Here is a 72,089-nt window from a genome sequence, read left to right as displayed (position 1 = left end):
GTATATTTTTTGGATATGATATGGGGAGGGTGATCCGAATGAAGTAGTGCGCGTTGATGACAATACTGAAGATGATAGTGATGCTACTGGACCTGTCGAATATAGTGGTATAGGAGAATTGTTAGATGATTTACATCAAGATGCTTATTCAAATGTACGCATGAGTACTACTGCATCTGAAAGTAATTCTGATCATGAACATAATATCTGGCTTTAGGTAGAAAAGACTTCTGAACAGTTTGCAAAGCTTGTAAGGGATGCACAAAAGTCACTCTATCTAAATTATACAAAGTTTTTCAAGTTAGAATTTTTGATAAAATTGCTTCATATTAAAATCGTGAACCGATGGAGTCAGAAGTCATTTGACCAAAATTTAACATTGATTAAAGCAGCTCTTCTCGATAGATAGAGACTTCCAAAATCATATTCTGAAACAAAAATATACATGCAGAAAATGGAACTTGGCTATACTCCTATACATGCCTGTAAAAATGACTGTATATTATTTTATAAGGATAACGAACAAGCAACTAAATATCTGAAATACGGCGAGCCTAGATACAAAACTGATAATATAAAAGCAAAAATGATACCTCAAAATATTTTGAGATATTTTTCATTGATTTCAAGACTTCAAAGGTTGTATATGTCCATAAAGACAGCTAAAGAAATAAGATGGCATTATGAGCAGCGGGTTTCAAAGGAGAACATACTTAGCCACCCGGCTGATTCTTTAGTGTGGAAAGACTTTGATGCAAAGCATCTACACTTTGCGAGTGACCCACATAATATCCGGCTTGGTCTAGCGATAAATGGATTTAATCTCTTTGGCAATCTAAGTACCTCTTACAGCATGTGGCCTGTGATGCTAGTTATATATAATGTGTCACCTTGGAAGTGTATGAAAGAATCATTTATTTTTATGTCACTGTTGATTCCGAATCCAAAAGCACCAGATAATGAAATTGATATATATCTACGACCTTTTTATCGATGATCCAAAGGAGCTATGAGAAAATGGGGTACAGACATACGATTCTATGAGTCAAAGTAATTTTAAGTTGCATGTATTGATTCTATGGACCATAAATGATTTTTTGGTATATGGAAACTTATCTGGATGGAGCACCAAAGAATATCTTGCATGTCCAATATGCAATAGGGATGCATCCTCCTTACATTTAATGCACGGACAAAAAATATGTTTCATGGGTCATCGACGATTTCTTCCTGCTAATCATTCTTGGAGGACCTGTTATAACCAATATTTTGTTGGTAAGTTCGACCGGCATCCGCCACCTAAGAGGTTAAGTGGAGCAGAAATTTTAGAACAACTTGAAGTCATTGAAAATATCCAATTTGAAAAAACATCGAGTACTCGCAAGCGGAAGCGTATTGAAGCTGAGCTGAATTGGATGAAGTGAAGTATCTTTTTCGAACTACCATATTGGAAGCAGCTACTACTTCATCATAATCTGGATGTAATAACATTGAGAAGAATATTTGTGATAATATCATTGATACTATATTGAATATTTCAGAAAAAATAAAAGATGGTACAAAAGCTCATCTTGATTTGCAAGAAATGGAAATTCGATCGGAGTTGCATTTAGTTCATCGAGGTGAGAGATTTTTTATGCCACATGTATGTTATTCGTTGTTTAGTGAGGAAAAGAAGAATTTCTGTGGATGGTTCAAAATCGTAAAGTTTCCTGATGCATACGCTTCAAACATATCGCGGTGTGTTGGGAATAATGACAGCAATATCTCTGGCATGAAAAGTCATGACTCTCATATGATGATGCAACGTTTACTTTCTGTGGTCATACGTGGCTATTTGGGTGGTGATGTTCAAACTGCATTGATGGAGCTGAGAGTGTTCTTTCGAGAACTGTGTTGTCAAAAATTGAAAATTAACTTACTTAAGATATCAGAGAAGGATATCGTACTCATTCTTTGTCAGTTAGAAAAAAAATTTTCACCATCATTTTTTAATGTTATGGTGCATTTGGCTGTTCATCTTTCAAAAGAAGCTCTTTTGGTCAATCCGGTATATTATCGATGGATGTATCTTATTGAAAGGTAAAGAAATTATACTATTTTATCATATCAATTATAAGATGTAAATATATTTCTAAAATTTAAATTTATTTTTATTTATAAATTTTTGTGCACCTTAAAAAAGTATGTGTGCAATAAAGCAAGGTCTAAAGGATCTACAGCGGAAGCATATATAGCTACCGAGTGTGTCATATTCTACTCGATGTATTTTGACGATATCGAAATAAGATTCAATCATGCAAATTGTAACACAGACCGTGAATGGGGTGATAATGAACTGACATTGTCTATATTTAAACAAATGATTCGACCTATTGGTGTAAGGAGATATGAATTTATGAACGTGAACGAGCTATCCAAGGTATATTTTTATGTTCTAAATAATTATGAAGAAATTGAAGATTTTATTGAGTAAGTACCATCTTATCATACTGTTTAATATTTAAAAAAAAAATTTATGTCAATGTAAAATTAAAAATTGTAACTTCTTACAATGAGCACAAGAGTATACTATGTAGAGAGAATAATATGGATATCGATGATCGACATAGGAGGGAATTTACAAAATAGTTTGGTAATCTTGTAAGTTGCATTAGTGATACGTTATTTATTTACTTATAAATAATATTATTTGAATCAACATAATTTTTTATTTTATGATGTAGATGAAACATAAGTATTTCAATAAAGAAGTGGGTACGACAGATGAGTTGCACGATTTAGTATATGGTCCCGATCGAAAGGTTAATCACTAAATATTCTGTATCATTGGAGGAATGAGATTTCACATAAGAAAATTTGAGATGCAATGACAGATTCAGAATAGTGAAATTGCTACAACAGGATATAAAGGAGAAGAAGAGATTGATTATTATGGTGTACTGGTAGATATCATAGAACTAAAGTATGGGTCCAGTAATTCTGTATTTTTATTTTAGTGTGAATGGTGGGATATTAGTAATAAAAAAATCAGTATTCATATTGATTCACAATTTATCAGTATAAATTTTACACGAACATGATACCAAAATGAGTCGTATATATTGGCAACTCAAGCAAAATAAGTAATATATTTAAAGGATCTAAAGTATCGAGATAATTGGCATGTTATACAAAAAATAACATCTAGAGGCGTATATGATATACCAACTCAATTAGAGATGGATGAAACTTCGAATTTACATGAAAAGGAAGCTTTTCAACAAGAAGAACAAACATTAACAGAGTTTTTAGTTGATGAAAAATTTGTAACAGCACCTTTGAATAGGACTGATCTCCCATCCAACAAAATTGAAGCTGATTTTGTATTTAATCTTGATGAGTCAGAGGACGACGATCAGTTCATAAATGATGATGAGATAGAAGATGACATATATATCGTTACTGTGATTCGAATGAAGATCTATACATCGAAGAAGATACAAATATTGATGAGTAAATCTATATCCTTCATTCAATTTTATCTTGCAATAATGGTATATGATATAATTGTATTCATTAGAATGTTATTTGATTTCTATTATTATTATTTAACATTATATTTATTTATATCTCAATTACTGCAGATATGGCATCAGGAGACAGACAACGATGTTCGCATTCATAGTCTACCTTGGAGGTTGAGGCGCCTTCATCGATCTCCGTTGCCGCATCAGCTCCACTGTCAGAGGGTCCTGCACTGGCAGGTCCCAGTGAGGCGAGTCCCAATGAGGCAGGCAGTGAGGTGGGTCTCAGTGATATTATTACACTTTATATATAATAAAATTTGATTCTTTTATTTGGATCATACTAATGATTTATTTATTATTGTTTCAGATCAGTCTTCATCGGTGGTGAGGTGAGGGCGAGGTCCATCGAAAAATCTCGCTCTAGAGCATTGGAGATGCGAGCACCCGAGACAGCACCTTCGGATCGAGATACCAGCCGGCTACACCAGACCTATTAGGGGATGGTGTGAGTCATGGCAGACTGAACTGGGCATCATATACCACAGTTATGCCCTCGTGACGCTCTTCGATTGGTGTCATATTCTACCGACTCAGAGAGAGATTTTATACGCCCACTTACAGGTAAATAAATTATATTGTGAATATTTAATTTGCATAGTATTCTTCTAATATTTATTATTGGCAGAGTGTATTTGACATCGTTGATTTTGAGAAGGATCGTGTGAGGCGAGCCATCGACACTCATCTATCCTTGTGTTTCAAAGATTATCGCCATCACATGCATCAGCATTGGTACCAGATGGTGCAAGATCATGGGGAGGAGACAGTGCGACAGCAGCCCTATGACAGCATCACCATTGACGATTGGACTGTCATATGCCGGCATTACGAGGATCCGATATATTAAGTTACACATCTAAATTTTTTTTTTTAGAGTTTAATGGCTTAACCATTTATTCCTAAATTAAATTTATTATCTACTAATTTGACTGGTAATTTTACAGAGATGATGTGCCCAGAATGCGGCGAACCGGACGAGACAGACCGTATCGCATTGTGAGGGTTCGAGATTGTTTGCTCATCACATGGAGCACATGGTAGGTAATTTTTAATTTCTAATTAGCATATAATTCTCTAGTTATTTAAATTTTTTTAATTGATTCTCAAATTATAGAGAAATGCTGAGAGTGGTGAGCTTCCTGGTAGGATCGATATCTACCAACGAACCCACTAGGGACAGTCGGGAGAGTGGACGATGGGGAGTCAAGAGATCTTTGTAAGTTTTTTCAATTATTTTTTTATTCACAATCTGATTTTTATTAAAAAATTAAAATAAATTTAATTTTAATTTTTAGGATCGTATGACAGACATGAGATCCCAGCCTACCCCTGAGGGCTCGACTGCACCCATAGATGATAAGATCTATGATCGGATGCTCGGTACAAGATCATGTTATGTTAGGAGTCTTGGGTATGGAATCACTGCTCCTTCATTCTCATCATCATCTAGGACTGACATCCATTCTACGTGCGACACTCGTCTGACGGAGGTGTAGAGGCAGACTGTCGAGGATCGACAGCAGGCTAAGCAGCGAGCTCAACAGTTGGCTGCACATGTCGACGAGTATCAGCAGCTCCAGATCCAGATGATGGAGTGGATGGCACAAATGGAGCAGACGATACAGCTGATGAGGTAGCAGTAGGCCGGTCCGAACTTCATTACCAGTTCAAGCTCTATTGAGCGCTCTCCATCCCCAGCTTATTCTTCAAATATCGATATTTGACAGCTTATTTATGTATTTTTTTATTTCAAATATCTTATAATTTTAATTTAATATAATAAAATAATAAAATTTATCTATCAGTTTATTATGTAAATTTTTTATTTTAATCTTTTAAATTTATAACAAATATTATATATAAATTAAAAATATATATTCATAATTTTTTTAAAAAAAATATGATTAAATTATTAACGATGGAATTACTCGTGATGAAAAATTCATCACCAAAAATATTTTACTAACATAATTTAATTTTTCAATAAATATATAATTAATAGTGACAAAAAATTATTCATCATAAATAATTATTAGCAACATAAATTTTCATCAAAAATTATCTTATTTACGATGTAAAATTTTGGTCCCTAATATTATTCAATTTTATTTTTTAAATTTTTTTTATTAAATTAATAGCGATAAAATATTTTTATTGTAAAAAATATTTTTGGTGATGTAAAATTTTCATCGCTAAAACTTTTGCAATTAATAGCGATGAAAAAATTTTCATCGCTATTAACTTTTAATTTATTAGCGACCGTATAATTCATCGTAAATATTTTTTTTTATAATTAAATTTTTTTGTCTCTCAATTTTAACAACAAAAACTATTCATCATAAATATCTTTTATTAGTGATGAATTTTTTTTTCATCATAAAATATTATCAACGATATGATTATTGACGATGAATAATTAACGACGAATATTTCGTCGCTAATAAATTAACGATAAAAATCAGTTATTAGCGATGAAAACTTTTCGTCACTAATAACCACTTTTATTGTAGTGTTGAATCTAGTCTTCCATGATCTGACTTAGTGAAGTCAGTGGGAGGATTATGATTAGCTGATCAAGTTCAATTTCTTCTCTTCAATATCTCAATTAAAATTTCTAAATTATTAAGTTCATAAAATGAGCTAGTTATGGGGATGACCAGATCATAGCCTTCCATTAAGTTGGGTGATAATGGATCCATTAGTTGGATGATCATTGGATGGCCCAAAGGCTTAATGCTCATCTATTATTGAAATTATCATTCATAATATGATGTCTCAGTCGAGTCTTTCTTATGGGTGGTCAGGATGATCGATCAAAGTCGGGTCTGATCATTTGTTAGTTAGATTCTTAAGTATGATCATGTTAATGGTTGGACCTAATCCGACCTTTCAGTGGAGGCCAAAACCTACCGTTAGGAATCTGGACAAAATTAATTGCTAGAAATTATTTGATGAAATAATTGGTTAAGAACCTACCCATAGATGCACATAGGTGAGCCGGTCAAAGTTGAGCTCATATGTAGTTTGTGTGGATTCTAGTACCCACTAAGAAATTAGGATAATTTCTCGAATTGAAGGTAGAGGCTCCTAATTCATACAAAATAATGAGAGAACCTTTAGACTAAAGTCCATATCTTTAGGCTTCATTAATTCATATACTAATTAGGTTTATGATTTTCTTTTTGTGGAGTTATGGCCATCAACTTTTCACTTCGATCACTGTTGGACGGTGATAAACTGATGGGACTGAATTTTGATAGCTGATATCGAAAATTGAAGATAGTTTTGGAGCACGAGCGGATCTTGTACATGCTGATAGATCCAGCACCTAAGGAGCCTGCTCAGAACACTCACGGTGCGGTTCAAGACACTTATCTGAAGTGGCTCAATGACTGCATCACTATGCGTTGTATCATGTGGACGGCCATGAATGACGAGTTCAGCCGCAATTTTGAGGAAGCTCAATTAAAAGACATGCTCAAAGTGTTGAACGAGTCTTTTGGCACTCCCAACGATATTGAGTGGCACAAAACTAGTTGTGTTGTTTTCAATGTTCGAATGAGGGATAGGGCATCATGTATTACACATGATTGAATGGATCGAGCATCTGAGCAAACTTGATTTTTTCTTGCATGAGCAGCTTGGAAATGATGCGATCTTGAATTCTCTATCAAAGTCCTATCTACCTTTTCTCAGTCATTATCGAATGACGAAGTCTATAATAAACTACCACAGTTTGTTGGGGTTACTGTAGACTTTTGAGAAAGATCACCAGTTCTACAAGGAGACGGTGAATATACTGAGAGGATCTTCTTCGGACGGGCATCGCCCCTTTAAGAAAGGGAAGCAGAAAAAAAATAAAAAGGTGTCAAGTGATAGGGATCAGACCAAGAATTTTAAGTTCGACTAGAGTCAGATAGAGTACTTCTACTGTAAGAAGCAGGATCATTGAAAAAGGAACTGTCCTCAATACATAGCTTTTCTTAATTTGAACAGGCCAAAGAAGAAGAAGCAATCGGTTACTAGGCAAGATAATTATATAATAACACCTAGCAACTTCTCTATTTGAGATACAAGGACCTGGGTATTAGATACTGATAGTCCTATTAGCATTAGTAATTCGTTGCAGGAACTTCAGGTCAGTAGAAGATTTGAAGATGTTGAGAGATTCCTGAATATTGAAGATGGAAGATCAGTTTCAATTTTAGTTTTAGGAGTTATCGAACTTGCATTCAATTCTCCTACCATTGTTCTCAGTGATTGTCATTTCTGTCCTAAGTTCTTATCGAATGTAATTTCTGTAGGCTTTCTGACCAAAGAAAATTATGAGATTTCAATAAAAAAAAAAAATTATGATATCATTTTGAATGGTGTTACTATAATGCACGGACAATTGAATAATAAAATTTATATTGTATCACGGTCTAGTATAATGTACATATCAAAAAAATATCTTAGGATAAATAATATCTCTGATGTCTACCTTTGGCGTTATAGGCTAGGTCATATTAACAAGAATAGAATGAACAGATTATCAAAAGAGGAGATCCTCAAAGATAATGATTATGAATTATTGCCAACCTGTGAGTCTTATCTACTTGGAAAGATGATCAAGTCACCTTTTACTGAAAAATGTGAACAAGCCAATAAAGTTCTAGATCTTGTACATACTGAGGTATGTGGACCTATGAGTATAAGTGCTAGAGGCGGATATCACTGCTTCATTATATTCACAGACGATCTATCTAGGTATAGGTATGTCTACTTGATGAAATATAAGTCTGAATCATTTGAAATGTTCAAACGATTTCATAGTAAGGTAGAGAAACAAACTAAGAAGAGCATTAAAGCTTTTCGATCTGATCAAGGGGATAAATACCTTTTCAGTAAATTTCTAACACATCTAAAGAGAATAGGATTCTCTCGCAATGGATCCCTCTTGGAACGTCATAGCACAATGGCATCTCAGAAAGGAGGAATCAAATCTTGTTGGACATGGTTCCATCCATAATGAATTTTTTTAGTCTACCAATCTCTTTTTGGAGATATGCATTCGAGTTGGCTTACCATGTACTTAATAGGGTTTCGAATAAGTCTGCGATAAAACATCATATGAGATATGGACTGGGCATAAATCAGTACTCTCGCATTTTAGGATTTGAGGGTGTCTGATTTATGTCAAACATTTGAAAATAGACAAACTCGGATCTAAGTCTGATAAGTATATCTTTATAAGGTACCCAAAAAAAACTAAGGGGTATTACTTTTACCTTGCTGATGAACAGAAAGTGTTCGTTAGTAATAAAGCATATATTTTAGAAAAAAAATTTCTTAATGAAGGAATTAGTACCTCTAAAGTTGATCTTGGTGAAGTTTGATGAGTAGAAGAACCAACACAATCTAGTGAACCCACAGAACAGGATTTGATTGGATCAAATCCAGAGCTTATTGTAGATGCACCATTAAGGAGATCTGATAGAGTATCGCATTAACCAGACAGATACTATAATTTTTTGATCCGAGATGGGGATCCTATTGAACTTGATGAAATATGAGGATCCAATCAGCTATATGGATGCAATGCAGAGATCCGACTCCGATAAATGGCTTAAAGACATAAAATTTGAAATAGAGTCCATGAAAGTCAATGATATATGAACATTAGTTGATCCACCTGAAGGGATAAAATCTATAGGATGTAAGTAGATTTTCAAGAGGAAAAGTAGTGCATACAAAAAGATGGAGACCTATAAAGCCCATCTGGTTGTCAAGAGGTATCGTCAATGTTATGATATTGACTATGACGAGATTTTTTTTCTGTGGTAATGCTCAAGTCCATTCAGATCATGCTTGCAATAGCAGTACATTTCGACTATGAAATCTGACAAATAGATGCGAAAATAGATTTTCTGAATGGTGAGCTAGAAGAAGAGGTATATATAATATAACCTGAAGGTTTCACATCCACAAACGAGTCTAACGTATGCAAACTTCAGAGATCCATTTATCAATTGAAGCAAGAAGCAAGAGTTGGAACATGCATTTTGATAAAGTGATCAGAACATATGGCTTCATTAGAAATGGAGTAGAACTCTGCATCTACAAATGAGTTAACAATTTTGTGATAGTATTTCTTGTTCTGTATATAGATGACATTCTCTTAATCAAAAATGAGATCCTTGCATTGCAGGGAATAAATATTTGACTATCGTCTCAATTTTCTATGAAGGACTTAGGAGAAGCATTCTACATCTTGGAGATGAAGATCTATAGAGATAGATCGAAGAGGATGGTCGGATTATCCCAATCTACGTACATCGACACCGTACTGAAATGGTTCAGCATAAAAAATTTCAAGAAAGACTATCTTCTGATAGGTCATGGAATTACACTCTTAAAGAAAGATTGTTCGATAATTCCTTAAGAGAGAGAACGTATGATTAGGATTCTTTATGCTTTGATAGTAGATTTTATAATGTACACTATGACATATACAAGATCAGATGTGGCATACTCACTAGGGGTAGTGAGCAGATACCAGTCTTATCTAGGGGAGAATCATTGAAAGATTTTCAAACTCATCCTTAAGTATTTGAAAAAAACTAAGGATCAGTGGCTCATTTATAAAAAATATGACTTAAAACTTATGAGATTTACAGACTCCAGCTTTCAGTCAGATCATGACGATAGCAAAAATATGTCGAATTTTGTGTTTACTCTGAATGATAGAATAATCTACTAAAAAAATTTTAAATAGCACACCATGGTTGACTCAATGTGCGAGACGGAATACATCGTAGCATCCGATGCTGTGAAAGAAACTGTATGGCTGCGAAAGTTCATCGACGACGAGCTCGGAGTGGCACCCTCCCTAGATGGTCTAATCCTATTATACTATGACATCACTGGTGCTATTACTCAAACAAAGAAATCGAAGTTCCATCAGTGTACCAAGCACATACTGCACTGCTAGCACTTGATCTGAAAGATCATAGATCGAGGTGACATCGAGCTTTAGAAGATCGATGAAAAGGAGAATCCAACCAACCCATTTACTAAAGCCCCAGTGTCAAGGAGTTTGAAGATCATAAAATAAAGATAGATATACGATACTGTACTCATTGGCTTTAGTTTAAGTGGGAGTTATTGGAAATTATGTCCTAAAGTCAATCGTCAGTCTGATGACGGTTGTACTCATTTATATTTGTATATGAATTATTTGATAATAAAAATTATTTAATATTTTTTTCATCATAAATATTTACATCTTTAATATGAACTCTTGGGTTGTGATGAAGTTCTTAGAACTAATTTAAATAGAGGATTTAGTCCTAAAATTTGATCATGACCAAATGATATGTTTTTATTTGGATGATAATGATATCAAGTGTAGGTCATTATGTGCTATATAGGTTGATTGTCCTCTTAACCAAAGAGTGTAAAGATATTGGTATGGCATGCAGTGGAATGTAGGAGTACGTTCGCATCAAATGTGATCAATTACGGAACACTCTACTATCAAGAGTAGCTCATGAAAGATATGAGTATAAGTGTCCCTCTGATCTGAGATCACCATGGTGACTTGCAAGTAACTTATTGTACTTTGATGTCGGACTATCTAAATTTTTATTTCAATAACGGAAGATATCTGGGTGTAGTTAAATACTTGTCAAGTCGGTGTGTGATTCAAAAGATGGGATTGATCCTATCGAATAAATAAGAGTTAATGCATTAGTATATTTTAATTTAATAAAATTTTGGCCAAGATAATCTATGTGATAGATTTGAAATATTGAAATATAATGTGGTTGACTATTCCAGGATTGACAGTTAAACCCTAAGTCATCTTGAGCATTAAGATCAAAAGGATGAATTATACGGTAACCATACGCCAGTAGGTTCTTAAATATTGCTTTACAATCATTCGATCTATCTGAACATCGGATCTCATTGCTAGATGGTTACATCAATTAGTTCAAGAAGTTATTCTTATGCTATCGACTTAGGTTCGAACCTATGGGGTCACACTCAAAAGAAGTTACTGATTGATCACATGGCTGATCAACAATTAAGAATCATTTTAAGGTTTAATTGTCAATTCGATTAATGATTAGCCTTATGCAATAGTTACAATCTATTATAAGAGGATTAATTAGCAATTAAATTACTGATTAGCTCAATTTAGTTGAGCAAAGTAATTTGATTCAAGTCTAATTGAATTGGATTTAATTAAGATGACCTAATTGTTTAGGATGAATGGTTCCTAATTTGATTAGAACTTAGACTTAATTAAATTTTGATTTGAATAAAATTTAATTATGTTTGAGGCCTAATTGGATTAGGTTCAATTGATCTAATTAGTTTAATCTAATTTAATTAGGTTGGAGACCTATTGGATGAAACTCTAGAGTCCAAATCAACTTGAACTCTTCCTCACCCTAGCCAACCACCCATGAAATGCCGCCCATCTTTCCCAATGCCAATTTCAGATTGGCATGATGAAATCCATGCCTACACCCCCTTGTCACCCACTCTTGATAGGGATCAAGAGTTTGGATCAATTGGTTGATCCAAGCTAATTCAAATCTGATTTGAATTTAAATGTAGATAAGAAATTTGTTCCTATCCAAACACCTCTATGCCTCATCCATATAAACCCTTGATTTTTGTGGGATAATAATTAGATTATTGAGATCATTGAGAGATCATTGAGGCTAGGGTTTTGGGGTGTGAGGTCTTGGGTTGGGTGGCCATCATTGGCTTGTGAGCATAGAGAAGTTTCTTCTCTTCTTGGGTGAGCATCCTAGAAATCTATTCTAGAGTTTTTGGGGTAAGAGAAAATTAAAGAAAAGAGAGTTCTCCTCCCTCTATACCAGCGCCAGATCCTCCACAAATTTCTTCTCCAGATCCAGAAGAGTCCGGGACATTTGAAGATAGAAGATAGATCAGCCATCAAAAGTCATTACGCGAGCTAGCACTTTCGAGATGATAGATCAGCACAGGACTTCGAGTGGATCACCTATAGAGATCGGACATCTTGTGCAGCTGTGAGCAAACTTCAAGTCCATGAATTTCAGATACAGAGTCCTTCTACCCACATAAAGGTATCGAGTTTTGAACTTGATTGATGCATAGATTAGATCTATGATCACATATTTGATATATATTCTGTGTAGATTTTATTTTTTAGATCCTATACATGCATCATAACATATTATAGATCCTAGGATAGGTATTAAGATTAGATCTTAAGCATGTAGCATAGATTATATTGTTTAATCTGATTTCTCACTGCATAAAAAAAAAAAATAAATACATGCTATACGCCTATCAGTTTTCCAATATGTCTCTTATCCTAACATGAGTTGAACAGATACCCTTGGTCACCCATGACAACCCTGAACGATCATGAGTGAAGAATGCCCCACATTCTAAGATGAGTTGAGCAAAATCCCTTATTCACCCATGAAGACCCCGGATGACCATGAGCGAAGAATGCCTCTCATCCTAAGATGAGCTGAGCAGAAACCCTTAATTGTCCAAGGAGCGAAGGGTAACCTCGAAAGAGGACCCCTGAAAGTCTGGTGTATCCACAGGCCTAACTTAACCAAGATGACGCAAAAATATTTGACCATTTGAATGCCCCCTCCATCTAAAGCACAATGCGACCTACATACTTTTGGCATCATGGCAAGACTAGTGTTGGCCATTATGGCACTCCGAGGCACTCGATTATGAAGCAAACTCTCAAGTTCGTATAGTTAGACAAGTAAAAAGCAAAAACCAAATATGTTTTAATAATTCAAGCAAAAGGTCGGCATAACCGACTATGATGCTTGCTTAGTAAATACTGAGCTATTTTATACAAATCAAAATGTATAAACCTAAGCTTCAAGGGCAGCAGCATCTATATTTGTGCATCCTTAGTAACTAGGACACTATTGCTCGACCCGTCCTCACCATCTTGAAAAATATGAGGGTCAGCTTTGGTTGAGGATTAAAGCCGCTCAATAGTGGATATGCATTCATCAAAGCCAAAGTTGTAAGCCCACAATAGGCATCGACGAATTCAATCATGAATTTGTCCTTCTCGATAGCAGCCTTTTCCATGTTCGATACTATTTTCTTCTTCCTGATTCCTTCTGCTGCCAAGTCCATAGACTCAACCGTACTCTCAAGAGAAGCCATCTATTCCATGCAAGCATCAAGCTTATCTCTAAGCCGAACTGACTCTTCGGTCACTTCTTCCTTGATGATTCAAATCTGAATACCAACTGATCGAATCCTACTCTTTAGCAGGGCCTCACTCGGTTGTGACCAAATGTGCATCCACCAAATGAGCAAGAAGTCGGCTGCATTAAATGTGAAGTAAGGGATGAAGCACCAAAAGGAAAGAGAATTTTAAACAAGTAAGATAAGTTTTTTCATTGACAAAAAGTTTTCATTACAATCTTTTTCATCGCAAAAAAAAAGAAGAAAAAATGTACGAAGATCAAGCCCTTCCACAACCACAGTCTTCGACTTAGGTTGATCTCCTGCAGCATTGTTGTCTTCCTCATCTAAAAAAGATAGATCCAATTCATGAAGGCTTTTTCTATAGCAAAACTGACTTTTTCACCAAGGAATTCCTTCCAAGCACGAAAGGTCTCCACCTTATATGAGCTGCCTTAGCAACTTGGCCCTCGTTTTTCTTCTCAACTTTGGTGACTTTCTCCTAAGTCACCCTATGCTTCTTGTTCTCTAAGGCAAGCTTTTCCTTGGCTTTCTCTAATGCCTCCTTTAGATGCCTTGCTTCAGCACCAATTTTCTTTGCCTTGGATTGAGCTTTCTTCATAACTTCCTTTACTTTGAGAGCCCTCTTGTCTATCACCTCAAACCTGAGAAGAGCTTCGGTAGCATCTGATCTCACTGACTTCGCCAAGTTGGTAAAGGTCCCCAGATAATGGCAAAGTTATGGAATGAGAAAGTGACGGTTAGTCCAAGAAAGCGACAAGTCTATATATGAAGGATAAGAGAAGATTGAAACTCCTTCAGATTAGCGAATAACCGCATCTCTCTATTGAGTGGCAAAACCCACTGCCTCCAGCTTCTTAGCATCTTTTGAAAGGTGAATCCCATGACTTAATTCATGGGCAACCCTCCAATTTTTCTAGGGTGGAGTTAGAAGGATAGATCGAAGGAATGACCAACCCCTACTCGATTGAAGTAGGGGTCGGTATCAAGCTAGCAAATTTAGCCTGGGAGGAGGATTGGTGTGGCCCCTCTTTCTCCCAAGGGGCTAAGCGATGAAGATGGGGATGGCAATCCAACCCTCGATGCACGAGCTTGAATAGGAGAGGTGAGAACTACTTCAATCGGAGCTAACGAGCTCCCCCTGGCATGCTGTCCTGATGCTTGATCAGGATCCGACTGCTCTACTCTCGCAAACATCGGCCGTGCATTGCTATTTTTGTTATATATATATATATATTATATAAAATAAAATGATGTACAACAACTGAAAATCGATGCTCAGCTTAGGGGTTAACTTGGCTGAGCCCGGCATTGAAGAGCATCTACTCCAATAGCAACTCCTTCAATGGTGAGACCTTATATCCCCCCAAGGTCTTAAAGTGCTGGAATTCATTGTCTCCCAATGCTGGAGCTCGGAGGACTGATCTTCTTAGCCGGTCCTAAAAAGCAAATCTCCAGTTCTCAACTGAAGGATAAGAGATAGAAAGAAATCTCTCCTTCCAGCCATGGACAGAAGAAGGGATACCTCAGATTAGAAGAGTCACTTCCCTCCGAGAAGAAATGTACCACCAGTCACCCACATAAGGGTGCTTCTTGATGGTGAGAAATCCTCTGAAAAGGATAATTGATGGTTGAACTTTAGCCAGAAAGTAAGTGACCATAAAGCCACAGATGAAGCGCCATGAGTTCGGTAACTACCAAGCTTAAGGACATGTTGAAGAATTTAGAAAGCTGGATAACGAAAGGATAAAGAGGGAGCCTAAGCTCATTTAGAAAAGATTCTTCACAAAGCTTGAGCCGACTTGAGGAAGGATCGCAGATCGACTCCTCACCCCGAGGGCTTCTAGATAGTACTCGGATGAGACCTCGAATTGAGCTTGAATCTGTTAAAGGTCGACCGCATCAAGCACATATCAATCAAAAATAATGAGGCACAAAATTCTCTTCAGCTTTGTGTCTGATGTCGGACTCCTGGGGATTGTACCCTAAGGAAGAAGAACTAAAGGACCAACTTCTTGCTAAGTTCTCTGGTTCATCCATCCTACAAGGTAAAAAGAAAAAAAAAACTAAAAATGGAAGGCAAGGATGCAAGAGTAGACAAGGCAGAAAAGGAAGAAAAGCCAAATAGAAATGGGAGGGTTGAGAACTGGGGAGTACAGTGGAAACTAACCTATGACTACACAAACAAGGAGAATTTTCAAAAAATCACTAAAAATGGACTTCAAACCTCCATTGAAGATCGCCGCAGCAAAGAATACAATAATGATGAAAGATAAAGGTGAAAATGAAAAGAACTGGCCCGCTATTTATAAAATCATCGGATGGCTTGGATCATGCATTGATTTATAAATAGAGGGCCAAAAGATTCTCAAGATATGCAATCACTTCTCTCGTGACAATACGCTTTTTTCTATTTATTCCTAAGTTTTCTAAGTTAAGTATCGGAGTATCCTCATCGGAGCCAGTTTCATTTAGAGATTTGTTTTGCAGGTCGAGCTGCTGCCGTCAAACACTTGCCTGCACATGTCCTCCAGCCAATCTAGTGCCAACCAGAAGACTAGCGGCAATAGTTATTATTTTAATAATTATATAATATTCAAAAGAAAATATCATACAAAAAATTAGATCTTGAAAATTATTAAATAATATATAAAATAAAAGAGCATGCCTGAAAAGGGGCATGTACGAATCCTCCCGTCACGAAATCAGATTAGCCCAAAACTTCCTATCACGGGCATGATTGCATTAAGGCCTGACCTAACGACTCCTTCATTTGCCTACGAAAGAAGAGAAAGTAGTGGGAAAGAAGAGGGGAAAAGAAAAATTTGAGAAAGGAGAAAGCAACTCTTGAAATTCTGTCTTGCCTAATTTGAGGCTCTAGAGCGTCTGTATAATCTCGGTCCAGATAATCCCCATTTTAGACCTCGGTTCAGGTAATCCTCAAGAGGCTTATAATAAACTCAATGTCTCAAAAGATCTTCATGCCCTGCCTATTCGGGCACCTCATAAGAGCCCAAGAACACATGCATGAATGTAGACCCCCTGATGCTTATGTTATAGTGTGTGAGTTAGCTTAAAACTTTTGAAACCTATAATGCTTATGTTGCGTTTTCAAGAAATCAATATATCGTATTGGGAGCGCTGTGACTTGTGAGCAGGCCGGTTTTGGATCGGGCTGGGTTCGAGCCGAACGGGATCCAGTCACATGCACTGCACGCGGCAATCGCGCCCTATTAAGCAAAACCCGGCTTCCCAGTCCAACCGAGTCTCCTGCCATCCACCAGGCCCGAGTCGGCGTTGGCGGCCTTCAGCTCCCTGATGGTGATCCGCTCCGGAGGAGCCCCGCTGCCTCTCGCGTTACGAGCAGCCAAACGTTCGCCTTCTCATCCCCTCTCTCATTTCTTCTTGATTCTGTTCTCTCTTAATTCGTTTCCTCTGCTCAGTTGTTTGTAGGGGCCAATTCCAGAGGATACGTCTGGCTTTCTTCTCGACGGACATCGTTGGTGAGAAGCCCATTCTGGTTAGATCTTCTTCTAAGTTCTTTGTTCAAAGCCATAACTTCCAATTTTTTTCTTCTTCTTTCTTTCTTTCTCCTCCCATACATCATTATTGATTCGATGTTCAGGTCCGCGACTTCATCCGCTCCGCATTATATGATCCGAACCACGGATATTTCTCCAAGCGGTCGGGGCCCGTTGGAGTGCTCGATAGAAGTATTCGTTTCAATCAACTCGAAGGTACATACCTCGAATTATTTTCTTCTTTCTCCCTTCTTTTCCCACGAAAATATTTGAATCTCTATACAGGCAAGAAGGAATACTTCTCCTTAATTATGTTTTAGAATGAGCTTCCTCGAATCTTCGGGCTACAGAAAAATGGTATATTTCTCACAAGTCTATTTCTTGGACGGTTAAGGCAAGTTTTCATAAATTCCATGCGAAAATTCATGATAGTAAGACAGTGTTCATTCAAATTGTCCAAGAATAATCTGTCGAGAACCACATAAAATCCAGGTTCTTGAAGCTATGCGAATTTGATGAAAAATCAAGATCATCCAAGATTAAGCATGGGCATAAACCAGAATAGGGGCACGCTCCACTGTTTGTGGCCCTTCTTAAGGGCGTGTTGAAGGGAAAAAGGTTCCACAGTTGTACCTTTACATCCAACTTGATGTGCAACTAATGCTAAATTGAGGTGTCTTACTTGGTGCTAGAATTCTGGCCAAACATTAGATATGTGCCGGCTTGACTGGTCTCATATTGGTGGTTTATGCCTCATTTTTTAATCCGTTAGGACTTTGTAAAAGATTTAGTGGCTGCTTGCAATTTAATCTATCCAAACCCTAGAATGCCATGCAAGTCTACGTATGAGTATTTAAATACAAGTTTGTAGAATCTTTGCCAAAAGACTCTGCTCTTTGGAAAATTCTGCTCCAACTTCAAGAAACTTTAGTGGTGCAAATATATCAGGGCATTGTTCAAAAGCTCAGTCGATTTCTGCATTTAGCTAAAGTTACATGTTGCCATTGGTTATTTTCTTTATATTGCCTTATCTTTGGTTTACATAACCTGCATTCCTATGCCTCTTATCATTGAGATTTTTTCTATTTTACCTTTTGATTCAATTTCTGCAAACAAAGTCCATTAGTTTTTAAATCAAAACTGCAACTGGTTTGTTGTTGTAATCTTCTATTCTGTCAAATGACACACTGTTTTGGATTTCTCTTATGGGCACACTTTTATCTTCTAGGCAGGGGTGTCTATATGCGGCATTTGAAGAACCTTTACAAGCAGCATGATATTGCTTGGTTTACTCCAGTGGAACTATTTAAGGTAAGGTCTCTTTTGGTATGTATTGGTTTTGCAAATGTGTACATAATAGATTTTGATCATTTCAAATCAATTTATTGTGCACTTTTCATTCCAGTATCAGTTTTACATTTCAATGCTGAAAATGTTTGATAGTTTATCTGATGAGGCTGATTTTATTAGAATAAGAAAAGGAATTCATTAGGATACGAGGGGCAGCTAATGGTAATATGCACTTCATTATTTGATAACATGTCCTGTTCATGAAGATGCCTAGAAGCAGTCAGTGGTAACTGATAGGCATTTCTGGCACCTTCTAGAACTGCTAAAACCATTTTTGGGTTTAGAGTTGATGTCTGAATCAAGGCCTTATGTGCTGCATATAAACATCAAACCTGCCAGCAGTAAGCTTTCTCAAACCCATAAGTAGTTGTTTGTGCATTGTTTGGATTACAGGATGCCAGATATCATATTGTGATTCTTTTCTTTTGTTTTTTTTCATTTTACTTCATCACTCTTTACTTTTCCACTTTTTCTTCCCATTTGTCCCTTTCACTCCAATGTGCTAGGTGATTTGGATCAAAGAACTCTCCACCTTGTCTCCCTCAGATTCTCTAAATGTAAGGGTTAAAGTATTTGCATGTGCTTGTGCATGCCAGACAGTAACCTAATATGCATTCCATGTTGAATGATGTCGACATCTGGCATGCATTTATTCAAAAAGATAAACTGGTTGCCAAAATAATTACAATTGGAATGCTAATATGTGCTACTTTGTTCAATATCTTTATTTATAGTCAATTTAATGTCCCTATACTGGTTAATGATGTAAGCATACATGTTTTGACATGTGTTTTGCATTTTTAACCAATGTATTGCACAATGTAATGCATAGAACTGCATCAAAAACAAAAATTATATGAAATTTCATGACAAAAAGTGTCACATAATTATGTCCTTACACTGGCTTATCGCATAATTCTACAAGTTCTGTCGGTATTGTCAGGATCCTATATGGTAATGATATGGCACAAGGCTTGTTTACTGTGGCTCATATTGATTTTTAACCTTTGGTAATATGTAGAGTCCGAAGCTTGCCTTGGTACCATGTCTTTCCATCTATATATTGGGTACTCAATTTCTACATTGATTACAAAATAGAAATAACTATGTACTAGCCTAAACTAAAACAAGACCATGCAGTTGGTTAAGCACAACTACAAAAAGGAAAAGGCATATAAGTACAATACCATGTTTTGCAAGGTTTCAGACTTTGGTAAAACTGATAAATTTTTAGGATAGAACAAACCAAAACTGCCTCCTAGTTTTACTGGAAACTGACTGAAACTAGTTTTCTTCTAAATTTTGCTTTGTTTGTTATCATATTTATAGTCATTTTTTTTATTTATATAATCATGTAGGCTATATAATTACCAAACTTTAGTAGTTTTTCTTTTCTTTTCTGGAGTTCAAAGAGAGGATGCATAATAAAGTTAATCCTTGATGTAAGCCTCTGAAATGGCTCTTACTATAGCACCCTGAAAGACTATTGTAAACAACTAATATAATACATTTTTCCAAAAAAAAAAAGCATTTCTTATACAAAGTAAATGTAACAGTCTAAAGTCTAAACAGTATGCATTTGACTAAACAACCTCCTAACCTCAAACCTCAAATAGATGAGAAAGAAATGCCTAATTTTGATATTTTGGTGACTGCTATAAAAAATAAAAACTAAAAAGAGAATGTGCTTGGCACCAAAAAAGGTTCATAATTGGGAAATACTACGGATATTTAAATAATTAAAGCTTGAGTAAATAATATATATCTTTATAGTACAAAGTATCGGTACACTTGACAATTTCACTTATATTTAATGTTAAATTCATCTTAAGATTATTGAAATTACACGGATAAAGAAACCATATGGCATAAAAAACTTTCAAATGTCATATAATAACTTTTTTTGGGTTGTTTATTTTTCTTCTGTTTTTTATTTTTAAAATATTCTTTATTTTTTGACTAGTACTTTGAAACTTGGACCAAAACATTTGAAGTCAAAAAAATGCCCAAACTAAAACTTCATAACAGCCAAAATGGGAAGTAATATTTCAAATCTTGACATATGGGGAATACAAAATGGACTTGCACAAATAATATGCGTGTGCATATTTTCTGCATTATGGTTCTTACCTTGTAGTCATCGTCATATTATGTATTATATGATATGTTATGATAAAGTTGTACCTCAATCTTTGCACTCATGTAGACAATGTTCATGGTTGGAGTTGCATTCTATCCATTTGATTAGATATCTCCTAATGTTTCCACCTTCTCACCTCCCCACCTTTTTTTCTTGCTATTCTTTTGACCATTCCACCAATCTTTTTATCACTCTTTGTTTGATTTCTATTCCCTCACGTTTTCTTCACTGTTTGCTATCCTACTATTCTTCCTTTTTAGTCATTTCGTGCATGATCATGTATATCAATGCCCAAAAATAGCACTATCAGCAGGTTTATTTGTTTTTCATATTATTTTTTGCTTGTTGGAATTGGCTGCATATGCACATTATCGTGGAATTCATGTGTTCTATATTGATGGTTTACTCTGATATCTTGCAATTTTGTATGATGTTCATCGATTGCATTGATTTTTTCCAGCTTTTGTTCTTGGTGGTGAATAGGATATGCTTTGCTTGGATTAAAGATGAAATTCTAGCATGCACAAGTTGTTCTTTATACAAATTCGAATCCATAGATAACATTTGATTACTTTACGCTGAATTTGGGTGGTTGCAAGATTCTTGATTTTTGTAGCTTTTATTCATTACTCAAGATCATAAGAGTGGAAATAATGTCAGGCCACATGGAAGTGCAACACATTGTGAACAACTTATGGAAATCAATAGTACATAAGCATCAAACATGCAACCAACCATGCCCTTAAATTTTCTTACTCTAAAAGAGAGAAGTTTCTAATATCTCTATTAGGCTCCACATAAATTGAGATAATTGTCACAATTCGTAAATCTTTTGTTAGATTTTTCAAATACTTATATTTTGCTTTAAAATTATCAATGTAATTCTATATATACTTTCGTAGCTGAGAGGAAACATATTACGACAACCATCTCTTGTTCCAAGGCCTCGTTCTGTTCCTTTTTGTTCCCATCAATGTTCCATCCTATTCTCAATGACAACAAGAATTTATAAGTTATAACCAGTCATTATTACCTTTTCTCCATCTAGTAGTGCCTCTGGCATTTTCGACGGCCCTTTGATGGCTTCTGGAGGCCGTTTCTTCCTCTTCCTTTCCTTCCCTCCGTCTCTCCCCCTTTCTCTCTTTCCTTTTCTCTCTATCTCTATCATGTTGGATCGGGACGACGTCCCCTACCTCAGCAGCGGGGACCTTGGCGGCCTCTGAAGGTCATTTCTTCCTCTCTCTTTCCTTCCTTCCCTTCTCTCTATCTCTCTCTTCCTCTCTCTCTTTCTCTCTCTCCCCCTCTCTATTATGTTAGCTTGGGCTCGGCACAGAACGGTATGGCGGCGTACCGAACAGTACCGCCAGCTGACTGGTCTTGGGTCCGGTACTAGCACGGCGAACCTTGGGTGTGTGCCTTCGGTGGAACTTGGAAATGGATATACTTATTGTTTATGGGGAACATACATCACCTCTCTTGTCCGCACATCCAAATTTTAGGTTTTTTAATGTATTGGACACTTAGATGCTTGGGGACATTTAATGACACCCCTTGACACTTATACCATTAAATCATAAAGTTATTAAGTCTAACAAATTAGTTACCAAACCTTTTATCAATTTTGTGAACTAAAAGAGCAAAAGGTCCAACTCATTAGCTAATTTTGACATAATTAATGCATATTGACGCAAACATATATAATATAGAGATGCGCCCTGGTGTCGTATTTTTTTCCCATGTCTGATACTTCCAGGCACTTGGAAACTTTGGCACCAATGCTGCATGTCTGAGTAACATTGGTCTATGTGCTAATGAGTTCACACTTTAGGTTGCCATTGATGGTTTTATATGGTGGTGGCTTTAATGGCCAAGGTGGCCTTGATACATTGATACACAGGCAGCTTATTGATTAGTTAATAATGGGGTATATATTTGCCATTTGACATGACATCAAAGAGGGTTGGTGGGATCAAAGTAGTCAAGGGGAGAACAATGTAAGTTTTAGATTTATTTGGATCAAATGGAGGTAAGCAATCAGCTTGCAAAGGTTATATCTACCTGGTAAAGGTGTCAGGTTGGATCACATTCCTTGACTTGAATCTTTATTTGAATGACCTCAGAATGACCTTGATGTAAAGCATATCATTCCACTCCAATCTTCATCCTTTCCATGAGGGTCTTGGTAATGACAATATTCCCAAATAATGGTCATCATTCAGAACTGTAATTTACACTTTTGATAAAAGTACCAACCATTTATAACTAAAACCACTGTCCTTTGGATGGACATCAAATCCCTTGTTAGTTGTGATCAAATAATCAAGATTAATTTAAGGTCCACCCATTCTGTAGCAGTTGTAGAAATAAAATGACTGCATAATGTTTGTTATTTGAATGATAGGTAATTTGATTGTTTTTAGGAGGGTCTTCAAAATCATTATGGTTGATATTATTTTGAATCATTAAGGAGAGGCTATCAGCTTCTAAATTTTTCGGAGATGGAAGTGTATTTCTTTTCCCTTTTGTTGAGGGCCTGAAACCCAAAGTAATTTGATTTGTGATTTGAATGTTTTATGTAAAGTGTGTCTTATTTGATCCGAGCATGTGTCATTATATTTTACTGGGCAATGTTTTGTAAATAGTGTCTTATTCAATCTAACCACTTTAATTTTGGTTTCTCTTCTTCTACCCCTGCAGCCATGGTACGCATATGGTATTGCGGAAGCAATAATGCGCACAGCTAACCTTTCAATTCCATTAAAGGTATGAATATGATCTCTATTTGTCCCACTATCACCACCATTACAACCACAATGTGGATGTCTTTTCAACCTCCATTTATAGTGGATGTTGCAAATGCCCACACTTACCCATCTCCATATATTCAATTTGCATTACATGAGTTTTGTTGGTTGATCAATAAAATAAAAGAATAGAGGCACAAACTCTTAAAGCAGCAATAAATTGTACATGCTTTCTATGATTACCTTTATCAAAATGGATTGAGGGGTTTAGAACTAATCCATTTCAGAGGCCAATATCTACCTCGACTAGTGTTATGACTAGCTTTACACCAGGGGAGGATTAGATGTGTGCAGCCTTACTTTGCATCCAGAGAGGCTGTTTTTGTGTTTTGAAACTGTGATGCTGAGCTATAATGGAGCAACTTATCATTGTGCCAACGACCACTCTTTCTTTTTCAACTATTTTGCATGAATGTGAAATGTATCTAGTGAATTGGAAGGATCATATTTGACGGTTTTCTAGCTAGATTTTATAAGCTTGTGGAGCATCAAAAGGGATTTCACCAATTTTATCTCAATTTTTTTTTGGGTTCCACAAATTACATAAACAAAATTAAATGCTCACTTATTGCGCTTATATTGTAGGATTCCATTAGTAGACTGCAATATGTGTTGGTAGACTTGATTAGTCAAAATCATGTAGCATACATTGAGGCATATACGTCTAACAATTCAAGTAATTACAACAACTTACAGATACTATATTGCTCCTAAAACTTAGAAATTTGTAGTCTTGATGATCCACTATCTCACTCAATCTGCTTTTTGTTTAATCCTTCTTGCCCACCCTGCATGCCCTCTATGATGGCATCTTGTCTCTCCTATCTATAGCCACCCTTATGGCATTATGCTTTTGGATTGCTAAACCCAGCTGCTACTTGATTATGTCTACTGCTCCCACTTCTTTGCTGCCATTATTGTTGTCAATATTATTGTCAGCAACATGGAAATCAACTGCCAAAAAGTCTTCAATGGTAGCCGATTTGTGATTCTTGGCATCTGAGGCTTTCTTGCTGCTCTTTCCCCTCTATATAGCAGCTAAGACTCTATCTCATTTTTCGTTTCCCAGTAACATTACCTTGATATAGGTCAATATTGCCAGAGAAAATCCCACCTTGTTGTTAATGTGAAGAGGAATTGGTTGAGATGCTGGGGTGGAGGGTTGGAGCTTCTTTGGATAGATCTAGGCTAAAAAGTCTATAGATCCTTTTACAAAGAAGACTGGTGAAGTGCCAGCAAGGAATATTGGTATGGAGATTCTGTTAGAAAAGGGCTGCTTCATGTGTGGGTAAGACAAGATAGGGGAGGGTCGCAGAAGAAGATTGATCATGAAGGTTCATTTATTGGGTTGACCCATGCTTGGATCCTTGACCTATGACTTGGCCAGCTGAACAAGTTGGTGCTTTGGTGAGTTTCATAACATGAAATGAGGTTGATGGATGGTGGGAGGGAAGAAATGATGAGAGAGACTTGAGAGATCCACTAATTCAAGTACCATTTTCAATTTTGACTCATTATATTTGACAATCAAGATGTTAGATACTTAGATGAGGAATTAATATAGGTCTTTGGTATGAGATGTATAAGGTACTAACAGCTATAAAGCTCATGCCTGGCTATATACAAATTAAGCCCAATCAAGGGTGAAAACCTGGTATTGAGTCAAAACCTTAAAACATTCCAGGGTTAGCTGCTTATTCTTAAGCCATATCTTTCTTTAGAGACACAGACACTTGAAAATTTGTTATGCTCTTCCATCGAGATTTTGAGTGTATGGCTTTATTAGTTTTGGCTTAGGAATAAAATTTCTGGTACTAGACCTACCTTTGTGCACAAGAAATGATGGTCACGAGACAAAATAAATTTTAATAATTATTCAAGAAGAATTGGTTGTCTTTCTTTTGGCAACAATTTTCTGCTTCTTGGGCATTAGTATGTATATTTAATATTTCAGATAATTTTGACTTGCTAGTCTTGTATATCTGGTATAAGGTTTGTGAGCTAGGGTAATGATACCTCATTATCTTTTTCAGTTATTTGATGCTGTGGCAATTTAATTTCTCTATGATTTTGGTTCTCCTAGTCTGAATTTTTGTTGTATTTAATATTATCAATTATACTTCATGATTAATGAATTCCTTTCTTTTTGTGGGGATATGACTAATTCAAGTGAAATTTTGCTTTATATTGGTTCAGATATTTGAAATTGGGGGTGGTTCTGGAACATGTGCGAAGTGTATATTGGATTACATGATGTTGAATGCACCAGATAAGGTTTACAATAATATGACGTATACGTATGGCCATACTCTTTGCTGAGTTTGCTTTGATGTTCTTTCATTGTAGTTGCATCTCACTAACATGATATTGGGGCATCATTGTAATTTAATTCAAATGAAAACAACTAAAAAAATAAAAAGGATCTAGAAAATTGTTGGATATGATAGATGTTTACATGTACCTGTCTATACACATGGATATATACACATACCCGCACATATAAATGTCTTCAAAAACATATGTTAGTATGCATTCTTCATTATAAGTTCTTGTGGTATTGTCATGCATGATATTTATATATCATGCTTTTGTCATTTAGGGATTCTTGTGATAGGTGTGTCGTGTTGTCACTTGGCATCCGCTAGCATTGGAGAGATACATTTGCTCAAGACATAACATGCTAACCTACAATTCTAAACTTCTAATGTGACCTGTAGGAATCTGGGTTTATGAATCATCCTAGATATTTGTGCTGCTTCTTGTTTAACATGTTCATCATAATGATTATATAGTTTTAAGATATCTGTTTAGTAACTATGTTTAGCATCAAATTTTGGGCATTGCACACATAATGATGTACCATGGGAAGCTTATATACAAATTAAACCATGATGCAAGAATTATGGATTTTATTTATTACTAACTGTTGGTTCGATACTGCACGGTGAATTTTTGTCGTTAGCATTCCAATCTCTAGATTTGCCTTTAAAACTCTCCAAGAAAAGGGAAAGTTAGTTGACAGGAAATAATTCCAAGCTGTCTTGAATGGTAATCAAGTTGTAGTAGGTGGTTGGACATGGGTTTAGGGTAGGAAAGTGGGGTAGAAGACTGTATAGCCATGAATGTGTCAGTTGGTGTGTATTGTTTTGACATGCATCAAAATAAAGTTTTGTCTTGTTGACAGAGATATAGATGAACAATACAATGGTGTGACTCTGACAATAAATTCCTAGCACAATAGGCATTGTAAATTTTTTGGTGCATATAGAGACTTTGATTCTTTCTTTTTTTTTCAAGCTGCACTGTATTAGATCAGTGAGTTCATCTTCTTAGAGTCATTGAGAGTCTTCGGAGAATTATACTATAACAACCAAAGTAATTTATAATTGATCTCCACCATTGCACCAATAGTTATGTTACGATTTCTTCTAGAATATTTTTGCTAATAGGTTGTCTCAATTGTAAGGATTGCTGTACCAATGCGTGCCACCCCATAATAGAAGTGCCGTATTGTACCAATAACAAATCAGTACTTAATACAGGGTATTTACCGAGTGTTGATGTTTTGAACTTACCTGCACTGACACTGTACCAACATTGTACCAGACCACTAGTACATGTACAAAAACCGGTATTGTGAACCTTGCTTAGAACCATGGTGAATTACATAATTTTAGATTCAGTTGAAACTGAAAGTCAGAGTGTGTTTCATTTTTGCTCTTGGCTTATTATTGTGTCTTAAAGAATGCAAATCTTTATATCAAACCTTGTCATTTTCCTGGGACTTTTTCCAGCAAGAAGATGCTCTTTGTTTTCATATGCTTAAAATTTTACTAATAAGGAGGTTTTGTGCTGCCTGTTCACTAGTCTTCTAGTTTCATTGTATGCCCCTATGCCCCTAGTATTTGCCAAACTAACACAAACCAGGCAGTGGACGGTTCGATCGTTCGAGTCGGTTCAATTTATAAATCCCCTCAACTCTTCCTTCGGTTTCTTTGATTGCTTTCTATTCTTTTTGACATTGACCGATGCCGTCGCTCTTTTATGATGCCGAAGACGATGTTGTTGCCCTCAATCAACATTGAAGATGATGTCGTTACCCTCGATCAATGCCACGGGGGCCATCGCCAACATCTCTGGCCCCCATCGATGGTTAGGGTTAGGTTTGGGGCTTCCATCACCACCGCCATTCTTGAGATAAGCCTCTCTTTCTCTCCCCCAGTCTCCTGCGCACTTCCTCCCTCTTCTTCTCCTTTTACCCCTCTCCGTAAGCCCTCCCCACCTCTCTCTCCCCCTATCCCTCCCTCCCTTTTCTTCTCCTTCTCCCTCCGGTCCATTACTTGTTAGATCAATATATTACCTAGCCATTTCCCAGCCAGTATGACCCTCAACACCAGTCTGTCAAACCTTGTATGCCCTCCTCGTTTGTTATCCGAAGAATTTGTTCAATCTTTTTTCTTTGACCTTCCCATCTTTAGTTCTGCTTGGTATTTGACCATTATGATGGAAAAAGGTTCAGATCAAAGATTCAGATCCCAACAGGACGTCCTACGGGATATCGGGATATGATACTCAGGACCATCCCACTAGTGTTCCGCTAGCATCCTAACATCTCAGCATCCCGGTTGGGATGGCCTGGGATATCTTTTGTCCCAAGTGTCGAGACGGTGTGAGACGGTGGCGTATCCCGTTCCATGGAAAAATCGGGACAGTCCCGTTCCACATGATTTAAAACCTTGGTTCAGATGTTGATGATATTTAATAAAAATAAGTTGTCACAATATATAAATGAGGCAATATGGAATGAGAATAAAATTGAAGTGGGGTTGGCAGTATTCACTTACTTCCTGATGCTATTAACATCTGATAGATATTAATTTCTTAACTAAAACACGCCACTATACTGATAATATAATTCTTTTGCTGGCTACTTAAGTCATGTCTATATGTTACTTTACAAGCTGAATGCTAAGAGCCTTTTAATTTTGTTACAAATATTTTCCTTTGTAAGTGTATTTTGATTTTGGTTATCAAATAACAGAAAAAGCTATGTGATCAATTATTTTGCCCTTTCTTTGCTTGAAATTCAAGTATTTGTGCTAAGTGTGTTTCTCCTTCTATTTATAGCTCTATAGAAATTAGTCCATCTCTTGCCGAAAGGCAGTTAGAAACTGTTGGAGAAGTTCAGAGTCATTTGTCAAGGTATAAAGTAGAATGCCGTGATGCAACAGATAGAACCGGATGGGGTAAGCTAAATCTTTGTGCATTATTGTTATTGTTCAGTTAGCTTGGCTGGTCCTATTTTATGCACATATATTGTTTCTTGTCATACTTCTGTTTACTTATATAATGCCTTTTTACCTCATAAAAAGGAACTAAGTTTCCCACTGGTTTGATGTCCATGTCTGTGGTTTCTTTCCAAATCATATACTCTATTAGTGATTGGATAATAGAACATATGTTGATATGATCACAGTTTAGTGTCATTTTTCTTAGTTGTCATATCCATATTATCATGATCAATATGAGTTCATTAATTTTTCCTTTCTGCTAGTAGCAATTTTAAGTCTCGGTATTAGTCCCATATTGGTACCTTATAAGTATGGTACAATATGCTGTGATGCAAACAACAAAAAGCTGGTTCCAAGGTTTAAAGTATTGGTGCTGGTACTTGTGCTGGTATCTGGCTGCTATGGTGTGGTGTCATACCAATACATGGTATAGCATGTACCTCTTGGTTTTGGGACAGCAAGAAGAAGAGGTGAAAGCCATACTAGTACAATACCAATATGCGAGTGTATCGATATTGGTACCTTGTCTTTATGATCGGGCACAAGTATACAGACTGATATTCACCAATATATAAATCCTTAAATCTACACTCATGGAGCCGGCACAACAAAGTACCATGTGTTGTTTCAGGAGGTGATTGAGCCTCATAGCGGTATTGGCACCTTGTTGGGTCTGTATGATATTGCCTTGTAGGCTTGTAGCACCTGAATATGATACTTAAAAGTTAAAACACTACCTAGCAGTTTAATGGAACAACAAATAATGCTGGAACAAAGAAGAGAGAGAATTATTTGGAAATTGGCAAGATAGTAGTGATAGTCCTATGTATAATGCGCAATGAAGCACTAAAATGTTGACAGCTTGATTGATATTTTGTTCTTTGAATGTAGTGCCATGGTATCTTTTGACATTTCAGTTGTTAATTTAAATCAGGAAAAAAATTGTCCTAGATTTTTCTTTTTCTCTTTTCTTTTGTCTTGCAAGAAGTGCAATGCCTATAAACATCAAGAAAACAAATGTTGCACTTAGGCTATCTGGGTGGTAAAAGAAAAGTTCACTATTTCAGGGAGAATTTTGGTTGATGTTGTTTGATTGATATTTTGTTCTTGGACCATAGTGCCATGGTATCTTTTGACGTTGCAGTTGTTAATTTAAATTAGGAAAAAAATTGTCGTAGATTTTTTTTTTCTTTTCTTTTAACTTGCAAGAAGTGCAATGCCTATAAACATCAAGAAAACAAATGTTGCACTTAGGCTATCTGGGCGGTAAAAGAAAAGTTCACTATTTCAGGGGGAATTTTGTTGATGAAATGCAACATCAATGCAGGGAAGAAGGAATAAAGGAGGAACTGAAGGATCTGTTATAGCAAGGTCTGGGAGGGAGTCTAGTTCTTCAGCAATTCATTTGTTAGAAAGTCATCTGGTTATCTCTATTGTACTTTCTATCTACTTTCCCCTACTGAATTTCCATATATTGGACTGAAACTGTTTAAACAGCCAAACTGCTTAAACTAAAACTGTACAAGCCCAATTTGGATGGAAACTGAGTTTTTAAACCTTGGTTTAGTTTACCCTTCTCCTATCAAAAAAAAAAAAAAAGCTTGATATGGGGTCTCGTAGATTTTTGTTGGAATAGCAACTTAAAGTGAATATATGACATCGGATTTGAAAGCAAAACTTGCTTTAGTTTGTCTTTTGTGAGCATGGTATTTGTGCTGTGTCATGTTGTGCTAAACTAGCAGAATGCAGCATGGATACATGTGCAATTGTATCTACATCTACTCTAAAAACATATTTCTAGGAAATTGTCTTTACTATGGAGCATTTTGCTGATGAGTTGCTATGCTTTACGTCTCTAAGTTAAATGATTATTTCAAGCATGCCATATGCATAAATTTGCAATAGTACTTTTGGATGTCTTTGGAATATTGATACCTGAAAATGTTTCCTTTTCTGGGTAGAGATAGCTTGAAATGTTTCAGTTGATTTATCATGAAATTAGGACCTGAAATTTGTTGTCTTTTCTCTGCTATACAGGGCCTGTAGACCCCCAACCATGCTGGGTTATAATGCTTGAGGTACTAGTTCCAATATTGTGTAGTTATATTAGAAGGTGAAAAAGTACTGCTTTTGTTTAGTGTTACTCTCATAAGGCATTGACGGGATGTTATCTCAAAAAATTTGCCTGTGGTATATTACTATGGTGATAACAGAGGTACCAGTATGGTCTTCGTATCAAAGCTTTGAACCTTGTTATACATTACCATGGTAACAATAAAAGTGGTTATGTGGGGAATAACAAGCTTAAAATCAATTTTTTGATTCAAATATTGAGTGTTATCCTTGTTATTTTGACTAGTTTGCTTATTTGTTCAATTTTAGGTACTTGATAATCTTCCACACGATCTTGTCTATTCTCCAAATCAAGTTTCTCCATGGATGGAGGTCTGGCTTGAGAAAGTACAAGACAGGTTTGTTACTTTCTGAAGTTGGATCATGATTAGTTTATTTTTATTGCATGGTATAATGGGATTATTTCTTCTTGTTCTATGATGGAGATGGGGTATCACATACAACTACTATTTCTTTTCTTCTTAAGGTCTGTTGTATTAGGACAAACCTACTACAGTTACTAGAAGATAAATTTAATTTTCTTGTTCTTATTATATGCAAAATAATTTGGGTATTGCATTATGTTTGGCTCAATATTATAAAATAAATTACATGGTTCGCTGCATAGACTTAAGATTAGTGAAAAAGAATCAAAATGAGGATGAAACCTTGCAGAATCCTTTTCAGTTCTTTTCTTCTCTTTTTCTCTAATTTCTTCTTATTTTCCTTATTTGAATCTCTTGTTTCTTCTCTTTTATACTTTTGTTGTAACATATGTTGGTGGAACTGGAGAAATGTAGTCTTCTTCTTTTGAGGTATAATATACCTCGTCTCTTTTTAAATGAACATAGTGGACAGATCTGATAGAAAATCTATATTCCTATTTGAACAGAACTTGGTGTGTGCAATAAACGTGGTACATAGGGAAACAGCATTGAAGAAACATCTGTGGTTACATCCAATGTTGATACTGAGGAGAAGGAAGAGATAAGGTAGATATGGGGAAAGAGAAACCAATTCTCTTAAGAACTTGGGCACCAAGGTACAGGGATGTGAGACTTTTGGAAAGTGAAAAAAAGGAAAGAAAAGGTGAAAATGAAGAGATGTTATAGATATAACATGGATCTAAGGCTTTCATAATATAGATCATGCATAAAGAAAAGAATGATAATATTCTCCAATCTCTATTTCCTTCATGGTGTTCCAATTTGAATATGATTAAAAAGTCATTGCTTTGTCAAAGAGCATCACATCCATGAGAACTTCAAAACTTTATGTTGTAATAAAATATGTATGGTGTGATTCAAGAAAAAGAGAAGATATTCAATATGATGCACACAAAGGCGTATCATTCCAAGGGCATGTATATTAGATCATGGTTTAAATCAATATGCTCTTAAAGTATTTAGGTTTGATGCTGCAGTACGAACTTATAATGTATTTTTTTCGAGTTAAGGAGAAGGGAAATTCACTTGTGTATTAAAGTTGAAAAATAAGGTTACAAAGAACAAGAGAGACAGATGCTAAAAGAGAAAACAAAAATAGCAAAAACAAGTGCAGGATGAAGGTAGAACCAGGGCAAAGAAGGCAACCAATGAACTAAGAGACAAAAGAGAAGGTGACATACAAAATATTCTGCTGTTTCAGAGCTTGGAATAGCTTCTCAAAACTCTTCTTTAACTTAGATACGAAGCAGTGACCGGTGCTTGAATTAATTCAATGCTGCCCTGAAAACATGATTGAAGCTCGATTGTTTTCTCAGGAAGATACAAGCATTTCTTTCCTTCCAGATGCTCCAACGAGCTAACAAAAGTATGTCAGAATCAGCTTCAAAATTGGATTTAATTCTATCTCTCCATATGGTCCATAAGGATAGCAGGCTTTGCTAGGTGGCTTTGATCCTCAGATATTGAAACTTGAAAGCTTGCCAAATCTCTTTCATGAATAGACATTGTAAAATCTAGTTAGCAGCACTCTCCCTAGCAAAAGAGCAAAACATACACCATTGCCGATGTTCCAACCTTAAATATTTTACTCATGTTCAATTTGTTTTTGGTGGCAAGCCACATGAATATATGAACTTTATCTGGAATGGAGGAATGCCATATTGAAGAAAAGAAAGAATAGATAAGACTGCCTCTGTTGATGAAAGAATAAAGGGAGTTAGTAGTGAAGGATTTTCTAAGACTTGGTTTCCAAACTGGAACATCCAGTCCCTTGTCGGCTGGATTGAGCTTAGAGTAGATTGAAAATCCAATCACTCTATATTTTCCACTTCAGACAAAGGCCTTCTTTAAGACTTCACCCTAAACTTGTATAATTTGAATCATATTGTTGTACTTTTTTCGAAAGTATCATTAGCCTATATTATAGCATTGACAGCATACATATAGCTTGTAATGAAGCAACTTTCTTCATTATGCACCATAGTCCATTGGTTTTATACTTAATTTAAACAATTTAAAAGACCCCTTGCATCCTATTGTATTCAACCATCTTTCCATATGCAACGTTAGTTTTACTAGACTCAAATTGACATGAGGTTAAAGCTCCCATTCTTACCACCTTAAGTAAATGTTATTGGCATGATACAATAGTTCATATGCTAGAGCATAAGCCGCAGCTTTAATAATCTTAATATGACTAGGGAAGAGAATGACACCCTTAACATAGAATTTTATTGCTAATTAATTCCAAGGCTTTGATATCCTAGACCAGCGATTTTGACATTGAAAGGCTGACCCTGGATCTGCGATGAGACAGCATAGCTTATATGGTGTTTTGGGCATGTATCAGTGTGTACCGACAATCATTGATGCACATCACTTTGAAGTACATTGATACATGTTGATGTGAGTTGTATAGAACTGTACCCTACCATCTCAATTTAGACTTGTACCTGAATAACTTTCCTCCCTTTTTTTTTTTAAGTAATAATGATAAACATCATTTTATGTAGGAAGGAACATTAAAAAACATGCTCTATATGTGACCATAGTGTATGAGTTTCCGATAATACCAACACTATTGATATCAATGTTTTAAATGCTGCTATCAAACACCATACCATTTTTTTTCATTGGAAAGGTAAGGTATTGATATGGTACTAGTATTGATCGTATGTATGGATGTACCTAAATTGAAAGCTTCCAAAAAATTGGAAACATATTATTACCAACTAGTACATTATCATTGGTACACATCGGTACAGACCGGTAAGGTTGGTATATTCCAGTATGGCTATTTCAGCATCTTGGCACATGTACTGATGCAATCAATTTTGTGCCAAAACAGTATGCTACCAGTTGTATTGTTTTATTTTGGTGATTTTTTAGTTCACGACCCATATAATAATCAAAATATAGGAAATTGTATATGAAATTCTCCAACAATATCAGTCTTACATGAATAGCAATTTTCACAGTGCATTTATGCTTGCGGGCTTTGTTTTGATGGGTAGACAGTTTTGCCCCTTTGTAAAGTTACTGCATGGATGTTAAACGAGGCAACAAATAACAAGGGTCAACATGACGTGCATCAATACTCATCTCATTGCGATCCCATACATGATGTCTATATCTCTTTGTTAGTTTGCATAGCTGGATGACTCAGCCGTGATGACTGCCCACCACCCACCTTATCCCAATCTCCTTGTCCCCCTTCCTACAACCCCTCCCTGGCCAGGGGGCAAAGGGTAGTGCCTATGATGGTGCTAGGTTTCGATGGGCAACAACTAGTGTGGGGATGGAACAGGGGGAAAATGATGGGCTTGTGAGGTACCACTGATGTGTTTGGGATCCAAAGGAGCAAAACACTAGAGCTCGCTCATCAACAAGACTAACAATGCTTAGTTTGTTGACTTTAGGCTAGCTCTCTTGGGCCATTTGATGACTGCATAACAATGTTGTGCCTTGGAGGCTCTGATAGAGCCTTGGTGGCTTCATTACCCATCTTTTAGCTGATTCTGGAACACATTCATGGGAAAAGATAACAATGATAAGATAGAAGACATGTGTAGCCCTCTAATTCCACTCCCAATGGCAAGAATCTTCATAAGCATAACCATGATAATCTACTAAATCGTGGTCTTTTTAAATACTCCATTACTAGAATAACTAACAAAGGGAAGATACAATAGCTATCACCTCCTACATTCCTATGCCTCCTAGTACATATACTTCTCAATCACACTTCACCGATTTCTCTTTACTAAGATTCTCCTCCTTTGTCCTTCCTCTTATTAATTCAGAATAATTCACAAGCACTCCTCTAGAATCTAGATCATCCTGTCTTCTTGATTAATCACTAACATGGATAGCAATACATACTTAGCGGTCGTAAAAGTAAGAGAAAGGGAAAGATGGTGCTAGTGTGGGTATCCATGTAGTGTGTTCTCCTTTGGATTGTTGATGCCTAGGTGGTCCCTTGTAAGCCCATCATCTTCTGCCTGCTCCATTGCCCTGACCCTAGCTTGCTAGAACCCACCACCATTACTAGCACCATCCTCTACCTCCCTAGACAAGGAGGGGCTGCAGGAAGGGGGATGAGGATATTGGGACGAGATGGGGGTTGCTTATGGCTAGGTTGTCTGGTTGTGAGAACTAAATGAGGGGTATTGACATATGCATGGGATGGTGATGAGATGAATATCGATGCTCGACACACGGTACCTATCATTCGATACTTGTTTAATGTCCGTCTACCCATTGATATGGAGCCTATGGTGCGAAATGCCTAGTGAAACTTGTCATTTGGTTAAGACTTGCATCGGGAGAGATTTTCATGTAAAATACCCTTAAATTTTGTTAATCTTAAAGTTACATGTCCTTCGTAGTTTATACCTCGAACTTTGAGCTTACATGTTGTTAATATATAAATTATTTTTTATGACAAAACCTCTCCATGTTCACAGTATTTTTGATTTTTTTTCTTTTTTAAACAACTCTATGTGACATGCAATTGTCTGAGCTGAAATGTTACCCTCATCTCTCTTGGTTGTGCAACTGTCAATTGGAGTATCATTATGCACTATTTAAAGGGTAATTTGTTGTGTTTTTGTTTCAATTACCTAATGTCTAGGGACAAGTGTGCAGTAGATGCTTTCAATTGCGAATTCCAAAGCTCTTACATGAATTGTTTAATTTAGACTCTTCCCCTCTCTGAATATAACCTTGTATTGAGTTTCTGATAGTAGACTTGACTATTGAAAGTTTTGGTGTATGTGTAGAAATTGTCCATATTATTTTATATTTTTATTACTGTATTGTTCTTCTCTCTCCTATTCATCCATCTTCTGTCTTTCAGACCCTCCAAAATATTTGATATTTGAGTATCAAAGTGCCTTTATCAATTTGGTGTCAAGGTAGGCTTGATTGTTTAAGCGTCGTCATGATACAAGCCTAGGCTATAGACAAAATCATGGTATGCGATATTGGACCAAACCACCTAGTTCAAATGGTATCCTATTGTACTGATCAGGAACTGGGATGATTTATGGTCTTGGTACGAAATGGGGCCCGAATTGCTTGGTTCTGGTCCTTATCGGGCTGAATCGCTTGAAATCGAGTGGTTTCAGGCAGTTTAGCTGGGTAAGGAATTTGTTCGGATCCTTACAACCCCTCTCCTTCAATAATTGGGCTTTTTCCGTTTAACGGTATTCTACCATACTGGTCACACACAAGTATGCAATCTGGTCGCAAAATTGTGATCCTTGTATTAAATTATTGGTTCCATCAAGGAGCAAATATATAGGCAAGAAAGTAGTCAAACTTTTTGCTTTGTTGGATAGCAAAGTTTTTTGATGATATCATTATAGAAGTCTATGTCAGCTATCATGGAGATCTAAACCTGTAGTTAAAAGTCTTAAAAGAGAGTCTTCCTTCTAGTTGTTATGGTCTTTTAATTTCATGGATGAAGGTGAAATGTCCTCTTCTAGGCTCTATCTTTATGTGAAACCTATAAGAGGAAATGAGGAAATGTGCTAGCTCTTGCAGAGGATTGCATGAGATGTTGGTTAATCCTCTTTCACTGTGTCTAGGTGTGATCCTTCATTTTGAATAATGTAGGAATTAAAAGTTCCATAAACAATATGGAGAATAATTATTGTTGATTACACGTGGTCCACAAGTCTATACCATTAAAGCTCATTTGTTTAAAAACTCAATGTGCTTTAAAAAATCTGAAATTCTTGAAATTCCATGCATCAAGGAGCATACATTTTAGTTTTTTCCATTGGATCTTGGTATACTTTTCAAGATCATGGTATATAGTTTCTACTTCAAGCAACATTCTGTTTCTAGGAGGTTTGGTGGACCTATTGCTACGAGGCTTCTTGTGCATGGTTGTAGATCAAGCTCTTATCCTATGCATTCTGATTAGTAGATTAAACCTCATTATTTCTTATCCCATGTTTCTATAGGTGTCCTATGTTTTTATTTTTCAGACTTTTTTAATTCTTTTCTTAGAAGTCTTTGGCACACTTCCATATTCATTAAGATCAAGATTCGCAGACTCGGTACTGAAATCCATGCTGGTTGCCGGCCGGTACGATACGGTACTATGCCATATCGATAATAAAAAAATCAAAAAAAATTTCATCCAAAGGCACAAAAAAAAAAAAAAGAAAATTGGGTTGAATCGGCCCCGAACCGTATCGAACTGGACCAAACGGCCCGATATCGGGTTGTTCGGGCCGATACCGTACCAAATCGACCGGTGCAGTCCGATTCAAGCTATTTTTTGAAAATCCAGCCTGAACCAAACCGATTTCCCACTGGTATGGTATGGCATGGTATAGGGTGTACCGGCTGGTTCAGGCTGATATGGAATATCATGATTGAGATTATTTTTCAGGACATTATTCTTTCAAGCTCAAAACCCCATCTTCTTTTATAGAACTTATGTGTTGTGCCTTCAATGGTTAAGCATCTTCAGCCATCAAAATTGTCTGATTTGAATGTGTTGACTTTAAAAACAGTGAGGATTGACTTAATCAGTAAACTTCATATACAGGAATGCGGAAGTCATATCATTTATAAAGTATCTTGTTATGCATCCTGTGGCAGCTAAAATGTCTAACTGTCATTTGACTGCTGTTATTTGTATGTATTTCTCTGATTATTTGGGAGAGAGAGTTCACCCACAGATATCTGCATGTGTTTTCTTATTCCTGCATGCATTTTCTTATGTTCCATGAGCATCAGCTTAGCGGCACTTGCTGTTCAATTAAGGAACATTTTGCTTTTGTTCTGGATTAAGTATATCAACTGCAGTCAAGTGTTGATAGAAATAGAATCTTATCAATTTATTGTTTGCTTGATTATGATTAGTAATTTGCTATTCTAAATATTGTATATCATTGGAGGGTCATGTTGAATAATTATTAGATGTTAGATTTAGGCCTTGATGAGTCTCTTGATATCATTTTACTTGTCCTTTCTCAAGAAAGCTTGCAAATCTCAGAAGTCTACAAGCCATTACAAGATCCATTAATTGCTCAGTGTGTCAAGATAATTGGCATGGATAATGGTGGGCAGAGCAGATTAATTGCAGCATCTAGGCACATTTTGTCTAAAGTTTTTCCAAAGCCCCGAAGAGCTTGGATGCCAACTGGTTGCTTGGTAGGCAGTTGTCCTAATAATCCTATTACTTTTACATGAGTTTCTTGTTTCATGTCTAGACGAAAAATATATATACTTAGCTGCTTATGACCTTGAACTTGCAGAAACTACTGGAGGCTCTGCATTGGGCTTTACCGAAGATGTCCCTTATTGCTTCTGACTTCAGCTATCTCCCCGATGTCAGTATACCCGGTGATAGAGCTCCCCTGGTTTCTAGTAAGGTAACCTTTTCTAGTGGTAAATATTGGATTATTTTTTTCTTATAGAATTCTTATGTTGAGTTTGTTATGCATTCTAGTTTCTTCATAAATATAATACGTGGTTAAGCATTTCATTTTCTCTATCCACATACAGTTGTTGATGAAAGCTATTTGCATGTGGTTCATTATAGCAGTTTGGCCTATTGCCTAGCAGTTGCACTCCATTTAGAGGAGGTTCTTTGAGTTTTTGTGTTCACACCCTGGGACATGTTCCATTAAAATTTCTAAATCATAATTCACTAATTTTACTAAAAGAAATAAAGCCTAATTTTCATGTCAAACAGTAAAAGTAAAGCCAAAATATTATAAAGCCCATGTTTACCTCTGACATGCTGGACCAATCTTGATATTTTGTATCTTTGATCCCATTAGAACCATTAGAACCTTGATATGTCTGTTGCACATGTTGCCCATAAAATGGGCTCCAGCAATTTGATTTGAACACAAAAAGTCTTAAACAATATGATGTACGGTCATGATCTTATAATTTATAAAACGAAATTACACAAAATTACGTGAAAGAAGTTATAAAAAAATATCCAAACATTCTTAAGTTGCTTAATTATAGAAGATGAGATTCTAAAAATGGATTAATATCTTGAAGGAAAACATATAGTAGATATAGTAAGAAATAAGTAGTAGATAAAATAGATATTTTGTTGTGAAGCCTTTCATCAGAAATAAAGTTTTGTGCAACAACTGTGCCCTTACACAATAAAAGAAATACTAAGGACTTGGGAATCCTATCTCCCTGTGCCACTGAAATTCTAAACGCAACCTCCTATTCTTGAATGGGCCCTGTGCTCGTGCAGAGAATATCCAACTGTGGCCACATCGTTTCTTTTTGTTCGGTTATATTTGGATTCACTAAATTAAATATCGTGCGGTGCATTAAAGATTATCTTTTGTTTTTTGGAGTCTGACTACAGGGACATCTCAACCATAAAGCTGGCAGTCCAGATGTACAACCATTCTAGCATTAAGGGGGTGCTTGGTTTGTGACTGGAATCGGAATCGGAATGGGATTCGGAATGACCAAATCCCCTAAAGCGTTTGGTTCATGGCCGGAATCGGAATTAGAATTGGAATAAAAATTTGAATCCATAGAGAAGAGTAGGGATTGAGTTTTAGGTAGGTTGGGCCATTCCCATTCCACCCTGGAATTGGAATCAGAATCGAAATGGGACTCCCCCAAATTTAGCAGCTAGAATGGGAGTCATCCATTCCGATTTCCATTCCAGATCTCTATTCCCCCCAACAAAACACTCCCTAAAGGTAAATATGAGTCTGACTCATTTTGCTTGCAAAATGGATCTGGAAGAGGCTTGGGGAAGTAAAGATTTTTTTTTAGTGAACCTACTGGAATGAAGTAGAGCAGTTTTTCAAGTTCAAGATGGCAGATACTTGACCTATATGCAGTACATGATATGTAACTGTGTTTTCTGCAAGCAAACTTGCGGATCACTATGGATTATACTGCACCTGTATTATAAGTACCATATGCATCTAGGATCTCAGATATGTTATCATGGTTCAGGTCATCTTCTTTGGGCTAGCATAGTACTGTCTAGCATTTAGACATTATTTTTTAATTAAAATATGTTGTTTTCAACTGTTGAATGTATCGTTCACCGAATTAGCATTGAGATAAAAAAAAAAAAATATTATGCAAACATATACTGCTAGAATCTAATATATAATTTACTACTTGGTGGCAATCCAAGATAATAAAATCTAAATTTTGAAAGAAGTTTAGATTTAGAATATCAACCCTATGCCAGAAACTTTATTTTCCTTCAAATTTCATGCAATGCATCCAAATAGTTTCAGAACTTGCAAAATCTAAGCATATCTTAGAGAATATCAAAAGAAGTGAAGAAACACTAAAAACTGGCATGTGTATCTCATTTATGCAATGAAATATGTCAAATCAACAACCCTGGAAATACATGTTAAGTCCGTTCTTTCAAACCTCTTGCTCCATGTGCAATAACATTCTGTGTACAGCAAACTGAGCCCGATCTTGAGATTACTTAATGTCTTATTGTAAAATACTATTGGTTGTTTGCTCTTCCCATTGTTGGATCTATAGCTAGTTTTATGCTGGCACCCATCAGATCCATATTGAATTTTCTTTGTTCATCTTTATTTTCCCTTGTACCTATTAGACTGTGCTGATGTTGCAGTAACTGATTTAAAAGAAAGTTTTCTTTGATTGAATTTGTGTGATGCCAATTGCATCTGTTGAACACATTTGAGAAATTTACCTGGCATAGTCAATGAAAATGTTTCTTGGTGTAAAAGGAAGCTATTCTTAGTAGCCCAAATCAATTTATGCCCACTCTAGTTGTTCGTTTTTGCTCCTTGGTTGACTTCCTGATGCTTACACCCTGTATTGTATTCTGCATAAATAAGTTTTATATATTTTCTCAAAAGCCTAATTTTATAAAAATTCTAATGTATATTATTTTGAAATAACTACCTTGTCTAACTCTTGGTGTCTAGATTTTTGTATTATCATGAAGGTCAAATTATATTATCTAGATGTTATCAAATTATTTTGGAAAGCCGTTCTTGTCCACACATGCACTTGAAGCTACTTATGCACCGGATCTTGATTAAAATTTTATGTTTGAGGATTCTTCTGGAACTTGTCAAAATATGTCTCATATTTTTACATATTGCAAATGCTATGATGTCCTAGATGTCCATTACTTAGCTAAGAATATTATTTATTTATTAATACAAAAGTAAGATTTTTTATTGTGGATCTGCACTTTTTTTTTTTTGAAAATATGAAAATATAAAAAATACAAAAAGGGAAAAATAATATGAGAAAATTGTCATCTAAATAGCTACAATGCACAATTAAGCATTAGGTTTTAAAGTCCCCTAGCTCCGTTGGAGCAGTAGCCAAAAGCTGAAGGACCAGGTTTTGAATACCACCAGGACTACAAGTCTTGAACACCTCCATCACTAAGAAGTGTAGAACTTCCTTGTATCACTAGAGAAGTAATTACTAACTAACTAAATTATGTTATCGTAACAATCCTTGGATTGATCTTGATCCACAAAATCCATGCCTTGAAGTCGTACATAAATCTGATGCACTGGCCTTGTTCAGTTGATGAAGATGGTTAGGTATTCAGTACCAGGTGGTGACTTGGATGGATGAGGAGATGATCAGAGCAACATGGGCTCTAGGATTGGGTAAAGATGAGAATTCGTTGGTTTCATGGCTGATATGGATGAACTTTGAGATGGGATGTTTGATCTAGGAAGTTAGTTAATGGAGGACATTATAGAGTCCTAGCATTGTAAAACTTCATCACTTGAGTTCTTTCAGCAGAATGTCTGAGAGAGAGAGGGAGAGAGAGAGAGAGAGTTCCACCATCAGATTTGTGTACTAGTTCCCTCATTACGAAAATAGGAATGCCTGCCCTGGTTCAGCATGTGAACATGAGACAAAAGGCCGTTTGAGTGGATTGGATGATCCTGTAGATCATGATCCACGATTTGGATCGCACTATCCAACATTGGATTTGAGCGTCTCCTTTGCGAGGAGGGCCGTCTTTCTTGAATTTGATCTGTTGATATGATCTGGATCAATTTCATGCATTTTGATCCAGATTGTACAATCCAGATCATGGATTGGACAATTGTAACAACATTGTCTTCAACTGCAGCCTTTTCCTTTGCCATTCTATTCTTCACTCTCGTGTGGTATAATTTATAATTTTTGTTTGATTGTTATTTTTGCCTTATTTCTTGACCATTTGTTGTTTTTTAAAGCTTTTCGAAGGGAGTTTTTACATAATAGATGTAGAGTTCTTGGACATTTATTTTTTTGAGATTCTCAGTATTCTCTAGTTTATTTATGAACTTGTCATAAAACCAAATATGTAACATCTAGATGTCGTGTCTAAAACAACTGTTGGACACCTGCGATTGCAGCTGCATACTGCATTTGAACTGTAAAAAAGTTTTAAATCTTGTAATTGGCATCACAAGCAAAATTGGTCATACTTCCAAGTACAGGATTTGTTGCAGTTGGAGGCAACCCTTTAAAGGAGCCTCCTTAGCACTCTCCAACCATTGAAATTAATTTAATATCATATAGTTTTAGCATACTAATATAAATTATTTATTCAATAAGTGTTACAAATATAATTTATTATTGTAATAATATATAATTATTATAATATCAAACAAATTTTATAATATTATACAATATAATTTATATTAGTATAAAAATATTTAAAATATTAGTAGTAAAACTCTTGCTATTATGATCAAAACATTTTTATTTAATTATTCTTATTATTGTTTCACAATGATTCTTATTATAATCTGTATAATATATCGTCAATAAGCATAATTATATTGTGATTTCTATCATATAATAAGCATTAGTTATTATAGCAATATATGATGTTATATATATTTATGATTATAATAATATATCTAATCATTATAGTATCAGTGCATTTTATTGTGCCATAATTACTATAGTAACAAGTTTTATAATATTTTAATAGTATAAAAATAATAGAATTATATATTTAAAAATACTAGTTTATTATGGGTATTTGCAGTATCATATAATCAAACAGCTGCAATTATATTTGCAGTTTTCAATTTCAGGCAACCAAACAAAAAACAATTTTTGCAACTGCAATTCTAATTGCAGCATTTTCAATTCCAGCTTGTATTTGAATTGCATGCACTTAAATTGCAGGGGAAAAAAAAAGAGGAAGCCCCTTATAAAAAGTTTGTGACATACATCACCCCAGAATAATGCAAAAGAATAAGTAGGGACCATCATATCATTACAGATTGATGTGTGCTTACATCAAACATATTTTTTTGCCTTAACTGAAATTGAATTGTTTGTGTAGTTCCATTTAACAGATACAATATATCTGACTCTGTAAAATATTGCTATTTTTACTTTGTAGAGAGATGGGTGCACTGTGGATCATAACAACTACCTTGATGCAAAGGTATGCAATTTCTCTCTCTGGTTTTCTTATTTCATCTGAAGAGACATAGATTCTAGATTATGTAATGTACAGCTGCTACTAATACTATAGAATATATTGCAAGCTATAGGCGTGGGTTGCCACGGTGCAACATCACATCATCATTGTTGCCCAAATAATTTTATTTTGCTAATATTCCTGATTTTTTCTCTCCAAGATTTTTTTATATATAACAACAACGACAGTGCAGTAATAAGCACAAGGTGCATTCAACTATCTCCACAGTTCACCATAGCTTTATCATGTACCATGCATGTGCCCAGCACTCTCATTTTTAGTAATCTGAAGGACTAAATAATCTTCAGGAAATTGCAATCATACAAAACCTCAGTTAAATGTACTATAAGTAATATGTCTTTGGAAAATAACTTATTGGGGTGAATCATGATATTGAAGAGCTAGCACATGCTGCCTCAGTTTTCGAATCTCTGCTAGCCTCCAGACATGTTCGTATCAGTTATCTGCATGCCTTCATTGCAACCTACATAATTTTCTCAATTATATAGGTGGAGGATGACCAAAATGGTAATTATTCCATCCAACAATAGAAAATAGATATGAGAGAGACTGACCCTTAGCCAAAGCTTTTTATATGGTGGCTGGAGAAAGGACAACAGCCACAGCAAAGTTTTACAGGAGGACAGCAATGTATGATTCTCTATCTGCCAATACATCAAGAATGACACTTATTCTCAAAACTTCAAAATATACAAACTCACCCCAAATACATGCAAACAAACAAGGAAGGAGAGCAAAGTCAACAGTCAAAAGCAGTTCCGCTCATTGATTGACATGACCTTGTTTTCTTATATCAATGGCTTCAAGCCACCAAACATGGAAAAGGTCTCTTTGTCAATTACTTAAACACCTAAATCAAGATCCATGATAGGGCTAGGGCCTTGGCCTCTGAGGAAACAGGAATAGCACATGCATCAGTCTTCTTCACCTTGATCTGGAAAGAACCCTTGCTAATCATCAATGAATTGCTTTCTTGAGAACTTGGGGAACTCTGACTATTCTCTCAAGCTAGATCTACAAGCAAGTATTGATGACTATCAGACCCTTGGATTCTCTTGGCTTTTGCTTATTCTAGAATTTCTCCATTCTGAAAAGAAAGAAGCAAAACAGGGATCTCGATCATTTACCTTTTAAGTATTCTTCTGAGTAAATACCAGAACTGTCAATTTCAGTAGCAATGGAGTATAGATATCTCCAATTTAAATTCTAAAGTCAAAGAGAATTTTTCCCAATCCACAAACCTCTCCGGGCCACCTTTTCTGCTGTCATGAAGTCCTTGGCAGCAAAGAGACAGAAGATAGCATTTGTCTAAATGTTTTTTTGGAGGCTAGGCTTCCAGAACGAAACTGCCAACAATGACCTCAGTCCTGGTGGCAGTTCTTTTTCATTTCTGCCACTAATTAATTTTCACTATTTTTTTGACTATTCAATTTTGAAAGGAGTCTTTTTTGTTCTGCATTTCTATCAGAAGTGACTCAGTTAGAATCTTTCTATAATAGTGAGCACCCTTGAATTAGAGATACTGAAATGGGGCACAACTGTGAATTATTTTTTCTTAATAACTTATCCCAACCATAGGAATTCGAGTTTGATATTTTGCATGGGGCCTATCACTTGTATAATAGACGTGGTATTTCATTAATCCTTTTCAGGTTCCTTTCAGAAACTACGAACACCTTGTGCTTTATTGTATATCTCTATTGAGAGATGTATCTTTACCCTGTCACATCAAAACATAATCACATCATGAGATGAGTTAAAAGACACTTTATTTTCTTTCATGCATCTTGATTTAATAATTATATTTTAATACACTTTCTAGTATCCTTGAATTTTAGAGTCGTCATTTCTATGGAGTGCTCATGAAAATTCTAAGGGCTCGTTTGGCACCTTTGTTGTTTTTGTATTATACAAATTAGTTGAATAGCAAATGGAGATTGATGTGAAAGATGGCTCTCCATTTGCACAAATTTCTGCTATTCCCTTTATTTTCACTCTTTTTGAGAGCAATAATATGAGCTTCCAAAAGTTCTGAAGATTTTACAAACAATATCAAAAAACAAAAGATTTCTTCATACATGTTGTTGAATCTAATTCATTTTTCTTCTCAGGTTTTTGAAAGCCAAAAGAGTACCAAATGGGCCTTGAGCTTCCTCATATTTTCTTTATTTTTACCATGCATGATTGCATATTTTTCTGGTTTCTCCAATGAAATTAACATATCAATTTATTATTTCATGTTTCATTTCTAATGGACCTATAATCAAGGTCTGCTAAACAAGTCCTTGAAGCAAATATTATTAGATTTTTGTTTATGTATATAAATAACTGTTAGGATAAGGACTTTATTGTTTTATATGGTTATCTGACCTCCATAATGATTGATGTAGACAGTAGTCCTCCCCATGAGAGACCCTGCTGGAGTATTTCTAACATATTACATTCACATTTTTGAGCAATGAAATTTTTGGACCACATTAATCTATAGGCTGAAAGTTGCTCGTCTCCATTTAGAACATCTGTAACAGTAGAACCTCAAAGGTTCCACCCTTTCTAGCAATAAAACTGTAGTGCTGTTGCTACCCAACCTAACATGAGGCAATTGTCTCCCTGGTCAGGGTGATGCTGATATCTTCTTCCCAACAGACTTCTGGCTCTTGGAGCGAATCGATCATCACTGCTCTGGTTGGTTGAATGAACAGACAGAATCAAAATCCTTGAAGCCAGTGAAGAAGAGAAGAACTCTCACAGTAAGTTTTGTTATTCTGTTGGCATTATAAGCACCTATTGTTGTTTTGTAGAGATGAGTTCAACTTTTGTTGCATTAGATTGTCATGTAAGATCAGTTTAATGTCATGCGTTGTCTAGACACGTACAGGACTGAGGTTCGCTGTCTTGGTATCATACCTCGTATTGTCAACAACTTGATGTGGTGTTGGTACTCCCAATACAGGATTGATTCGGCATCCCGACACTTGGTACCGCTCCTCATACCATGTATCGGTTCGATACCGGTACGGTACCGTACAGTATGCCTGGTATGCGTTAGTACCAACTGATATGGTATACCATGGTCAGGACACTGCTGTATTACTTGTCTTGCTTTTCAAAAGATCCTTGCATCCTAATTTGTTCCTTCATGCTGCAAATTGATCTGTTACTTTCTGAACCACCAATAAAACCATGTAGAAGGATAGCAATGGTATGCTTCCTTCATTTCTGAATATTCAATTATTCAGAAGTGGGGCTTGCTAAATTATGGTCCCATCTTCATCTGGAAAATGCGTTTTGCTTCCTTATCATATTGCTTTGACATATTTTGTGTTGTGACCAAAATAAATTTGTTGTTCTTTTGAGTCCCCCCAACTCTGGTTCCAACTCTGATTTTCAAATTTAAACCTAAGCACCGGACTTGAGGGGGTTTTCCCCTTCTGTTCCGTACAAGAAAGAATCATGTTGCATCAGGAGTTATTTTCCCCTTTTTTACTCTGAACCAAGTTCTTCTCCCCCTCAATGTTGTTGATCTGTCCTTTCTGTGCAGCTTGATACTGCAGCCTTTATGGAAGAATTTGGTTTGCCAACAAAGACAAGGACAAAGGATGGATATAATCCACTTCTGGATGACTTCAGGAATACTAAATTTTATATCAGTGTACCAACACATAACATTACATAGCCAGTCTAAAGTCGTTGCTGAAGACAAGCAGCAGGAGGGCTTAGTGGAATTTTTAAGGTTGAACCTCGGACAGCAGAGTATCTAAAGGATTTAATGCATTTAATAATTTCTTCAATGCTAATGAAACTATTTTCGCACTGGTTAGGTCCAAGTTGAAATAAGCTATCGTAATTGCGGGTTTTGTACTTCACAGAAGATATCATTATTCTGTGTGCTTCCAAAGGTAGAAAATACAAATTGAAAATTGCATTTTTTGCAGCAGCGGCATGTCATTGTTCCTAAATGAGACCAACTACAACTCAGGGAGAATTTTCTATATTTGTATCAGTTTAACGCTGTTTTCATTTAACCGTTTGTAACGTGACTAACGCCATTTATATATTTGTACAATTTGCATTGATTATTAACTTGTGCTTACCAATACATGCAATCCTATATTTTGTCCGTGTTCTATATAGACTTCTTCGTAGCCTCAAGAGTGCTTGTCACTTTTGCTTGATTTTCAGTATAGTCGATAAGGTGGAATACTCGACACACCAGTTGATCTCTGAAAAATTCAAGGCAGATGGCCGCTTTCTACAGGTTCTTTGACTGAAAATTTGGCACCAATTGCCAACTTTGACACGAAGATGAAACTCGAACAGTACAATTACCTCAATGAGCTCACAGAATGAATGCGTCGGGACGCCTGGTTTTTAGGCAGCCCTTGGCATCCATTCCAACCTCAGGCTGGTCCCATCCTAGTTTTTGGGGGAAGATTAACCTTTAAACCAGGCTCAGGCTTACTCCAAATAGACTTGGCTTAGCATAGCTGGAGAAGTTTCCATATGTCAAAGTGAGGGCTCGCAATTGCTTCAACTTACCAACGACACCATCTTGCTGCAGTTTAGTCAGGATGGAGCCAGAGATCTTAAAACAATTCCAAGGCCTCAATTTGACTTGGCTTGAGCTTGGAGCTGTAATGTCATTTTTAAAATAAAATGCATGTTAATGATCATTAAATTAGCTAAAACTAAAGACCATATGTTACCGGTATCTCCTATCTATGCAACAAAGACACAAGAAGTAGATGGTTGCCGTATTGGTTAGTGGGCTTAGGCAAACCATAGGAGAGTTCAAATTATGAGAAATTCTTTGTGCGCGGTGCGCGACCGCCCGTACCGCGCATGATGATTGGCTCGTGTTTAGGGCCGGTGATTTTTTTTTTTTTTTTTTTGTGCGCTGTCCGCCCCATATATGAGCCAATCGCCATGCGCGTTCCAAAATTTTTTTTCAAACTATTATATATTCTCAAAACTGAAATGAGGAGCGAAGCTTGATTGCCACTAGGCCTAATAAAGCATATAAGTAGTTTTGAGTCTATAATTCGACATCAAACTTGGCTCATCTTTTTTCAGTAAAACAACCTTGACGAGCCTGGTGCTCAATTCAGTCCAATTAGAGGTCTGATGACTTAAACTTGAGTTCAAGATCAAATAAAGCTAAAATCATGTTTGATTCCACCCCCCATCCAAAAAGAAATAACTGGGAAAAAAAAAATCTTTTTTCGAGAAGAAAGGAAGGCCGGGCTGTGACTTGCGAAATTTATTAAGATAAAATTTTTTTAAAAAATACAACCCCTTGCAAAGGAGGCAAACAAAATGAAGAAAAAACTACAGGGAGAATAAAGAGTACGCCTATTCAGCCATAAAAGTTTGAACGGGTCTTTGTTAACGGGTCAAAAATAAACTCGGATGCGGTCAGAGAAGGAGAAAGCTAAGCAGAAAGGAGGGAAGAGTTGGCTCTGGAAGAGGAGAGGTGGTCCTCATGATGGCAGAGTCAGGAAGAGTTCCAGGATAATGGAAAACAGATAGGCAAGATGGTAGAGAGAAAGAGAGAGAATTATTTTATTTATTTGTTGAGAAACAAAAGAGGGATGACACCATTAGTGTTTGAATTCTTTGGATGCTTGCTATGTCAACACCTACTAGCTAAGCTAAAATGATTGGCATTTTATAATGTCATCTATGTGTTGCCCAACTGTCAAAATCCATGTATGAATATGTATCCAACTCGCATGTGTACCTGATACTCGGAAGAATTGAACTCTTTCTATCACAAGTTCGACCTGTTATAATAGGTATTAAATTTGAGATTTTGTTTTTTCTATATATTGTTCAAGCATGTAGTTATTAAATTAAATTTAAAAAATTCAAAGTTTTAAGATAATTAGAAAGTTTGGATATAAATATGTATATTGAAATACTTTATCAAATTATATTGGAATATTTTCTTTTTTGTGCTTATAACTTTTTTAGTTCAAATTATTTTTTTCATAAATTCTTGCGTCTTTTATCTTGCCATCTAGTTGTATCATACTCTTGGACATGTGCCTAAATTTGCTTATCATATCATTACCCATGCCACATTGGTATTCCATATAATATGGATGATAGACTTTTTGAAATAAAATTTCAAATACATCTTGCATCATGATCTGTGATATCTAAATTACCTGGAAGCCAGAAAAGTTGCAGTATATAGGTCTCTTACCTAATTGTAAATCTACGCAAACTTTGAGGCAAGCTTATTAGATTAGTCATTAGCCATTGTTCGGCAACATCATGGAGCATGTTGAATGGTTATATGTTTGTGTGTCCAATATAAGTAGTGGCATGTTGCCTGATATGAGATCCCTCTAAAGGTGCTTAATTGTAGCTTCTTCTTGCCATCAACTCCTGAAATGCTTCTTCTAACCATCATCATTGTTGATAATGATAACAAAAGAAGGTATATGCTGCATTAATTAGGAAGGATAGGGGGAAGTGTTGGGTTGGTTTGAACTCATGTGAACTGAGTTCAGGTTAAGCGTGATCAAAAGTTGATTGAAACAAAATCCAACATGACGTGTGAATTTTCTTGCCAATATTCGGTGTTGTCCACGCTCAAACCACCTTCTATAGCCATACAGGTATTTTATGACTACAATCTTATCCAAGGATGTTGGTAGTTCCCATTCCAATCTAAGTAGAAGTCAGAGATTTCGGTGACCTTGTGACTACTCACCCCTTCGCAGCCCTTTTCTGTTTCACCAAACCACACATCTGATATCCCTGAGTGGTAGGTTCCCTCTATATATATATTTTATGATGGCAATCTGTTGGATAGATCCTTGGCAACCAAGGACAAAATTTGGCAAGTAGCTAATCCTTATCCTATTCTTGGACCAAACTTTTTCTTGCCCATAACTGGTTTCGGATTTGACTACAATTTCTAGAAAAAATAGAAAAAAGTGGACTAAAATTTAAGTTCATGGTGGAAGGGCACAATGAGAAGATATATGAAAGTTGAGCATCATCTTGAAACGAATATAACAGCCAAATATTCAAATGTTCACTAGAAGGATAACTTTTATTTCAACAGCCACGAGGCCACATGACCACAAACCTCTTGAAAGTTCGCATTGATATCAGTGGCTATAAATCGGGTCAGGCACCCATGACAGACAAAATCCAACCCATGCCTAGTTGAAAATGGATGTGAGAGAGAGAGAGATTACTAGTAATTATTTGATGCAAATAATTGCTAGTTATAGATTATATAAAACGAAGTAACCATACAATCAATAAGAAGTTTTTCATTCTCTACATCCTCTTCCAACATAACAAGGCACAAATCTCTCTCCCCTTTTATTTATGTGAATTTGGCGCTTAAGTTATGATATAAGTATGTTTTCCACACTCTGATTATATCTATTGAAAATGTTGGTTCGATTGATCCTTAACTTGTTGATTAACAAAAATAAGAGGTATGCCTATATTCTTATATATTTTTGTTTTTATTGGTATTGAAGCATATATAATATTTTCATGGCTCAAGATATGTCAATAAGCGACCATCGAATACATGTTTGCCTCTAGTTTATATATATATAATGAATTTTCGGAGATATGTGCATAATATGACCCTTCATGGAAACTCAATATAGAGATCCATTTGCTGTAAAATTTTAACATTATCTAGGCTTTCATATGCACTTGTGATCTGAAAATTTTTATGTTAATTAGACATGTATATTTTCATATTAATTGGATGTGCACATGTTGTGATATAAAAGGCCAAAGTTTTCTATCCACATTATCATGGCAAATTTTTTTGAGACTTATTTCTTTGACTATAAAATGAATTATTATAAATGTTTATATGGTTGGAAAGTAGAAGTTACAAGCTTTCTGTGCATATAAAACTCATCAAATTTAACCTTCCGATGCAGAAGTTATGGTCGATCAAAGATTCTAGTTTAAAAAGGATCAATTTCGATTTTAGGATTAATTAAAAGCTGAAAATGATACCCAAGGATCAATTTCTATCTCATCATTAAACTGAGCCTCTGAGGCGGTGAATGAACTTCCTGGGCACCAGTTTTATTTTTTTGAAAAATGAAAACAAAGCCCACACACATAAGAGGCGAGTGTGGGCATGTGTGGGGCCTTCTGGTGGTTGTTTATTGACTCATTTTTTATCCACATACCTAGAATTCAACGTAGAATATTTATATAATTTTAAATTTAATTTTTAAAATAATTATTTTATTTTATTTATTTTTAAGCCTTTGGACAAATAAAAATTACAGAAAATCATCTTAAAGGGAGATAAAATTTTGAAAAAATTATTTTTATGTTAAATGGGATATGATACAGTAGTGAGGTTTAGAATAAGCAAATTAGAGCTCTTAGGACCTAACTTAATTTTTTTCATACTAAAGTATAATAAAATTTGATTATAAAAATAGATTTTGTGATTTGTTGGATCATAATTTTATTTCCAATATATAATATGAAATCTTAATAATGTTTTAGCATGCCTTGATTATTTTTGTTAGTAACATAATATGGGTTATTCTTGAATCTATGTTAAGTTATGCTTATTAATAATAAAAGTATTCACATTTTTTTTATTAAATCATGTCAATATGGTGATCATAATTCACATTAAAAAGTGTTTGAAGTTTGCTCAACATCTATTAGAGCCTATCAAAAACTATAGGATGGATCCTAACCATGACATGAAGGAACACATTTATATTGTTAATTAAATATTCAAATCAATTGAGGATTGCAATTATGTCATTGATGAGCATTGAAAAATGTCTTTTCTTAAAAGGACTTTATCTAAACTTTAGGCTATAAGACTACAAGAAATAATGATAGAACATCAATGAAGGATCTATCGTATGGTGACATTCGATATTATATGCGAGTATAATGAATATATTTATTTATGAAGAGAGTTGCTAGATGCACTGTTATATTGTCTGAGCTCCCAAATCTTCATGGTGGGAGATATGCTGCATATGGCCGACATCAGGGCAGTCTATTGCTATAAAGGACATGGCCCAGAATTATGAGGGAATTGAACCGAGGCATAATTGATCATTTTGAGTATATTATGAAAATTTGTTTCTTGTTTGGTTGAAAATGTTGGCTTATGATGTAATTTTTTTATTAATGTATTAATTATGATTCATATGATTATGTATTATGAATATATTGTGGAGATTAAATGTTAATTAGTGTTCATAATATTGGCATCTATTTATATTATATGCATCATTTAAATAATCATTGTATATTTGGCATGTTTAAATGTCGTTATCAAGTGGGAGTTTGTAGGTTGGTAGGAATCAAGGATTTCTCACCTAAAAACTAAATCTTGTACAATTAGTATTAATTAATAATAATTATACATAGAAATGTGGATGATGATTGGAAACTTTATTTTTTGATTCAATATCCAGTGTAGAGTTATTATTAATTAACTTGTAATTTGCAACAAGAATGACATGAGTATAAGTTGTATTTAGGGCTAACTAATTAAATATGGATATGTCTCTATGTACTTGTTTTACTATGGCAAGTGCATCTAAAAATATTATGGCTGAATTGAATAAAGGAGAAAAATTGAATAGTGATAATTATGATATATGACATCACAAAGTTCAGTATATTTTCGAGAAACAAGAGTCAAAGAGACCATCTTCCATACCATAGTTTAGCCCGAAAGGGATAACACTATCCAACATAGGAGAGACAATGAGGCATATGAAGAATTGAAAAAGAAGAATAGTGGTGCTCACATCACATTGTTAATTAAGCAGTATGGAAAATGATATTATGTGTGAATATGCAAAATATAAAATCACTTATGAGATATAGGAAGATCTCAAGGAAGCCTTTAGAGGTACCTCTGCTTTTAAGTTGATAAGATCGACTATACAATTTGATAGTTATAAAAAGTACCTGAATGTTTCAATAAGACAGCATCTATGAGAGATGTCAAACATGATAAGAGAGCTTAAGGCTGCTAGAAATGCTTTCATTGAGAAGCAACAAGTAGTTATTTATTTCTTATGTAAGAGTTGCGAGTATATGGCCATCAATATGATGCACAATAAAAATATCAAAAATTTTGAGGATATTAGGCAGCATATGGAGCTAAAAGATGAGCACCTAGAGGTGATAAAATCTTTTAAACAAGTTTATATGGCTGAGGCTAGTTTAAGTAAGGCTCCCAAAAATAAGCGTATGTAAGAGAGACTGGAAGTCCTACAAGAAAGGTAAATGAAAGAATAAGGAGCCCAAAGAAGCTAAGAAATATCAATGCAAGAGAGACGAGCACGGTGGCAAGAATGACAAGTCTAAGATGACCTATTATATTTGTGGCAAGTTGGATCATTTCGCTCGTGAATGTCCTGAACGAAAATAAGTATTATCTAACTCTATAAAATTACATTATGCTTGTGTTTTTAGCTACACATTGCTCTGAATCTCATCTATTATGAACTATACACTTAGGAGCCACAGACCATGTAGCTAAAGATCGAAGAGCATTTGTGGAGTACTATTGAATCAGTCTAAATATAATATGGATATATGTTGAGAACAACTCAAGGATGGAGGTCAAAAGTATTGGCACCTGCAAGTTGGCCACAGTGGTGGATCCAAAAATTTTGCTTTATTGGATCAATATAAGTAAAAAATGAAGGAGCCACAGAGAGAGAAAGAAAAAAGATATAATAATAATAAAATATTATTTTAAAAAATAATAAAATTTATAAAAATGATGATGTGTGATATATTAAATATTTTTTATAATAAAATATTATAAAAGAGCATTATGCATACTGTTCATCGCATGATAGACAGATGCGGTCACATATGGGCATGCATCTATAACGCATGACTCTGTGAGGCCCCGTGTAGCCGTTCATCATGCGATGAATGATGTGTGCTATCACAGCAGAGAATGCATGCTCTTAAATATAAGAGGTGGATGGATGAGATTGGAATGGTATATTAAAAGATAAAAAAATAAATAAATAATAAAAAAGAGAAGGAAGGAGAGAGAGAAATCAAATTAATGTGGGAGAGGGAGAGGAGAGAGTGTTAGGATGTATGAGCCATTAAAGAAAGAAAATATATGTCATAATTACTTCTTTAATGTGATCTTTTTTATCTTTTACTTTTTCAAAATGTTACATAAGATATAGGATCAATTTATAAAATTAGTAAGATCAATTTTAACTTTTTTTGCTAATATATATACAATACCTAATAGTTTTTTATTTTTTTGTGGGGTCAATTGACCCCACATTCAACCACATGCATCCACCAATGGTTGGCCATGCATGGTAGCCATACCCCATTCCTACATGATGTACTGTATATTCCAAACATTCAACAAGATTTAGTATCTGTTGTAGTCCTTAACTTAGGTTTTAGTTTAAACTTTTATAGTTTTGATATGGATGTTTATTTGAGAACTACTTTTTCAGTTATGTATTTGATAATTTCATAGTATTAGATGTTGATGACAGTAGTTATATTAATTATCTAGAAGATTGTGTTTCTTTAACTGTCTTCTTCAACTGATGAGAATGATGATGTGAATATATGGCATGCTAGATTAAGACATATTGGGTATTAAAGAATAAATAGATTAGTCAAAGAACGATCATTATGTATCCTTAAAAAGGTTAATTGTTGTGAGCATTCTCTGATTGAGAAAGTAATGAGAAAATCTTTTAGAAAAGGAACTAGAGCTGAGATGCCATTGTAATTAATCCATTCTGATATTTATGACCCAATGAATGTGACGGCAAGGCATGACGCTATCTATTTCATCACATTTGTAGATAATTTTAAATATTTTGATCATGTTTATCTGATCACCCATAAATCTAAAGTATTAGATTGCTTCAAAAGATATGTGAACTTGGTTGAGAATCAGTAAAGTAAAACAGTCAAAATTTAAAGACTAATCGAGAATATGAATTTCTTTCTAAGCAATTTAAGATATTTTGTGATGAAAAAAAAGATAGATAATTAATTATTCCTAGATGATGTGCTCTTATCATGAGAATGATAAAAGATACTATTTTTATCGATCTCCTAATTTCGTAGAATAGGATGAGTCGGATCGATCCATAGAGATCTTAGGTGGTTGTGTTTGAAATATAAAATAAAAAAAATTCAGAATTTTATGTGCACTGAAGTTGTTGTTAAAAAATCTTTAGAAACTAAGTAAACAAAAAAAATAAATGTTAGATTAATAGTAGAGGTGATCAAGCAAGAAAGATCTCAGAGATTACGAATCATTCTTTTGCAAAATAGATGTTAGTACTAAAAATCATACAATGATGACTTGTTATGAATGATCTTTGAGTATAATCTATCTCTATCTGAGTACGGACCATATTATTCAAATCACGGCTCATCCCTTTATGAGTATAGATTATCCCAAGAGATTTTTTAAAAAAGAATGAGAGATGAAATCTTAAAATAATCTATTTTTTTCTTGAGCACGCGTCATATCCTACAGATCACGGTGCATCTCTAAAAAAATAGATTGTTTAGATTAATAATCTAATCATTAAAATAAAAACAGAAATATATATTAAAAAAAGAAAATAATTTTTTATTCTTCGCATAAAAAAGAAGTACATAAAAGATAGAGCAAGAAAAAAAAATCTGATTTATAAAAGAAATCATCTCCTTTCCGAGATGCAAGAGTTTAGCCGCGCATGGTGTTAAGTCCTCTCGCTTCCAACATCTTTATGTTTGGGAACTCCAAACTTTTTGGATAAAAGGGTGAAGGAAGAAAGAAGAAGAGAAGAAGAAAGAGGCTTGGTGGCTAGAGACAGGATGTGAGGAAAGGGATGGAGGCTCTCGAGTGTTGAGAATCTAGAGGAGAGGGGATACGGCTTGAAGAAAGAATTTTAGCATGGGGGTCTTTTATGAAGGTGGAAGTGGGCAGCAATAGGAATTAGTTTTGTGTTAGGACTTGGGAAGCGCATGAAGAAGTTGTGGGGACTTGGGCTGTACGAGAGAATTGCATAGAATTTGAGACAGAAAAGAGTGGTGGTTTGGGAGCACGTGACGTGTAAAATTCGTAGCATGAACTTTAGCGTGGAGAGTTTGTGGTGTTTGTGGTGAGGTATAAAGAGAGAGTTGGGGTGATCCCGGTGGCAACCCAATGGTAATGGGCGTGAGCTCCCCTCTAGTGGTCGAGGTTCGAGTCTCGAGTAAATGCCAAAGTGAAATGACCCGAGGTAATTACTGTTAGCGGCCTTGGTATGGGGAAGGTTGGGAACTATTGCCTATTACACTGGTAACTGTGGTGGCACGAGTGGTGACGTACTCATCGAATGATGGAAAAGGGTTAAGTATTGGCATCTTGTATCGAACATTTCATCCGTGGGAAGGGGCCTCGTCAGAGGGGTTGCTGTGTCGGTCTCCCCCTTCTTCTCATTTTTTGTACCAAAAAAAAAAAGAGGGAGTTGGGGCCCGCTAGGAATTTGGAGCTAGGGTCTCATGTGAAGATTAATTAAGGAGAGGAGTTGGGTGCATGAGAAAATTTTATGATGCATGAGAAAGCATGGGGAGGTTTGACCTCGTGAGGGGTTTTGGGAGTTTAAGTGGATGCGTGAGGAGTGGAGTGGCACTAGGAAACTTAAGGCAGCATCCTTTCTTTCCTTTCTTTTTCTTCATGTGAAAAATTCCATGTTGAAAATTGGTTGGGGCGGCAAAGACTTGAGATGTGGTGCTAAGTTTTTCTCTCCTTTTCTTAGGATTTTGTATGTGGTGGCTCCTTGATAGCCCTTGGATCAAGATGATTTACTTCTCAACCCTTGATCGTGACTTATCCCTTGTACTGGTTGTACTTAGCCCATTAATTCTTGAGTATTTTTTTGGATTTGAACTAATTTGAATCTTGATCAGCCTAATCCTTTAATTATCTGTAAAATAGACTAAGAAACATCAAATTTTTAATAACAATAATAATCAAATAATAACAAATCGGGATATTTTTAATATCTTAATTTAAGTGTTTATCACACCCTCCAACTTGAACTTTACTTATCCTCGAGTAAAACATAAAATTAGAAGTATGTACTGATTCGTTTAGATGTGAAAGTTTTTTCAAACCATTCTAAAGTCAATTGATACCCAGTCAGAGAATTAAGAGATATGTCATTGGATTATTAATTTCATCCCAAATAGTGGTTAAGTGAAGAACATAAAATTTCAGACCTTTTCCTTGACCATTCTCTACTTTACTGTTTAAATTCTCTAACTTTAATATGGGCTAGTATTTTGTCTTCTTGCACTTGGATCTCTTTATTTTAATTTTATAAGCAAAATGTGTACGGTCAATGTAATATCCTAATCCCTTAAACTTTCTATCTGATCCTTGTAACGAGCTTTGAGCCAATGACTCTGAAATTAGTTAGTTTTAGGACATTAGGTATAGAACATCCCTCAAACTTACTGATTCGAGTCAAAAAGACTACGGGTTAAGACTGACTATACAAAGAAGTCTCTTTGTGTTCTCATCTTTTGACGTGAATATCAATGCTTACTTAGGAAAAGAGGTCTGGTTACTTGGTGAGATATACTCAAGATCTACTTTTTATTCTCTTTTTATTTTTTTTTTCTTTCAATTTTTTTAATTTTTTTATTTTTTTAAAAATAGGGCGATTTTTGCATACATCGATATTTTACACTCATATCCATACAAAGTAGATTCTTGATTAATATATGTAGAAAGACGGTTCTAGAATTACTTAAAAATTTGTACTGTTTTAGACCTAACTATTTATTGAATTTTTTTAATAATTGGATCCTCAATATTTCAAATATTCTCTAGACTGTTAATCAATCATAGTTTAAAATGCCTGATTAACTTAAAATCGAGACAAAATCAGGTATACAAGACTAATTGTTACCATATTCGAAAACTTAATTATTTTATTTATCCCCATCCTCCAACTTAATTTTTATTATCCTCAATGGAGTAAGAAAAAAAATAAAGATTTAAAAATAAGACAAGGGGAGATGTCACCTAAATTAGGTGCTTGCACGTTACTTACATACTAGGATGTCCATCTTGGCTGGATGTGCTCATGCAGATTTGATTTTTTTCTAACTTAGCTTCGATAGTCTTAAAACATAAAAAGAAAATAAACTAAAATTGAAAATATTTCAAAATACAAAAGCTGGGTTGCCTCCTAACAAGTGCTAAGTTTAAAGTCTTTAACCAGACTAAACCCTTGATACAGGATCAGTCAGTATAAATGGGCTCATGGAGAACCATAGCCTTTTCCACAACTTTAGTGGGTAACTCCAAGAATAATTTCAATCATTGTCCATTAACTTTAAAAATAGTACCATTACTTAGATTCTCGATCTCTACAGGTCCATGTGAGAAAACTTCTTTTTCTATAAATGATTTTGTCCATCTAGACCTAAATTTTTTAGAAAATAACTATAGCCTAAAGTTATACAAGAGAATTTTTTGATCAGGTGTAAATGATTTTTTAAGAATTGCTCGATCATGAAATACCTTAATTCGTTCTTTATATATCTTAGCATTTTTATATGCTTCATTCCTGATTTTCTTTAGTTCATCGATTTGTAGCTTCCTATGTTGTCCAACCTCATTTAAATCTATGTTCAACTGTTTGATGGCTTACATAGCCCTATATTCAAGCTTGACTGGCAAGTGACATGTTTTACTAAATACAATCCTGTAGGAAGACATTCTTAAGTTGGTTTTGAAGACAGTGCAATATGCGCAAAGAGCATCCACTAGCTTCAATGATCAATCTTTTCTATTGATGCTCACAATCTTCTCTAAGATTTGTTTGATTTGATGATTGAAAACTTCGACTTGCCCACTAGTCTAAGGGTGATAGGATGTTGCCAACTTGAGGGTGATGTTGTACTTTTTGGTTAGGGATGCAAAGGATAGATTGCAGAAATGTATTCCTCGATCACTTATAATAGCTCTAGGGATACCAAAATGGGAGATAATTTTTTTTTAAGAGTTTGATAACAATTTTGCTATCATTCGATCTACATGGCATAGCCTCTGCCCATTTGGACATATAATCAGTAGCCACCAAGATATATTCATTTTCAAAAGATTTTAAAAATGGTCACATGAAATCAATTCTCCACATATCAAAAATCTCAACAACTAGGATCGGATTTAATGGCATCATATCTTTTTTTGTGATTTGTCCTATTTGTTGACACCTAGTGCAGCTTTTGCAATACTCATGTGCATCTTTAAATAGATTGGACCAATAAAATCTACATCGAAGAACTTTTGCAGCAGTCTTCTTGGATCTAAAGTAGCCACCACAGATTTGATCGTGATAAAAAGATAGGATACTTTTGACCTCATAGTCCGAAATACACCTTCTGATGATTTGATTAGGACATTATTTGCATAGATATAGATCATCCCAAATAAAATATTTTACTTAGGCAAAGAATTCGTGTTTGTCATGAGTGATCCAATAAGAGAAAATTTTATCCATGGCTAAATAATTGACAATATCAGAGTACCATGGTTCTACGGTCATGGACATGAGTTGTTCATCAGAAAAAGACTCTTCTACTAATTGTTTGCTAGAGAATGCATCTGTCAATTGGGATAGGTGATCAGCTACTCCATTTTTTGTTCCTTTCTTATTTTTGATTTTTAAGTCAAATTTCTGAAGAAGTAAAATCCATCAGATCAAACGTGCCTGGGCATTTTTATTTGATAAGAGATATATAATGGCTGAGTGATCACTGTACATAATAATGTATGACTTAACTAAATAAGATCTAAATTTTTTTAGAGCAAAAATAATAGCCAAAAATTCTTTCTCAATTATGGATTAATTAAGCTGTACGTCATTGAGGGCCCTACTGGCATAATAAATGACACACGGCAGCCTATTAATTTTTTATCCTAGAATGGCTCTGATGGTAAGATCAGATGCATCACACATGAATTCAAAGGGCTAAGTTAAATCAGGTGGGTGAATGATGGGTGCGGACGTCAGTGCCTTTTTAAGATACTTAAAGGACTTGATATACTCAGAAGTGAAGTTGAATTTGACTTCTTTGGCAAGAAGATTAGTCAATAGTCAACTATCTTGATAAAATTTTTGATGAACCTCCTATAGAAGCCAGCATATTTTAAAAACGAACAGTTTTTCTTAACTGATTTAGATGGTAGAAGATTTACAATCAGATCTACTTTGGCTTTATCCACTTCAATACTCTTTTTTAAGATAACATGGCCAAGTACTATGTCTTCTTTGATCATAAATTGATATTTTTTTTCAATTAAGTACCAAATATTTTTCTTTATACCTTTCTAAGATTAGTCTTAAGTGATATAGGCACTTGGAGAAGGTGGAGCCAAAGATGAAAAAATCATCCATAAATATTTCTAGAAATCACTCAATCATATCAGAAAAAATACTGATCATGCATCTTTGAAAAGTAGATGGAGCATTACATAAGCTAAAAGGCATACATCTATAGACAAAAGTTTCAAATGGATAGGTAAAAGTGGCCTTCTCTTGATCCTCTGGTGCTATAAGAATTTGGTTATAGCCGAAGTATCCATCAAGAAAATAATAAAAAAATTCATGTCTAGTTAATCTCTTCAACATCTGATCAATGAATGATAGAGAAAAATGATCTTTTCTTGTGGCTACATTCAATTTTCTGTAATCAATATAGATTCTCTATCCAGTTTAGACTCTGATCAGTACTAGCTTATTTGCTTCATTTTGGATCACGATTATCCCTAATTTTTTAGGTACTACTTGAATTGGACTAACCCATGAACTATCTAAAATGGGGTAGATAATTTTATTATCTAGTAATTTAAGAATCTCTTTCTTTACTACCTCCTTCATAGCTGGGTTAAGCCTCTTTTGGGGGTCTCTAATTGGCTTGGCTTCCTTCCTTAAATGAATTCGATGTTGGACGATTAAAGAGCTGATCTCTTTGATGTCAATCATGGTCCAATTTATGACTTTTTGATTCTCTCTGAGAATAGCTAAAAGTTTCTCTCCTTGGGTTTGATCTAGATTTGATGCGATGATTACGGATAAGATTTCTAATGGACCTAGATATGCATATTTGAGGTGCTCGGAGAGTATTTTGAGTTCTAGTTTTGGTGTGTCCTCAATTGATGACTTAGGCATTAGTTCATCCATTCTTGCAAGTGGTTCAACTGGTGATTCTCATTGTGGATGAACTCTATGGTCACTGGATGTGAAAATTTCATAAGCAAATTTAGATTTTTGGTCTAACCAGAAATTGCAGTCAAAATCTTCATCTCCCAGATCAATGGACTCATAAATCTCATCTTGGATCAGGTTTACATCAACAAATTGGTCCGTTTTATTTTTGAGATTGAAAATATTAAAATCAATGGATATGTTTCCAAATGAGAGCTTCAAGAGTCTATTACGGCAGTTGATTAGGATATTGATGGTTGTTAAAAATGATCTTTCTAAGATGACTGGGATGTGACTTTTTGGATTAGACACTGATTCGATTTCTAAGATTATAAAATCCATAGAGTAAATTAAATCACTGACCTTGATTAGCACATCCTCCAAAACTCCCTTGGGAACCCTCACTGATCGGTCTGTCAATTGCAACGTGATTTCTGTAGACGTTAATTCTCCTATCCGTAATTGTTTATAGACCAAATAAGATAAGATGGTCCGCAACAAAATAGTATTGCTAAGAGAAAAAAATATGATTTTGCTAGAGATGGTTAAATCTTTGATGGCACAAGTAAATCTATCCATTTTTTATTGAAGAGTTGCATTGTTGATTGCTACCTATGTACTCAACCGCATCTTCTAAATTAATCATATTAACTTTACATGAGTTATAGATAGGTAGAAAATCTGATCTGATGAATTTGCAACCATGAGGGTCTGTAGCTTATATTCATGATTCTTCTCATAAATATGAAAAGTTAGGTTCAAGGAGGAAGAAGTATATCTTTATAAGATATCATAAATACTAGAAAAGATATCTACATGTTCATTGGAGAGCATTCAGATGGAGGTACGACTGAAATTGGATCATGAGATGTTCATTCTTAGAAAATGATTTTCCTAGCAAGGGTGAAATTGACAAAGATCTTACTTTTTGTAAAATAGAAGGTCTTGATGCCTCCAAGATAAATTGTTGGGATATAGAGAGAACTACCTCAAACTTTGGAACATAGTGGAAGAGACACACTTCCTAGTGAACAAGTTTCATAAGATTTATAATTGCATAAAAATACTCATAAAAGGGTACCTCATTGTCATTTTGGCATTGAAGACGAAGCTTTTATGATAGCTACGCATGATGAAGCTAAGCCTCAAATAATAAAAGAGGCTCTTACATGCTTTGCGAAGGAACAATGAAAGAAACCAATGAAAAAAGTGATGGAGTTTACGAAAAAAACTAATCAAGTATGAGACTCGGTAGATTTTTCATCAAGTCATAAAATCATTGGAAAAAATAGGTTCTCAAAATTAAACAAAAAGCTAATGGATCTATTGAAAGATATAAGACTCATCTAGTAGTAAACGATTATACCTAACAAGATGATGTAGACTATATAGAAACTTTCTCTCCGATAGTGAGGTTTGCCTCTGTTCACCTTATCCTAATTTTGATTATAAATTTGAATTTAGAATTATACCAAATGGATGTACAAATAACTTTCCTTAATGGGGATTAGATGAGAAAATTTATATGGAATAACTAGTAGGTTTCATAGTACAAAGCCAAGAATACAAAGTTTCAAGCTCAAATGAATAATAAAATCTTAAAGAATTATCCAGACAGTGGTACTTGAGATTTCATCAAGTTGTGATGACTTCGTTTGATTTTATAATGATTAATGAAAACCACCGTGTATATGTCAAGTAACATGCATAAGAGCAAATTTGTGATCTTATCTTTATATGTGATGACATTTTATTAGCAAGGAATGACAAGGAGTTTTTGATATCTATAAAAGAATAATTATCTACTAACTTCAAGTTGAAAGATATGGGAGAAGCATCTTACATAGAGTTAAAATCTAAAGAGATCCTTTAAAAAAAAATTAATTACTCTTTCATAAGAGCCTTATATTACAAAAATACTTAAATAATGTAACATGCAAGACTATAATCCTATTGACACTTCTGTAGGAAAAGACAAAGGTTTTAGTCTTAATATGAGTCCTAAGACTCTGAAAGAAAAGAATGAGATGGCAAAAGTTATCTACTTGAGTTCACTGGTAGTCTAATGTATGCTACAATGTACGCAAGATCTGATATACATTGTGCTCTGGGATTGATGTGTCATTATCAATCAGCAAAAAGCATTGGAAAGCAATCAAGAAGATCTTCAGATATTTGAAAGGCATAGCTGATTATTCCTTGTATTACCAAGAAAAATAATTTATGCCTAATGGGATATTTTAATACTGATTCGACTGAAGATTTAGATAAGCACAAATCTACTTCTTGTTGTATTTTCTTATTTAATAAAGATGCTATTTCATAGAGTCACAAAAAATAAAGTTGCATTGCATTATCTATAATGGAGGTTGAATTTATAGCTTATTCGGCCATAGTGCAAAAGATAGTTTGACTTAGAAGATTTTTATAAAGTTTAGAAATTGCAAAAAATGAAAATAAACCTATGACTATATATGATGATAGCCAAGCAGCTATTGCCTATTTGAGAGATGCAAAGTATCATGGAACAACAAAGTACATTGATATTAATTAAGAATAACTTTATTAGAGATATTATTACACAAAAGGAGATGGCCCTTAAATATTATTTCTATGCATCTGATGTTGTTAGGTTTATTACTTAGCTTTCTCACACGAGCGACTGCCTCAAGTGCTGATATAACAAGCTGAGTTGAGATATTTATTATACTATTTAATTAAGAAAGAGTAAAATATACATATTTTAAGATAATATGTGTCATCTTGATGTAAATTAAGATGAGATCAAATTCTAAGATCAAACATGATATTCGCACTATCATGTGAATCTATTTTAACCAGATACGAAACCTCTAATGCAAAGTAGGCATTTTGAGAAGAACCTGAGTTAGGCATCTAATGGGGACTAAATTGAGATCTGTATGGTGTTTATAATTAAATGCATGACATAATGCTTATTGTTTGAGATATTGTATCGTATCACATATTTCATATCATGTGCACTAAGTGGCGATGAAGAAAATAAGTAAGAATCTCTGCATCCTCATTGTATAAGTTCTTTAAGGAAAAAAATATTATTTTATCTCTTTTATACCCTTTGTCACTTCTAATTATGTTTTGATGTGATGAGCTAATATTTGTTGTCTTAGTATGTTTCCGACCTTGATGAAATAATTTAGTTTTATGGGACATATCTAGGAAAGAGATTAGTTCAAAATTGAAAAATATAAGGATGGAAGGAAGACTGTTTATATAACATTGATTGTGTACTCATTGGGCAATCAATTATAACATTTAATATCAATTATAATATAATTAAGAATATATAATGCATCATTAAAGATTAAATATAATCTTTTGAGAATTATATTTGTTCAATCTAGCATAACTAAATATGTCTACAGCATAGTGAAATTCTTCTTTTAAAAGGGCAGTAGCCATTACGATGCATAGCAAGAGCTCCCAATTATAGATATGTTCGTAAGTTACATAACTTATTTGCCTATATGAAATCATAGAAACTATAGGTATATTTATCCATCACATGCGAGTGAAAAATGTTGGATATAAATTGAACCAAATGCCCATGACGGCAAAACTTGACCCATGCACATTTGAAAATGAATGAGAAAGAAGAATTACTTGCAGTTATTAAATGCAAATAACTACTAGTTACAGCTTATATAAGATGAAGTAACCACCCAATCAATAAGAAGCTTTTTATTCTCTACATCATTCTCAACACTTTCAACATAACAAGGCACAAGTCTCCCTCTTTTTATCTTTGCGAATTTGACAGTTAAGTTGTTCTATAAGTGTATTTTCTACATTGTGATTATGCACACAATCCACTGAAAATATTGGTTCGATTGATCTTTGACTTGTGGATTAACAAAGAACAAAAGTTATGCCTTATATCCTTGTGTGTCTCTATTTCCAGATATCTTCAATAAAAACAATAATATTTTTATAGCTGACCATATAATAAACAATCCTTGCAGAAGACTCTTTATCATCACCATATTAAATGGTGATTGTTTACAAGATAAACATGGTATCTTTATGATGTGGCAATAGCGATGGCATAGTAGTTTTAGATTACTGCATCTTCTAGAAGAGTAGTTTATAGAATTAATATAGATTCTTGGTGGAAAAAATATGAGTAAAAGATCTCATTAAATTGAATTTGATCCATGTGATTAACCAAATTCTCGATGTTGGAGTTGATCTTAAAGAGATGGCAGGTGGATATTAATTACGAACCAGTGAGGCAATCTTCCTAGACCTCTCTTTGCACCCATGTACCACATCATATGAAAACAAGTGTTGGAGAAAAGCATTTAGATTTTTTTTGTCATGTATCTATGCTTGCTTTGGTGTAGGGTAGCATAACAATCCAAACAATACCTAACAAAATTTGATGACTATCTGCAATAATTTTGTCAAGACTTGTTCTAGAGTTGAGATATATCATATATGCTGGCCTATGCCATCACATGAGGAGCTTGCCATTGACTCTACAACCTTACTAAGGCTTATTGCCAAGTCTTATGCATCAAGGAGCATCAGAAGACTCACAACAAGAGGCCTACTTAAAATGTTATCGCAAGCACAAATATAGGACACACACAGATTCGTACAATCACACAAAATAGAGAAGAGAAGGAAAAATAAACACAGGATTTACGTGGTTCGGCTGAAAAGCCTACGTCCACGGGCAAGACACGAGAGAAAAATTCCACTATGATGAAAAGAGAGATACAATCACTCAAGAACTCTCCAAACCCTAGCCGCAATTTGATTTCTCAAAAAAATATTCAAAATTCAAGCCACATTAACATAAAATAAGAAGTCCAACTGGAGAAGATTGTTGGAGGATAACTCCCATTGCGCCATGCTTGAAGAGAAAGGGATACTGAGTCTCCACATGAAAATAGACGGTAGTGTTAGATTTCATTATTTCTAAGGGGTCCTCAGAAAATGTTGAGGAATAACAGTCCTACATCGGATAGGTTAAGAACTCTTGTGATGCTTATCTACTCTTGAGCCCATCCATGTAAATGACCAGGTGTTTAGATAAGATTTCAACATAAAAAAAGAAAAAACATCAAATTAAGAGATTTCCATTGGTGGCCTCCATGCCTCCTATTAAATTTTGCTTCAATATGATTCTGCAACCACCAGTGTATAGACCTTCTCATATCCAGTCAACCTCCAAACTTCTAGAAATCAGATCTTCGGTGCTTTTCAACAATTAAGAGTAGTTCACCTAAGTAACTTGTTAGAAGAAAAGAAATTAACTGTTGTTAGATTTTTCAGCATGGCTAGGGTTGACAAAGGAGCAGCCGTAGAGGTGGACTAAAGAACGTAAATAGAGCAGTAGACTATTAGGTATTTCTCAACCTCTATCTCCAGCTATAGCAGGTCAAAATTATTGCATTTAGATATATTTTCAGTGTACAGGATGTGCACTTTCCACCAAAATGAAATAAATAAGCGCAAAGAAAAATCAGGCAAGCATGTATTCTTCATTATAAATGAACATACTTGTAGGCTACTCTGATTTTGTTGTGGAGGTTCTTCTAATTGTACTTTGTCTTATCACTATTATTTTGATTTTTTTTTTCATTAGCACCTCACCTACATTATACTGGCTAGATTTTATAGGTTTGGTTCAATTTTGTATACCCAAAGTCCAAATTAAAGCCACTTTAATTGCAACAACTTGATGAGTTGCATCACTCCTGAGTAACCACTTTGAGCTATATGAAGGTTCAAATTTGCTCAAATTATTAGCCCATGTACTAGACTGAAATGTTCTCTTTCAAACAGGATGCGATAGATGTGGGGGTTGCATGATTCACTATCCAATATATATTATAATTACACTATGTATCCACAAAAATTAATTCATCCATCATCTAGCAATCTGCTATATTTTTTTCACTTTATTCAATCATCACAAAACTATTAAATAAAGATTTACATTTGACCTATTGAAAAAGACAAGCAATATCATTAGGCCTATTGGATAACTACTTCTCTTCACGAGTCAAAATGAGACAACGCATTCTCCAGACATGCACATAGAAATTTCTTTGTTTACGCACTTTTTTCTTTTTTGGATGAGATTTCTGCACTTGAACTGCATCGTTTTTGCATCTTCATGCAACATGTACCATTTATTAATCAATAGTGTCACCACAAAATATGACTAAGAACAAAGGAGAAGCCTTCATATCGTGTCTGATGCCAGTAATTCCTATACGTGTTCTAGAGCTTGCACTACTAGCTCTTCACTAGGGAATTTTCCTTTCTTAAGAATTTCTCTTTAAACTAATTCTTGTCTACATAACATAAATGCATGAATGAAAAGACTAGAAAGTTGCTAGACTTGGGAATAGTTTCATCCCATCTCTTTGCTCTTTCCTTTCCATCTCTGAACAATTAATGTCTACCATTAAGTGAAGATGTCAAACTCACAGCAGCATGTTGCTACATTTTAATGCATCATTCTCCACATGGAGCAAGCTGGCAATAAGAAGTCCTTAGGCTGGTGGACCTTTAAGATATGGGTTAATTACTTCTTAAGTGGAAGCACAAAGAAGGTACGAGTATTTATCTATGATTTGATTCTGGGCAATATTCGGCTTCCCCAGGGTTTAACATCAGAAGATCTTCTATTTGCCCTCCCATGTTGACCACTCAGAATCCAATGATCTTGACTTCTAGATTAACCAAATATGCTTATTTTCTTTCCAAGTAGCTCAAGAAATATAGTGAGCAATCATAATTTTGAAGGATTGTGGAGAATTATCGATACATATATAGTTAAAAAGGTTTTTTTGAAGGAGTGCAGCAGGCTAACAATGCTTGATAACAAATATTTGACAATAGAGGATTAAGATAAGCAAATCATCATGTTCTCATACCTTTCATATGGGTGCTGCATTACCGAGTAGGTATGAGCAAATTTATTCTTGTTGTCCGTGCTCGTTCAAATAGCCACTTTTCTAAAAGAGTGCGGCAGACTAGCAATGTTTGACAAATAGATGACTGAGGTATGCAAATCATTATATTCTCATACCTTTCATGGGTGCTACACTGCCAAGTGGGCATGACCAAATTTTTTCTTGCTATCTGTGCTAGTTCCAATAGCCATTTTTTTTTGAAGGAGTGCAACAGACTAACAATATTTGATAACATATTTGGCAATAGAGGATTGGGACAAGCAAATCATCATATTCTCATATCTTTCATGGATGCTGCATTGCCGAATGGGCATGAGCAAATTTATTCTTACCGTCTGTGCTAGTTCAAATAACCGCACATAAATGATGAGAGACTGGTGCCAATGTTGTTTCATTGCTTCTATTATGAATTATTTTATTTTTAGTTTTGCACTGATGTAATATCTTTTAATTTTTTAAGCTTGTAGAATAATGAAGTTAACCGTGAAAAAATACTTCTGTGGTTCCATTTGTTTCTTTAATTTCACCTCTATGATGTTGGCTTTATCAAATTATAAATTTTGACCCTCTTTGGTCAGAACCTGCAATTATGTTGTAGAAAATCACAAAAATAGCTTAAGCAAAACTAAACTAAATTTAATGGCCTAAGTCAATTAAAGCTAGGTTTTAGGAGGATAGAGATAGGCCCATATACACCATAAGATAAAATTGAGATGGTCCTCAAGTTTATCTTCTTTGTTAAATATATTAGAGGGTGTTCTAGACAATCAGGCAAGATTATATCTAGATAGCTTTGGTCTTAAAAGGCAGCCAAGATGTCCACCTGGACAATAGTTGCTAATGCATTGCAAGGTATGGTTTCATTTAATGTAAAAAGTTCGCCATCTAATATATTCCATGTAAAAAAAAATCCGACATCTACTATCAAATGCTAGCCCAAATTCAAGAACTCTTGTTATTGTCAAAAGGATGTAGGCATAGGGTTTGGGTTGTATCCTCGACACAAAAGAATGAATGATCCTTTTCGCAACATCAACTTTGGAGCATGCCTTGCATAGATCTCAAAGCACTCCGAATTATCATTTTCATCTATCTGTATAGATCTTGTCGTGGCTATTGCGCTCTCCAATGGTGCACATCATAGAAAAAGATGGAATATTTTTTTGCGTGAAAGATACAACTAGAACCAATAAGCATAGGCCTTGCCAGGTTTGATTGCATTCGAGAGTAAGGATAAACAACATAAGAATATTTATACTATTACTTAGCATGCAGATGGGCAATATTAATGGCTTACAAATAAATGATAACCCTAATTTCTAAGTCCTAAAAGAAATAAATAAATAAGAATGGTGCATTTTGGTACCATTCCATTTTTGCTAAGAGCATCTGTCTTCATGGCAGTTGAGAATTGGTGTGGTATACAAAGTCACGTATGGATGACATGCCGGATTCATCCTGCCCCACCAATCAGTGCATGCTGGTGCTCTCAGCAAACAAGATTTCTATCTTTTGCACCAAAAAAAGATTCACCTTCCTTTTCATGAATCTACCATTGGATCGTGCAACAGTCACTTTGAGATCTATGCAGACAGATGAATGAAGAGCTTGGAGTGCTTTAAGATTTATGCAAGGCATGATCCAATGGTCAATGTTGCAAAAGAAGATCGATCATTTTTTTACATGAAAGATACAATCCGATCCCGTTCTCAAAGTGATATATATATGGGAGTAGTACGACGAAGCATTTTTCAAAGACAAAGCAATAACTATCAAACCTTCGACTTGACTTGCAACAATCAGTTCGTTACTAAAATTATAAACTTGTATTTACTCAGTATTGAAATAAACAGCTAACAAAGAAAAAATCTAAAATCGCCCGGTAGTAAATTTTTGCTGATGGTCCACTTATTGTAATTTTTGCTAATAGTTGAAAATCACCAAAAACTAGGAAGGAATGCTTTTTGGCTTTTTAAAATGCATCAGTTGTCTTCCAACACCTAAGAATCCATTACTTTTGGTTTGTGGACAGGCCACCTTATAAAGAGGGCATAAACACGTACTTGCACTCTATCAAAACAGAATTTTATAATTAATTGATGTCAAAATTGAGAGAAAGAGTCTAAAAAATATGTTTAAGGACTTTACATCTCCTTGTAACTTGATATTGAGTTTTGAGCATTGCAAGTATGTTCTTCCTCTAACAACTTTGTGGTGGCAATTTCATAAAAATATCAAAGCAATTTTGAGAAAGGTGATCTTTAGCTTAGTCATGCTTTATCTGTTACCTTTACTTTGTTAATTATTATATTATTTTCTTTTTATTATCACATATTGAGTTTGAAAACCCTAGTTCCCTTTTCGGATGGCAATGGACATGTTGCCTCAAACTATGATTAAAATTATGCTTTTTTTGCAATTATTCATCGACCCTTTACTTCCATAACCCTAAATGCAAGCATTTACTTTGCCACTATTCCTATTGTTCTTATGATTTATCATCGCTCAACAGCACCATACTAAACTATACTTGCTAAATTAGTAAATAAAAAAAACAAATTTATAAGTACATTTTGCTTTTTGGCATTTACTCTAGTTTGCTAAAGCGTTACTAAAATTATTTTATAGAAGTTAAAAAAATTTAAAGGAATAGGTATGCTCGGGGAACAATGCATTTAAAATATTTTCGAATGTATAAATGTATGTTAACTATCAAAATTATTGGTAACCATTAATAAAAAGAGTAATTAAATATTATCATTTACCGATAAATGCTCAATCCTTTAAAGTTGTCGTATATGTATGTAGAAGAAAATTTTCTTTAGATTTTTGGCACCCACTTTCAGATTTGCAAAATATCATGAGAATTTTTATTTTTTTTAATTAATTAAATTATGTATAGTCATGGAGA

General features: G+C 34.9%; 1 protein-coding gene across 3 annotated transcripts; it reads left to right on the top strand.

Annotated features, from left to right (window-relative positions):
- The first annotated feature begins 17,059 nt into the window (after positions 1–17,059).
- LOC105048836 (protein arginine methyltransferase NDUFAF7 homolog, mitochondrial) lies at positions 17,060–48,042 on the top strand. 3 transcript variants are annotated; one of them, XR_832693.3, is made up of 15 exons: positions 17,060–17,175; positions 17,246–17,322; positions 17,428–17,539; positions 18,552–18,634; positions 23,511–23,576; positions 25,814–25,914; positions 28,745–28,863; positions 30,946–30,986; positions 31,291–31,379; positions 38,468–38,639; positions 38,744–38,860; positions 43,858–43,902; positions 46,578–46,709; positions 47,501–47,692; positions 47,781–48,042. XR_832693.3 is itself a non-coding variant. In XM_010928300.3 (14 exons), the coding sequence occupies exons 1-14, from the start codon at positions 17,121–17,123 to the stop codon at positions 47,633–47,635; spliced, it is 1,344 nt and encodes a 447-aa protein (XP_010926602.1). In that variant the 5' UTR covers positions 17,060–17,120; the 3' UTR covers positions 47,636–48,042. The 3 variants fall into 3 exon arrangements, 2 of the variants coding, with proteins under 2 accessions (XP_010926602.1, XP_010926603.1); XM_010928300.3 differs by having other exon boundaries at positions 47,501–48,042; XM_010928301.3 differs by lacking the exon at positions 17,060–17,175 and adding an exon at positions 17,609–17,680 and having other exon boundaries at positions 17,252–17,322; positions 47,501–48,042.
- Positions 48,043–72,089: the final 24,047 nt, after the last annotated feature.

Source organism: Elaeis guineensis, chromosome 7 (assembly GCF_000442705.2).
Source record: "Elaeis guineensis isolate ETL-2024a chromosome 7, EG11, whole genome shotgun sequence".
In the NCBI taxonomy this organism is placed as follows: Eukaryota; Viridiplantae; Streptophyta; class Magnoliopsida; order Arecales; family Arecaceae; genus Elaeis; species Elaeis guineensis.
Note: the sequence above shows the minus strand (reverse complement) of the source record. Positions and strands in the feature narration are given on the sequence as shown.

Coding starts and splice junctions, on each gene's coding strand:
- LOC105048836 (XM_010928300.3), top strand. CDS start 17,121: ATGGTGATCCGCTCCGGAGGAGCCCCGCTGCCTCTCGCGTTACGAGCA. Junction 17,176..17,245: donor CGCGTTACGAGCAGCCAAAC/GTTCGCCTTCTC, acceptor TCCTCTGCTCAG/TTGTTTGTAGGGGCCAATTC. Junction 25,915..28,744: donor TACAATAATATGACGTATAC/GTATGGCCATAC, acceptor TTCTATTTATAG/CTCTATAGAAATTAGTCCAT.